At 35.3% G+C, this 72,089-nt stretch overlaps 2 protein-coding genes across 5 annotated transcripts; one reads left to right on the top strand and one right to left on the bottom strand.

Annotated features, from left to right (window-relative positions):
• Positions 1 to 50,846: 50,846 nt before the first annotated feature.
• LOC110734077 lies at positions 50,847 to 51,392 on the bottom strand. The gene has a single exon (XM_021914139.1). It carries the CDS (start codon positions 51,390 to 51,392, stop codon positions 50,847 to 50,849), a length of 546 nt encoding a protein of 181 aa, XP_021769831.1.
• A 1,827-nt stretch (positions 51,393 to 53,219) lies between these two features.
• Positions 53,220 to 59,949, top strand: LOC110734018 (protein GRAVITROPIC IN THE LIGHT 1-like). Of its 4 annotated transcripts, none has more exons than XM_021914076.1 (3): positions 53,220 to 53,554; positions 54,066 to 54,158; positions 57,985 to 59,949. In XM_021914076.1, the coding sequence occupies exon 3, from the start codon at positions 57,985 to 57,987 to the stop codon at positions 59,407 to 59,409; it is 1,425 nt and encodes a 474-aa protein (XP_021769768.1). In that variant the 5' UTR covers positions 53,220 to 53,554; positions 54,066 to 54,158; the 3' UTR covers positions 59,410 to 59,949. The 4 variants fall into 4 exon arrangements, with proteins under 4 accessions (XP_021769768.1, XP_021769767.1, XP_021769769.1 ...); XM_021914075.1 differs by having other exon boundaries at positions 54,063 to 54,158; XM_021914077.1 differs by lacking the exons at positions 53,220 to 53,554; positions 54,066 to 54,158 and adding an exon at positions 55,520 to 56,336.
• The last annotated feature ends 12,140 nt before the right edge of the window (positions 59,950 to 72,089 follow it).

Genomic DNA, 72,089 nt, shown 5'->3' with positions numbered 1-72,089 from the left:
GATTAGGGGAGCTTTCCTTGTGCGGCCGAGATTGAGCCCATGACTCCGTGAGCGCCGGATGAGCCCTCATGAAATAGGCAGTAAGTTAGAGAACTTTTAGTGGGTTCGAAACCACTCTTTCATGCCCACAGTACACGGTATGAAGGTGCAACCTTGAAGAACATGCTCTTGGACTCCTTTTCTTTTGGGCTTCAAATGGAGAAACCGGGACATCTCTTTGGCTTGAAAACTCCGAGAAGAATGCACTTAAGGCTCTCGAACATCGCCAACTTCTTATAATCAAAGAAGATCAAACAAGTAAAGAAGAAAATGCAAAATAAACTAGAAAAGCAAGAAAATAGGGAAACATCTCAGGAAAATGCAAAGTAAAGAAAATATAAGCAAAACTAGAGAAAAGGAAGTAAAAAAAATACAAAAATCATGTAAAACCATCCTGAAAGAAGCTAAATGAGTGTCATAAATGACACTCATCATATTTTTATGTTGATAATTACATGAATATAAATTATTTAAAATTATGTTTTTAATATTTGTAATAATCATGTACAACTGTGTATTAAGACTAAGCTTTTATAATTGCATTTTTATTTTTATAATTATTTAAGTCCCTAAAAATTTACAATGTGTTTTAATTCGGATTTTCGAATCGGATCCAAATAACTAAATTTTAATTCAGATTGGATCGGATTGGATTCATGAGAAATTCGGATCGGATTGGATTTAAAAATCAAAAACCGAATTTTATTTTGGATCGGATTGGATTTGGCCTAAGTTCAAACCGAAAACCGAATAGACATCCCTAATATTCTATATGGGTAGATTTTTTTTAAAACACCTGAAATAGTAAGAAGTCATTCCATAAAGCCTCCCTATCATTGCTGTCATTATGAGCATAAACCATTTTTTTAATACTTTAACTACCGTCACTTACTTCTTATTTTATTTTATTTTTATTTTTTTAGGAAAACCTCTTATTTTATTTAAGTCAACTAAATTACCTAAAATTATATGGCGGTTAAAATATAACACCTGTAAAAACTACGGCAGGGCAGGTGGGGCGCCTGCCTAGTCCCATTGTTAGAAAGCCCGATTTTAGTTAAAGCTAAGGCCTCTAAAATACATAGCTTAATCAGTTTTTATTATTAAGATATATCAAACGTTTCTTTTTCTCTTTGGTTTTATTCACCCTTGATTTTCGCACATACTATAATATTTAATTTTCAAAACTGAATTTATTCATACCTATAATAATTATGCAACAAATCCCCATATCTCATTCTCTTTCCCCTTTCCAAGTTATGACCATATTCATTTTTTTTTTCTTTTCATATAAATCTCTATTCCCGATTTATATCAATTGAAGATGAAAATTATTATAAACAGTGATATATCGTCTCCATTTTCTACAAGAAAGATTAAATCATTAATACTATATACTAAAAGACACACAAGCAATAATACATGTCATCTCCTGGTGTGTCTTTAGTTATTTTTCTGTTTTTTTATTTAAATAAACTACTTATTAAGGAAATAAAAATAATTTATTTTTGTATACATATTCCATATTAATGTAGTATCTATTATAATTAATATAAAAAGATTTCACAAATCTTTTTTAAAAAAATTTGGCAACTACAAACCCAAAAATATATTCTTAAAATAATTTATAATCTGTTTTTTCAACAAGAAAAAAGATTGCTTGGATTTTTTGCCTACTTTTGTTTTAGTTGTGTATTAGAAGCTCATGCAAATACAAATCAACCTATCACATACATTTTTTTTTTTTGAATCAACCTATCACATACTTTTATTATTGCTTGACTAATATATGATTATAATACTTATCAATCAATAATATATAACTAACACATAATTATAGATAACCGTGTATAGTAAGGGATCTAACCTACTTATGTCTAAAGTTCATAATTCTCTAGTATAATTTTACATTACCATTATTTAATTTTCTTGATTTGTTTGATTGCTTACATTTGTTTATATAAATTTGGGTGAAAAGTTTCTTAGCCTTATGTCTTCACTCTTTTCATAGTTTCATTGAATCGCTATCTATTATTGTAAGGTTTATGCTTATATTTATTTACTATCCACTTCAAAATTTTACACATAAAATCTATAGTACCTTTTTTTTAATTCATTTTTAGAAAAGTTTGTTATTTTTGTCTTTTATTTTTTTAATTTAACATGTGGAGTTAAAATTGAAGCGGCTAATTTTTTGCATTGCTGTGGTTTTCTTTTTTTTTGTTTTTTGTTTTTTAAAAGTATATGATATATGCCCCATAATGAATAAAAAATGATTTAAACTTATTAAAATCATGATAATTTTAAAAACTGACAACAAATTAGTGGAAACACATTTCTCTTGTTTCCTGTTTTTGGTTTTTAGTTAAAAAAAAAAAAACTGAAAACAAAAAATAATGTCAAACAAGCCCTTGTCTATAACTATTACTAAAGAAAAAACCGTTTACATCACCTGTGTACACATGTCATTTTATAATTAAAAAATTTCCCTCCAATTTGCTTATGACATCATCATTTTTTTTTTTCTTTTTTTTTTCTTTCGAAATTCAAGATTGGAAAAAATAATTCTTAAAAATAAATAAAAGTGTGAACATCAATTAATCAAAAACATATTAATGATTTTTCTCTTTTCTAAAACACTTATTTTGTGGTTAATAATTTTACACTCTTACTGATTTTTTTTTTAAAAAAAATTCTAATTAAATCGTGCATCGCACGAGTACTAATCTAGTAAATCTAATAGAAATTCAAATTATGTATTAGCCCTAGGCCAGCAAAATTTCAGAAACGGACGTGGTAAAAACTAAAAACACCTATAAAAACTCATGAGTATCAACTGTTAACAAAAATAAAAAAAAAATAACAAAAAAAACAAGAAGATAAGTTGATTAGACACTAGTGCCTGCTCTACATGGAAACAAATAATTAAAGAACAAAAAGAAAAGAGAAAATTACAAAAGCTGCTAAATTTGCAGAAGCAAAGACTAGTACTGTACTAATAGTCTAGTACTAATATATGCATCAATGCATGTATGTCTAATCACATCAACGAGGGGCGCTCAATGCTTGCTAGCATTAAGTTGGGTGGTCTTGGTTGCTGCTGCACTCTTTGGTCATTTCATATTATCATAGTCTTTTTTTTTTTTTTTGACAAAGAAAAATAGAACTCCTAGCAGTTGAGTTTCCTACGAATTCTACGGATTAACTTTTCAATTTTTAGCCTTTTTTAGTTGATTTTTGCAACATGCAATGCTATTTACAGCTGGTTTTGGAGCCAACGTACCATGGTAACATAACTTTTTCGTTGGGTACAAATTGCACAACAACTCATTCATGAACTGGTCTTACCATTAGTTATTAAGGTTGGACTTACAATTTATGTATTTATTTATTATTTATTATTTATTTATTTAATAGTACTCCCTCCGTCCTTTAATACAAAACCTCTTTTGATTTTAGTGTGACAAGTTTTTAATATTATCACTAATTATATACAAAGTGAGACTTTTATTTTGGGTCCAAGACTTGGAACTCAAGTTCATTCCATTATTTTGAAATATCAAAAACAAATACTTTGTACTTCGTAACTTTTGTATTATGATATATTTTCCATTTTTGTTAGTCCTATGAGATATTTAATGTGTTTGCAAGTGTAAAATAAATAAATAAAATAAATTGGAGTAGATAAAAGATACTTCTTCCGTTCTTTTATTATTGCACCACTTGTCTTTTTTGGAAGTTTTACAAATATTGCACCATTTTCTCTTTAAGAAAAAAATTATTTGTGTTCACACTACAAATACTCAACATACCCTTGCTTTTTCACAGTTACTTTTAAATTTATGAATATGTCACACGGACAATTTTGTATTTTTACCTTTCTCTCTCTTACTTTTTTCCACTATCAAAATATTAGTACCCAACCCCTATAATGCAATAATAAAAAAACGGAGGAAGCAAAATACATCCCTCCGTTTATGTTTATGTTTATGTTTATGACACCCGATGTACTCATTGTAAAATTTGATGTACAAGGCCATAACCCTTTTCGTCATTATTTGCAGGTTGTATCAAAGGTTGCTTTGGGTGGCATTTAATAAGACCAAATGCCAAGGAGCCAAGGAGGGTACTCAATTACTCATTAATTGTGGCCTTGTGGGTGGTATAAATCTAGAGGGAGCCCATTTTATTACGTTCATAAATATGGAGTAAAATTCATTTATCAAGTTGTAAAATTATAAATAAATCAACGAAAATAGTATTTCCTCCGTCCTTAATACAAAACCTCTTTTGATTTTAGTGTGAGAATTAAGAATGTTGTAAATTTTGTAAAACTAATGATTAAAAGTATATATGTGCATGTGGCGTTAGAGAGCTATAAAGAGAAAGAAAAAGTAATGGAGAATAATTAAAGAGATAGAAAGAGAAAGTGTTCGGAATTGATGTTAAAAGTACAAAAAAGTAAAGGAAAAAAGATGACAACTCATAAAAAGAGAGTAATAATGTTAAAAAAAATATAACCTTTAAATAGAAAGAGACATTGTATTTCGGTTTACCCAAAAAGAAAATGAGGATTTGTGGATGGAGGGAATATTTAGTTAACATGGAGCACTTTCCTTATATAATGTTGGGAAACACGCAATTCCCAAAATATAGCCGATTTTTTTAATTCCCACCGTACCGTCCATGTCAGCTAAGGAAAACAAACCTTTTTTTTTTCTCGGTCTAGCAACAGCTACTTCAAGTAGCGGTGTTAAGAGAATAAACCGATAGTTGAAGTAGCGGTTTTAATTTCATAGACCGCGACTTGAATTGGCGGTTTCCTCATAACACTGCTACTTGAAGTAGCGGTTATAATTTTGTTGAATTATTTTACAAGGGAAAAGGGGAAAGTGAATTTGTTAAAAAAAAAATACTTAGTAAATATAAACCACCACTTCAAGTTGCGGATTCTAATAAGTAAACCACTATTTGAAGTAGCGATTTTTATTAGCACACCGCTATTTGAAATATATAGCGGTTTTCCAATGAACCCGTTTTTAAAAAAAAATTCCCACTGAACCGGTGACGTGGACGGTACGGTGGGAATTAAAAAAATATTAGCTATAATTTGGGAACTAGATAATTTCCCAACATTATTTAGAGAAAGGGCTCGTTAACATGACATTTTTGTAATTATACCAACAATTGAAGAGCTGATACATATACAACCATTGTATTTTATCCCTTACATACAACACCACTAAAGTTTGGCACATCATTAAAAGAGAGAAGAATATATATATATATATATATATATATATATATATATATATATATATATATTCATTTGCACGTTGACTATCAAATGACTTTAACAACATCTTAACAAAAATTAAAATTTGATTTTATGACTATATATTGAGATAAATTTAATAAAATTTCACATAAATATTTTTTATTTTTTGTATTTGAATACGATTCTTTTTACTACTATTACATGGATCGTATCAATTATATATTTATATATCATGATTAGAATATGTAAATCAAACCAATCCCTCTATAAATTATTTCAGATACTTATTACTTATTTCTTAATAAATTCATATCAGATCAGAAAAATTCAGATCAGAACTTTTGATTATCATTTACTTATTGCTAAATATCGTTAACTGCGTATTAATTTTTTTTATAAAAATTACATATTTAAAAAGTTCATAATGAGACGAATCTAACAAGATCCATTTCGATAATATTTTTCTTTATAGATTAGTATTAAAATGCGGTCAAAGTTTAGTCAAATTGTTAAATCAGATTAGACCAGACCAGATCAGAAAAATTCAGATCAGATATTAAAAAATTCAAACCAAATCTACTTATTTCAAGTGAAGGGAACAAGTCCTAAGTTGATTATCTTCTCACTTTCTTGTTTAAATTCTTTGTATTTTCAAATTCGGGCCTAAACCCAAACAATTCGGATCTTAATTTATGTGAAAAGATCAAAGCCTTAAATCAGCTTAGGTTTCCTGTCCAAAAAAAAGCTTAGGTTATGCCATAGATTTAGAGGAATTATATATGATCAAGGTCAATTATGTCATTTATCATACTACCTTGACTCTTGTCAGTTGTCACTCTATTTCAAGACAAAATCACAACAATATCAAGAGGCAATATATGTAATCAAGATGAATTATATCAATTATTAAGCATGGTAAACATATAGTAATCTTTATTTTGTACAATTATTATCCTCTTTATTAATCTAAGAATCGTAATTGTGCAACAAAATCATGATTTTGAGCTGTTTCACATGCGTATAATTCTTCTTAGCTTTGGCAGCTTCTTTCTAGTAGTTATTCATTGGTTGTACACTCATATGACCTTGAAATATTGCTTTCTACCAAAATAATATTACTATCAATCGAGGAAGTAGTGAGGGAGGTTAGTTATGCATTTGCAAATGCATAACAAATACTAAAATATTAAAAAGTACATGGGGGTGAGAGAAAGGAGGAGAGAGATGGGTAAGTGGGGCCACTTTTTAAATGTACCGTTAAAAGCTTACATAGTACTATTGACAATGTAGTGATACTATATCTACTGTAGTGATACTATTTCTACTGTAGTGATACTATTTCTACACGTAGTGAGTACCACTGAATAAATATATAGTACCACTACATTCATAAATAGTACCACTGAAATGTTCAATGATACCATTTAATCATCTAGTAATACAATTGATCATCCAGTGGTACTACTCTAAATTTAGAAATGCAATTACGTGAAATGACCTCCATGCCCCTCGTTATGCATTTACTCATACATAACTAACCTCCCTTTGGAAGGCCTCCTATCAATCATCTATACATCTCATGATATACTAGTAATACTACGAGGAAGTGATAGTGATGCATACCATTGTGTATTACGTACAGCGGTACAGAGTAGTTACACTGTGTTGGAGAGGTTGAGGTGATGGAGTAGTGAGTAGTGACATCGCTCTCACCTCGCATCTCTGAGGTTTAGGGATCAAACCTCATGGGATTCAGTTGAGGGGTTTCCTTTATCCTCCTCAAATGAGCCCCCTTCTTCTTACCATTATATATACTTCATTCGTTACGTATTATTTGCAACAAACAGGTTGACACGAACTCCAAGACATAAGATATTAAGGCTTGATTAATAAAATTGAAGGGTAAGTGATTTTGTGAAGGAGAGAGAGTGCTATGATTAATTATTCACATATCATCGCCAACTAACACCCCTTCACCACCAGTATTTGTTCATACTCCACTTGAACCACCACCCCGCCACTAAAACCACAATTTGAATCCTCACCACCACCTGAACCCACCACTAGCGAAATCCCAAAGCCCCACCACTACATAAAACCCACCACCAGCAAAATCGAAAAATCCCAAAACCCCACCACCAGCGAAATCCCTGAATCCCACCCTACAATCACCCTCCTCGCAGCAAATCAAAAGCCACCCCACGGCAGGAAATCAACCCACCTCACTCACCTTCCCTACGGGCCGCAGCAAATCAAAATCCACCACAGAAACTCCAACCCTAGCTTTAGATCTGATCGATTTCCGTCGTTTTCTAATATCGCACACCCATTTATCGCTATTTCATTTTGATCTGAGATCCTTAATTGAGATAAAGAAGAATGCGGCTGGTGGTGGCGGTGGTGGTGGTGGCGGCAGTAAAGAAGATGAACCCTAAATGAAGATGAAGAAGATTGGTGGTTGTAATAGTCCGATGTCGAAGGTGTTTATGGTGGCCTTGGTGTCAGTAATCTGGTGTCGAAGGTGTTCATGGTGTTGGTGGTCTGGTGCAGTGGTTCTTATGGTGGCTGGTGATGATGGTGGTGGTCAATGATGACGGTGATGGTCAATAATGATGATGGTGGTGGTGGCGGCAGTAGTTGTAGGAGGGGAGAGAAGGAGCTAGTTTTTTTAATGAGTAATGTTAAGTAATGTAATTAGTTTGAAATAGTAACTATAAAAATGCTATTTGTTTTTAATTAGGGGGTATTATAGTAATTTCATTTTTTAAAAACTTACTAAAAAGGAAAGAAAAAGTTTGTTGCACATAATGTATAGTTTCCCTTTCTAACAAATGTTGCACATAATGTATAGTTTCCCTTTTTAACAAATGTTGCACATAATACGTAACGGAAAAAGTATATTAAAAAAAAAGTACACTGGTATGGTCTCTACAATGTATAGATGTATATTACTTTCTCCGTTTTTAAATCCTTGTTCCACTTTTCATTTTCGGATGTTTTTAAATACTTGCTTCATTTTCTTATTTGAAAGACTATTATAATATTTAGTTCATTTCTCTCAACTAGTGGGGCCCAATATAATTATATTTTATTACTTTTATATTTTCTTTCCTTCTATTTACCTTCCACTAACCACACTACCTTCATGTTTTATTACTTTCTCCCATTATTTCTCCTAAAAACATCGCGTATGGAGAAATGGAAGTATTTAAAAATGGAGGGAGTATATTCATTTTGTTATTACTCTAGTGAAATAAAATGTACTTCCTTCATTCTTTCTTTATTGATTCGCTTTTACTTTTACACTATTCACTATCCTTCTTTGACCGTCTTTTATGAATTATATGTAACGAAAACATGTTCGTTCATTTGGGATCTTATTAGAACTATCTCAATAAGTGGTATTATTATATATAATTTTTACTTATGGAGGATTAAAGTTTAAAGTTGTTGATGGTTATAGTTTTTCATTGGCAAGCATGATAAATAATACAGTTTAAGTAAAAAAGAATGGAGGAAGTAATTGAATAAACATAAGAGACTAGTACATCAAAACATGTTTACTATAAAATGTAAATTTGAGTAAAAAAAGTGGGAGAGTATTCTAAGCGTTGAAGGAATTTGATCTTGCTAGGGAATGATGGACCGCTACCCGGTATAGGTTACCCCGCCCAATACCAAGTGACGTCATTTTTTTTTGGTAAATAACAATACTTAATAAATCAATAGCAATACTTGATAAATTAATAACAGCACCTTAATTTAAAATAATAGTTTTTAATACACCTATTTTTACTATAATTCGATTTGATAATCACTTAAATGACTTTTATTGGTACTGGTTATCACTACTTTACTACTTATATCTTAATAAACAAATTGGTGTTTGTATTTAATTGCCCAACATGTTTCACAATGTAGAATGTTTTACTTAGAGAGTTTTGATCAATACCTGAACTTAGTCGACAATGGAACCTCCGACAATATGAGCTTCCGACTTAACCAAGGTAGCTAACCCCAATCCTGTATTTCTTAGATCAGGCACAACACATATCTAATTTGTTTCCTACCTTAGATCATAGTCTCTACTCAAACAATCTCTATTGTATTTGTGATGGTACTTTTAAACATAAAAAAAACTCATCTGTGACATAAGTTTTGAGAGGATAACGTTCCCTTTTGAAAGGAAAATTTTTTATTTAATTTGAAATGATTACAACACTCATTTCTTACAGAATTAAAAACAGAAAGTGTAAACAGACATGACAAGAAATAGAGTTTTTCTCTACTTTAACAGAGATGGAAAACCAATCTGTCTCTTAAGGTGAGGATTTTCTCTAGAGAATTATTTTTTAATTTTTTTTGTTTTTAGAAATGCTCTAGCCAACTCACTTTAAGCCTGCCTTTACTTCTTTGCCTAATGCCCTTCATATAGGGGAAGGCTCACAAAGGTTACCGACACTTTCTATGGTTTACAGAAAACCATGACTCAGCAAGTGAATATGACTGCTTTTCTAAAGATTCTTTAAAATAAATAAAACGTGCTACAACAATAAAAGTAGACTACATTATTGCTGGTGTGGGCTCTCCATCATATCTTGTAGACCACCTTTATTGTCTTTATTGTTTACATAATGGACATACATTTGGTTGTCTTCTTCTATACCGAGATCCATCACACATGTGGCAGCATAAGATTCAACCCATGTGACAAAGATCTCCAATAAGTGCTCTTTTCCTTCTAAGGATAAATATCTCCCAACTTCAACTTGTTCAAGATAATCATACACAGATTCGCCATGTAATACTCCTTCTTATAAATAATTTCCCAACCATTTTAGTGCTACTATTGTGGTATTTCCCACATGTATTATGACTGGTGGTTCTTCCTTTATCGTTATGAACTGGTTAAGATACTGAGCATAATAGAAAAACCCATAAGCTCTTGCCTCTACGTATGATCTTTTACTTGATACGAATGGTGTCCTTCAAACAAGTTTATTATTCCGATAGAGGGTTCTGAATTATTAGAAAGCTAATTATTCAGTGAGGTCAAGTGATCGGAATGCCTGGGTGGAGGCCGCTTTCGATTGGTAATATTAATGAGTAATTAATATTACAGCTTAGTCTTGACTGAACCCTTCGGGTCACACCCAAGCAACTAACGAACCGACGAGACAAATTAATTCGGAAGGAATTAATGAGTTACCCGAGTGATTAATATTTAGATGTCGAAAATTCGAGCTTGGAGCGTCGAAAGTCAAGCCAAAATATAGGAATTGGCAAGACGGGAAAATGCTTCAAGTAACAATTAAAACCCTAGCCACACGAAAGGCTAGGGAAGAGCGCCAAATAGGAGTCTGCCACGTGGCAACACACCATGTGGCAGCACTTGTGGCAATGCCATGTGGCAGCCACATTGGCATGCGCCAAGTGGCAGCGTGCCACAACGGTAGCGCCATGTATGTGGCATGGGCCGTGGACCCTGGTGAAGGGTCATGAACACGGGCCAAAAAGTGAGTGGCCCAACTGAACCCAATTTGGAGCTCAAGGTTGGGTGACATATGGTTAGCTCACAATGCATGTGAGTTGCCTTGGGGAGCAAGTGAGGAAGTGGTCCTCACCTAACCATGTGACACTTATTACTTAGTTATTCCTTGGTTTATTTAACTAAGGATTGAATTCAACAATCTTTCCACGTGGGATCTTTTTGTGAAAAATTCCCACATTGAAAGATGAGTGGAATTCACAAGGAAGCTTTCCTTATAAATACCCAAGGCATGCCTTGGGATTGTTCACTTGAGTAAGTGTTGAAAAAGGCAGCGCATCACCATTGTGAAAACCTTTGAACACAATTAATTACTCGGGTTTAGGTCGGGCTTAGCTAACTCCTAAGCAATAAACCATTTTCGGTGCTCTGGTTGCGAGGACTTCTTTGGAGGTCCTCGTGTGAGTGGGGCTAAGAGCTTTCAAAGTAAGAGCTCAATTAAGTGAGCGAAGCACGCTACAAAGATATTAATCTCTTTATTGATCTTGTGTTTAAGTTAATTATGTTTTATGGTTATAATTATTGTGAGTTTGGTCTTGTCTTGGGTTTCCTTCCGCGGTGGGCCGGACTCACCGAAACCCAAAATTACTTGTCTCTGCTGGATAAGATTGGATCTTTGACTTTGCGATGAAATCTTCAAACATGATCAGGAAATGTGGAAAGCTAACTTTTCCTTCAACCATTTCAATGTTTTTACTTTGCACTTGGACTTGTTCAACCCTTCCTTTGTATCTTGTTGCCTCATAAACTCTTCTAAATATATACCTCTGAAATTTTGTGAGCTTCTTAACGAAATTAGTATTATTATCAGGAAATGGTACAATTCTATGAACCATTCCATAATCCCAAGCTTTGTAGTGCTCCGCCACATATGGTGCCCTCCATTCCAGAGAATGTGGATGAATTGACACAGTACCCACTCTGGAATTGGTGTCAAACATTATTCTACCTCCCCACATATCATAGGCATCATACAACTTGTATGACCTTGATACAACTAAATCGTACCAAAATCTAAAATCGTTATCTTTTGTTTTATTTAGTATTATATTCTGAATATCTAGAATGAGTCGTAGGATGATGACCATTACTTCGTACATAAGGAACCTTCGGACTACTACATGACAACTCTTATTCAAACCATCTCAAGATCTCTTTTTGATGAAAAACAATCATGGCCTCCATCAAGGCCCAAGTGGAGGGTGAAACCCGCTCCATTACTTTATCTGTTTCTGTAATAAGAGTTTTTCTCTTTGCCTCCATCTTTTCTAGTTGTTGGCAGGAGGTTTTTCTGATGTCCTGTGCTTCTTTTCCATTGGCTAATTCTCTATTCAAACTATATGCCATTGAATTTTTTCGATATCTGTATATGTTCAACAGTAAAAGAGAATTGGTTAAGCCATAATTGCCAACGCAGGAGTCACCCTTGCGCTTGCATATTAGACAAATTATTTTTAACAAAACCAAGTATTCCTTCGCAATCTATTCTTATTAAGAACTTTTTAGGGGCTAAGAAGATTAAGAACTTCTCGATCCCTCTAATGATTGCAAGGATTTCCTTTTGCATGGTAGGATAATTTAACTCAGCTTTATTAAAACTTCCACTGCTATATCTGCAAAGTCTTTCTCCTTCTTTGATTTTTAACACAGCACTCCAATGCTCATTACTAGCATCTGTTTCAAGGATTATAACATCTTCATTAGTAGGTAGAGTTAGTACAGGAAGATCTTTACACATAGCTTTTAAATCTTGAACAATTTTGGAATCATTTTCCTTCTAGTTTCAAGTTATTTCTTTCTTGAGTTTTTAGGTAATGGTTTTCTTAACAGAGAAAGATTTTCTATGAAATCAAATGCATAAGTTAAACATCCTAGAAATCTTTCTAGTTGTTTTCTATCTTCAATTTTATCTGGGAATTTTTCAATCTTTTCCAGAATATGTTTTTGCAATATTATTTGTCCTACTTTAATGTTTAATCCTAGAAACTCAATTTCATGTTTGGCATAAATGCATTTATCTTTTCCAAGGATTATACCATGCTTAGCACAATTTTGGGTTACAACCTTAAGATCATTCATATGTTGTTCTAAATCTTTTGAGAATATTAAAATATCATGTATGTAAACCAAACAACAATGATTTAGTTCTCTAAAAATATTATCCATTCTTCTTTGAAATCTCTATGGAGAATTTTTTAATCCAAAAGGCATTACTAACCATTCATAATGCCCTTGAAGGGCACTAAATGCAGTTAATGGAATGCTTTCTTGTTCCATTTTAATTTGCTAGTAGCCACTCTTACAATCCATCTTAGATAACCATGTGGCTCCTTGTATTCTATTAAATAACACAGTTTTATTAGAAATGTAATAGCCATCAAACACATTATTGTCATTTAGGTGTTTATAATTAATGACCATTCTAGCTTTACCTCTTTTTTCTTCTATATGATTCCTTACCATGAATGTTGGACTATTATGAGGACTTTTGCGATTCCTAATAAACTTTTTATTTAGCAATTTTTTTATTTGTTCATCAAATTCCAATATATCTTGGTAGGTATAAACTATTTGTCTTACTCTAATAATTTTATTAGGATTTGTTAGAGTTATCTTAGCAAATGCCTTATCCTTTTTCCAATGTTCTAATGGATTTGTTGAATATAGTTTTCATATAATTTTTCTTGTTGTTTATTTATCTGATCTATTAATGATAAATCACACTTAGAAATTCTAAGTGCAACCTCTCTTTGTGTAGGTGTAACCATAACACATGCTAGCCGCTCACAAATTCCATAGTCTGATGAGTATAAGCCTTTGTTATTTTTTGTATAGGAACAGAATGATCATTTATAGTAAAGATTATTTGATCAATGGTTTGAGTGCATGGAGAGTATAACCTTTGAAAGTTATTTCCTAAAATCATATCATGACTAGGTTGATTTGTAGCCCATAAAATAGGAATAACACATTGAACTCCTCCAATTTCTATAGGTAATTCTTCAATTATTTCCGTATGCATCATGACACTATTATTAGCAATTCTAAATTGCATAGAATTTTTAGCCTTTTTCCACAAGAATCTTGGGAATAATGACCTTTTTCCAAAACATGTAGAACAACCACTATCAATATATGCAGATAATTTATACTTCCTCTGTTTCTATTTAGTTGATGCGTTTGATTTAGGCACATATATTAAGGAGAGGAGAGAGAATAAAAAAGCAAGTGTAAATGCAAGGTAAAAAGTTTTCCCTAAAAGGAAACGTGTCAACTAAAAAAAACTTCCAAAAAAAGAATACGTGTTAACTAAAAAGAAACGAAGATAGTATTTATTATAATCTTTAATGCATATATCAATTGGAATATAAATTCTATTAGGATTAGTACTGGATATTTCATTACAGGCTTCCATTTGCATATTGAATTCATCTTCATATACTGGGTCACTCACAGTTCTGGTTTTGTATCCAATTACCTTTCTTTTATCAATAATAAAATTATTCAGTTCTTCATGCAATTCTAAATTAGAACATTTTCCAATATCTGTACTATGTCTTGCTAGTTGCTTTAAGGCTTTTTTAGCTTCATATTTTTCACTAACTTTTTTATTTAAGTCAATATTTCTTATTCATCTTCTTCGGGTTTGTCATTGACTTGTTTTTTCATCCTTATTACAGTTGAATTTTGTCTACTTAGACTTGGTGTTCTAAGACTCATACTTCTCTACATTTTAGGATTCGTAGTTATCCCAATATGAAGTAATCCTGCTTCATCAATTAACATCTTACTTGACCTATTTTTTACCGCAGGATTCATGAAAAAAATTTCCCAATTTTTTACAATTTCAATCTCATTAGGATTTAATTTTATTGGTGTGATTTTCTTCTTGGGACCTACTCCTCTTTGCTCATATTTCAGAGCATCTACTATTTGTTTCTTAAAAGATGAATTTATAGTGTTAACCAACTTATAGATTACCTTCCATCTTAACTGTATAGGTCGAGTTCCTTTATGTATGTTTACTCCATCAGGTAATAACTTGATTTCTAGAAACTTTGGAGCATATGAATCTTCAAAGCTCACATAGTATCTAGGTTCATATATATTTATTATAGGTTCCTTGACTTAAGCTACAAGTGATACCACTAATAATCTGCTCATAAAACTCTTTATGTCTAACATCACAAACAAAGCTTAAACATTTAACATTTTTTACCAAAATCTTTTAAAGGAATTATGTATACTTGTAAATGCACCAATACAAATATAACTATAATTTCCTTTTTCTTTATGGTTCTTAATGCTTTTCCAGTTTATTATATTAATTTCCGCTGCTTTCTTTTCACAATCCTCAATTACTATATTTCCTTCCATTTCTTCACATACATATTTAGTTCTAGTTTTAAAGAAATAAGTTCTGAATATTTTATCTTTAGTAATCTGGGGAAAATTCCGGCTTTCTTTGTTCATTTGGCCTAGGTCTTTATCATCAATAGAATACTCAGCTCTCTTCAGTTGACCTATAGTCATTTTACTTTTATCTTCATCGTTATCTGATTATGAGTTTTCTAATACTTCTCCTTCCATCATATTATTTATTTCTTCATAATTTTCATCTTCAAACTCATCACTATCTTCAAGTTCTTCATTATACTCATTTTCCTCTTTTATGATTTCTACTATTCCTTAATTATTGCTTAAAGCCAATTCTAAAGCCTTGTCTTTTGGTAAAACTAAAATTTCCCAACTACCTAAGGCTTCCATTAATTTATGATTAGCTTTCTTATATTCATTAGCATAATGTCCTAATTCCCCACAAGACCAACACTTGCATGTTTTCTTTTTCTCGGGACAATAGGTTGCTTTTCTGAAAAACCTACTTGGCTTTCTATATTTGTGTTTATAGTACTTCTTCTTGTTGGTTTCTCCTCTTGATCTGTCAAATTTATTTTTCTTATAATTCCTTTTCTTGTTATAGTTTTTTCTTTCACATCCATTGTTATTGGGATATCCCAACAAGTGAGAAATTGTCTCTTCATTTGTTGAGTTCCTGCAATTCTATTTCCTAAAGCATCCCTAGCTAAGAACTTTTCTTTCCATTCTTGGTATTTTTCACTAATTACTTTTCTAAGAGGACTTGGTAATTTATCGTAGAACATTCCAAGATTTTTTTCATTTTCACCAATTTCATAGTAATATGTTTCAAATTTCGTAATATAGTTTTCTACAAATTTCATATTACAGATGGACAAATTACTTAGCTTTCTTTGATATTCCATTCATTTTTCATTAAGATAAGCTCTAGAGCCAATAAATTCTAGCCCAATGTATTGAGATAACTGTCTAAACATTCTAGTCGGGGACTCACTAGCTCTTAATGTAGTTTTAACTTCTTCATCTATACCAGCATACCAGTGTTCTACATAGCCATAAAAACAATGTTCAATATATTTTTAAAAATTTTCCGATGTTCATTCAATGTTTAATTGAGTGCACTACTGTAGACACCCAAATGTGTCTCCCTAAAATCAAACCCGGTGATGAATACCTTTCACGTCATTTGATTATCGAACGAAGTGAAAGTGTGGAAAGATTAATGATGAGGGTGTTTTTATTAAAATATTTCACTTTCTGTTTTCAAAAATATTTCTTTTCTTACTCCATTTTATGGAAAATAGCCAGTCCAATTTAGTTTAGTCCATAATAAAGGTCCAATAATAGTGTAGTTAGATTGGGCTCAAAAAGAGATTTCCAATGATATATTATAAGCCCAATTCCGATGAATTATGAGGAAGTTATGGATTAAATTAAATTAGGCTCAATGATTTTTAATGAGGCCCAATGATCTAGAGGAGAGCCTATTAATTATTATTCCTAAAGTGATTAGGATAGATTTTAGTATTCTAGGAATATCTAGAAGGTTCTCTTTAATTCTAATATGTTAGGATTGATAATTATATTTTAAAGATGTTTTATTTTGAATAAAATATATTAAATCTGATTAAAAATCTGCTTGGACGTAGAATTACCTGTAACCGGCTTGGAATGTAATTCCGTGTGTAAAAGCGCGTTGTACTTTTGAACCAGGGCGAGACGACAAAGTCGTTGCCAAGCGCTGACTTTCGTCGCCTGGCACTGACCTTCGTCGTCTGGCGATAGATTTTCGTCTGGCGCTGACTCATGTTGTTTGCGACAGGAGGTATTTTATTCCGGATATGATTTTCTTTGATCCCGTGCTATTTTTCCTATAAATAGGGGTCGTATCTCCCTGTTTTCAAATCATCTACATTCACAATCAACAACCATCTAATTCTATTCTCTCTCTCTTTAAAGCTAGAAGCTTTCCTTCTCTCTATTCTTTTTCTAAACCTTCCCTCTCTCAAAATTCCTCATACATTAGTTTTAGACACACCTAGCCAAGTTCGAAGTTGCCACGCCCTAGCCGTGAAAAGTTGATAATTTCTGAGGGTTTGGTCCCAAATCTATATTTCAATTATTTAATTTAATTGTTTGTTTTAATATTTTCGTTGAATTTACTAACGTGTGTATTTTGTTATTAGAAAGAGATACGAGGCATCGAAGTAAGTACTTTAATTGTTTTTATTGATCTTTTGATATAGAAATCATGCTTAAATTATTTTGTTGATTCCTAGTATCATGTTAGGATGTTTTACTGCTTCCTAGTATCATGTTTAGGGTAATAACTAAAATATCTAATATCAAGTATGATTATTATGTTGCTTCTTATTTCTTTCCTAATATCATGCTAGTATCATGTTAGGGCTAAAGCTTTGATCTTTGATGCTTAGTGACATGCTAGGGTTTGTTATTAATCTTGTTAGTATCATGCGTGGGATCTTGCTAATATTATTATGCTTTAACATGATTATGATAATTGTGATTATTATTATGATTATTATGTTGCTTGATTTTTATTATTATTGTTATTGTTTGATCACGACTTTTATGCATGTTTAAAGGGAATTTGTACCTTTAATCACGCTTAATAAGATAATTAATAATCTTGTTTAGGCTAATATGATTATAATTCAAGTGATCGCCAATAATAGATTTATTTGTGCATTAATATTCAACCAACATAGATTAAACAGGTTTAGGGTAAACCTATTGGTTGTATGTTAGTCAGAAAGCGCACATGAATACGAGAAGAATAAAGTAGAAGCCTGTTTTTAGGACATGTTCAATATCTTTTAGGTTGGATTTGTACCTTCATCCCTGAACTTTCAGTCATGGTTCCAGACCTATTGGAGTTAACGATCTCCTGGATCGTTAAGGAGTGTAACCTTCACCCTGTGGACGGTTTACAAGTTCCTAAAACTTATTGGCAACTCTTTTACTCTAGCTTCCTTCCCTTTGGACGCCACCATGCTTAAATTAAGTGTATGATCACAGTGGGGCTCAAGTTTGAGATGGCTTTAAATATTCCCTACAACTACTCATGCTCTTTTTCCAATAATCTAAAACATCTTATCTATCTCTTACACCGTCTAACTTAATCTTATAACTAGTTTGACTTATAGGTTCAAGAGTCACTTCTTCTTCTTTAGGTATTTGGTTAGGCATAACCTTGACACTAAACCGGGTAGTCTTCCCTAATATGTATCTTGGTCGTATGCAACTTCCTTCTCCTTGATACCTAGGTCTTTGGATAACATTGTTTACATTAAGATTGTCATTAATAACTTCTTCTCCAACATCATTATTGTTTCGGGGTTTTCTGATGTCCTGCGGGAGAGTTACAATTCCGAGACTGGAACCGGACGCCTGTACCTGCAAAATAACGGAGACTCCTGGGAGCTCCGCCTCCAACGGTCAAGTTAGTACCTGATTAAGGAGTAATTAATGCGGAAATTAAAGTGATTTGGTCTCTCTAGGTGAGAGTGTTTAATGTAGGTAATCTGCTTTGTTAGCGAGATCAGCCGGTTATTACTGTGTGTAATTAATGTGTTTTTTCCGTAATGTTTTTGTTTTCTCCCTTAATGAGGATTAAAGGAGGTATTTATAACCTTGGAAAACGTGCCCATCCTAGGATTAGGTAAACCTAGGGCCGATGGGGCTTCCCTCGGAAGTTGGGCCTGGGTGGCCGGTTTCTCCATTAGGCATGGAGTATGCCACATGTCTTGACATAACAGGTCCAAGGTGGACGAATAAGCGCGTGCCACGTGGGAAGCCCTGACTGTTCCAACTGGGGGACACTTGGCAGGACCTGATTGGTCCACGTGGCGCATTCCGATTGGTGGGAGCAAAATCCCCTAATCATTTGCCCCTCACAGGTGGCACGTGATTGGTCACGTGTTTCCTGTGACAGGTGTCGCACTGTAACAGGCGACGGCCTGCTACAGGTGTCAGTCGGCGAAAGGACGAGAGATTTTCCCGCCCAAATTTTGAATTCTGAAAGTGACCCTTCGCCTTCTCACTTCGCCTATATAAGGGAGAGTTGTCTTGAGTCATTTTCACACTTTGAGAACTTTTTGAGAACATTCGAACCCCTGAACTTGCTCTGACATTTTAGACCTTTTCTGCCTACCGCCTGTTCTGACAAGCCGACTGCACAGGATTTTCAGAACTTCATCAACCGTCACTCGTTCGGGTAACTCAGTTCTCTTACTCTTAATTTTCTTTTTATTTTCTGAAATGGCACCACGGAAGCACACGACACGACCTAGGTTAGTGATCAGCCGGTCACCGGGGACGGCTGAATCTAGGACTAGGAGTGCCGCCTGCCCTTTTCCGGACCCATCTTTGCCCTTTATACAAAGTCCGACTGTATCTGTGTCTATGCAGAGCAGGATGGCCAGAACGAAAAAGACAGCTAGGATCTCAAATTCAGACGGCTCCTCCCACAGGGTGCCGCTTAGTGAAACATCTGACCAGGCGCCAGATGTGGAAGTGAAACAAGGCGGCCTGGATGCCGGCAATTCTGTGGGGGGAGTCATAGTGACCCCTTCCCATTTAACAGTTAACAAATCTGCTCCTTTTCAAAGAGAGGAGGCGGGCCCCTCCGGGAGAGGGGAGGAGTCGTCCTCTTCGGACTCGTCGGAGGACGATTCCGAGTCAAGCTCTTCTGGCCATGCTTCTTTGGGTACAGAAGAGAAAAACAGCCGCCTGCAAGAGGCGAGACTTTCTCACGCAGTTGAGAAGGGGGACAATTGGGCGGAACCATTCGCCTCTTACCGAGAGCTAAATACCCCCTACTACTGCACGGTACCTCGGGGCTGAATCACAGCCATGCAAGAGAAAGTGGAGAGCTTTATTGCAAACCACACCATGGGCCCCGATTTTCTAGTGTTTGTGTCGGATCCAGAAGACACAATCGTCTGGCCGGTTGGTTCCAGTTATGATAACGCCTGCTTTGGCTGCTACGAGGCGGCCATCAAGGCAGGGCTTCGCTTCCCATTACATCCGGCTGTTCAGCGGATTTTGGATGGGTATGAGTTGGGGTTATGGCAGTTAGCCCCAAACTCCTAGGTCAACGTACTCGGCTATGTGGCCGGGTGCGAACTGCACGGGGTGGAGCCGAGCTTCGAGGCTTTCGCCCATATGAACTATCTCAGCCGGACCCCTAAGACAGGCGGTACCGGCTGGTATCAATTGACAAGCCACAGGGGCTACCTCATGACAAGAGGTAAAGCAAACAAGTGGAAGGACTGGCGGAGCACCTTCCTCATCATTGAGAGTTCAGACATTGAGCTGAACAAGCGCTTCAATAGGTGGAACAGGAATCCGCCCCTTCTTGCAGGCGGCCGTAGCATGCCGCCTGTTCCCCCCAAGGCTAAGAAAGAGATCCTTGATAAAGGACTCTTCAAAGTAGAGTCGAGGGTCGACTCTACTTCAGGGGTACGAGAGCAAGTACCCCTGCACTGCGTCCCGAGCTTCAAGTGGCTCTATGACGAGTACTTTTTGGCCGCCTGCGGCCTCAGCAGTCGGTGCTCAAGAGGTAGTCGGCCTGTCGAATACTCTGTTGTTCCATACATTTGTTTTTTATCTTTTATTAACTTTGCTGTTTGTTTTTGCAGCTGACGCCATGAGCAAAATCACCGCCTCCAAGACTGCGGCGGCCATGTTGCGGGCCTCTATTATGCAACAAGCTTCAACCGACTCCCCCAAAAAGGGGGCACCCTTGGTGAGCTCCGAACCTTTCACCCTCTTTTTGGAGTGTTTATGCATATACTGACTTTTTTCTTCTGTTTTAGACGGATGCTCCAAGAGCTTCATCTTCCCAACAGTCGGACCCCAAGGCCCGGAAGACGACTGTTGGGAGCTCTCCTGGTTCTGCCAGGAAACTGGTGGCGGCTGAGAAACAGCCGGCCACTTCTTCTAAAACTCCAACTGGGCCGCCTAGAGGTATGAAGTTGTCCTTGTAAATTTTAGACTTGCTCCCTTTTTTACTAAGTCTAATCCGTTTGTTTATGCTTGATGCAGCCGGCCCCCAGGAGCCTGACTTGGTAGAGATGGCCAAGTCTATGATCAGGGCAGTTCCTCCAGCTGAAAGGGAGGCGGTCAGGGGTGTCGGCACCCTTGACCTTGACGGGATTGCAGGGGTCCTTGCTGAGGTATACTTAGCATATTTTTGAGTATTTGAATTTTTGGACGCCTGTTTTATTTTTTGTTTGGAAACTGACGCCTGTTTCTTTGTACTTAGGCCCTGCTCCGAGTTAACGGCCTTCGCAAGCCGCTTGATCGGAAAAACAAAGAGGTAAAGGCTGCAAAAGCTATGGCCGCCTCTGACTGTGATAAGGCAATGTTTCAAATTGCCCAAAATGAAGTTCTGACCATTGATATTCTTTATTATCAGGCGCAGGCTACCGCCGCTGTTCGGGCTCAGTTAGAGGCGGCCCAGAAGAAGAATGACGAGCTGGAGGCGACCATCACAAATCTCAAGGCCGAGCTGAAACCTCTTCGCCTGAAAATGTACTCTTACGAAGCCATGGAGAAATCCTTGGCCAGCGTAAAGGAACGCCTGGTGACCCAGGAGAAGAGCCTTACCCAAGAGCTCTCGGTAAAGGCCGAGCAAGAGAAGAAAGAGCTGGTCCGGGAGATGATGGAAGACTCCGCTCAAATCCAGCGCATGACCTGGGGCCGCCTCTTCCCCAGTGCCGACTTTGCCTCTTGGGAAAGAACGTACCGCTAGTGTTCGGATACATATAATCAAGAGATCCTGGCGGCTGCTGAAGAAGAGGCGTTGGAGGAGGAGCCGGTAGTGGCGCTTGTGCCGCTTGGGGGTAAGGCATCAAAAAAGGATACAGCTGAAGCCGAGTCCAGCAAGAAGAGTGCTGACCAGGCGGCAGCTGCTAATACTGAACTGCCCCCTTCTTAAGCTTTATGTATTCTTTCCACGGCCTGCGTGCCGTTTGCTTTGTATTTACCCGGCCAGGGGGTCGGGGCTTTGAATATTTTGCTGGTCTTTAATGACCGGCTTATTTTTTATGAATTTTTGTTTTGCCTCAAATTTGTCTAAGTATTGAATATTCCAATATCCAATTGTTCACTAGACCGACTGTTTTACATGGCCGATAGTTGCAGACAGGTACGGAAAGTTAGTCACGCCGCCTATGCCCCTGGACGACTGGTTGTCTGTTTCCAGGATAGACGATCAGTCGGCCATTTATCCAATCAGTATTCGAACTATTTTAAAGACTGGATCCTTTTTAGGCAGACGGTCCTGTCTTTTGTAAATTTAACCAAGTAGGAAAGTGGTCTGACCAAGTAAACATGAGTGTTACCTAGTCGCCAAGGAACTGAGTAGTTGAGATAACAAGCGGCGGGTACCGGTTGTTTCCCTTTATTCAATATTTGTTGGCTTTTAACTCGTAATTTGTTAACTTAGCAGGAGTAGTGGTTGAGAGCCCCTGTTTGATAAAAACAAGCGGACGACTCATACCTTTTAGGCTCCATACTAAGTTTGAGGGAGTGACTATAAGTTAACATAGGAGTTACTTAGTCTCCGTCACACTAGATTGAGTAGTAGAGGTTCCAGGCGGCGGAGGCCGGCTGATCCCCTTGATTCGCCAATGTTTGTTGGCTATTAACTCAAGAGGTACCCCCTGCATTTATCCCAAGTAATACAGGCGGTCATCTTACTCAGATGTCAACTGCTACCACTGGTTTGGTTAGTGATAGAGGTATCCTTGTCTCAAAAACGGTTACGTGGTTGCCCTTGGGGACAGTCGTATAGGTGCCGTGTAATTAGTTTATAGAACAATGTTCCACCCAAAAGGGAGCTGCTCTCTGCGACGAATTTCATCCGGAGGGATGCCGCCGGACGCCTGCTATGATGTTGGGACAGGTCGTAGTAGTTTTGTAAATTTGATCAGTTAGCTTGGCGCCTTGTCTGATCATTCGACCTGTGGCCTTGGTAGGTTCTTGGTGAACGTAGGTGCTAAGTAAAAGGAGGGTAGCCGCCTGTTAGGCACAGGGTCGACCAGGCCCCAATCTTTTTAGCTAAGTATTAGGGGGGTGACTATGTGTTTGGAACCAGTCGGCCATCTTCTTATGGAGAGTAGCCGACTATATGTCCAGACGACATGCCCCTAAATAGAGTAAAATACTCAATGGAGAGTGGCCGACTGTAAAGGTACAGACGGCATGCCCCTCTGAAGTAAAAATACTCAATGGAGAGTAGCCGACTGTAAAAGTTCAGACGGCATGCCCCTCTAAAAATAGAGTAAAACTCAATGGAAAGTAGCCGACTGTAAAGGTACAGACGGCATGCCCCTCTTTAAGTAAGTAAAAATTAAACATGGAGAGTAGCCGACTATTTGTTAGTAGGCGTGCCCCTCTTAGTACGAAATTGAATAGTAAGTGCAAACTTTTATTAAGTAGCTCTTGACTATTTACATCATTCAAAAGAAATATTTCTTAAGATTATCTACATTCCAAGTTCGAGGCAACGGTTGTCCGTCTGGTGTTTCCAGACGGTAGATACCGTCCCTGACTTCCTCATAGATTCGGTAGGGTCCTTCCCAGTTGGGAGTTAGTTTGCCAGACTCATTAGCCCTACCAACTGCTTCCATTTTTCTAAGTACAAAGTCCCCTACTTTGAGTGGACGCCTGTGTACTTTTTTGTTGTATGATCTAGTCATTCTCAAGCGATAGATCTCATGGCGCAAGACAGCATTGCCCCTCTTTTTAGGAAGTGAGTCTAATGCCAGGCGCATGGCTTCCCAGTTTGCCTCTTCGTCATATAGCATTACTCGAAGAGTCGGCTCGTAGTGTTCTATTGGAAGAACAGCTTCCGCACCGTAAGTTAGGAGGAATGGAGTTTCTCCAGTCGCCCCTTTTTCAGTCGTCCTAATGGCCCAGAGAACATGTGGTAGTTCATCCGCCCATAGGCCGCCTGCTCGTTCAATCTTTTTCTTGAGACCGTCTGAGATGATTTTATTAAAGGCTTCTACCTGGCCGTTTGCTTGTGGACGGCCGACAGATGCAAAGTAGTTTGCAATTCCTTGGTCACCCAACCAGCTTTTGAGAACAGGCATCTCAAATTGGGGACCATTATCAAAAACCATAGACATGGGAACCCCGAACCGAGTGATGACATTTTTCCAAATAAATGAAATTACATCTTTCGTCTTGATTCCCTTTACAGCCTCCGCCTCTACCCATTTAGTGAAGTAGTCGACGGCAACAAGTATGTACCTCCTTCCGCCTGTAGCAGGCGTATATGGACCCAGAATGTCCATGCCCCACTTAGCAAACGGTAGTGGGCTGTGAATGGTAGTGAGGTCAGTAGCCGGACGGTGAATTAGTTTTCCAAACCTTTGGCACTTGTCACATTTTTTCACCATCTCCATTGCATCTGCTTCCAAAGTAGGCCAAAAGTAGCCCTGCCGCCTTGCCCTTTGAGCAAGCGTCCTACCGCCTATATGAGAAGCACAGTAACCAGAGTGAAGATCGTCTAGTATCTCTCGTCCCTTTTCTGGAGTAACACACTTTAAGAAGGGTTGAAGGTACCCCTTTTTGTGAAGTTCTCCCTTTATCATTTCAAAACAGGTGGCTCGTTTTTTCAGTGCTGCCGCCTGTTGAGGATCATCCGGCAGTGTACCGTTTGTCAGATATGCCCTGATTGAATCCATCCAGGTTGAGCTTCTGTCTAGGATTCCAATAGGGTTTTCCTCGATGCTTCTCTTCTCCATTACTTCCCAAAAAACAGTTCGAGGAGTATCAGAGGAGGCGGATGATGCTAATTTTGACAGTGCATCCGCCTGGTTGTTTTCTGATCTCGGCACTTGGATAAGATGGAAATCCTCAAGGGAGCCGACTGCTTGTCGGACTGCCTGTAAATACTTGATCATGGCCGGATGGGTTGCTTCGTATTCGCCATTGTACTAACTCACTATCAATTGTGAATCGGAACAGGCGTCTATTTTTCTTGCCCCTGCCGCCTTGCACATGCGGATCCCGGCTAGTAAAGCTTCATATTCTGCCTCATTGTTTGAAGCCTGAAAACTGAAGCGTAGAGCATACTCGTACCTGTCGCCCTCTGGCGACTGACATATGACGCCTGCTCCACAACCATTTGAAGTAGAGCTTCCGTCCACATATACCTTCCATACTTGGTCTGGAACGTTTCTCCCAATCTGATCAAAGAACACAGTGTTTATCATTCGTTGGAAGGTAGCCGGGGCATTCTTAAGACCAAACGGCATGACCGTGTAACAGTATAACCCCTGATCAGTGACGAAGGCCGTCTTCTCCTGATCTTTCTTCCATAAAGGAATTTGATGGAAACCAGAATAGGCATCCATAAAACTCATCAAGGCATGGCCGGCTGTTGAGTCGACCAGGTTATCAATTTTAGGCAGAGGGTAACTGTCTTTGGGGCACGCCTTGTTTAAGTCTGTGTAGTCTACACACATTCGCCAGGTGCCATTCGGCTTTTTAACAAGCACCACATTTGCAACCCAGTCTGGGAAGTAACATTGCCGAATGAACCCTGCATCAAGTAATTTTTTAACTTCGGCGGCTGCCGCCTGACTTCTTTCTGCGCCATGGTTCCGCTTCTTTTGCCGTACCGGCTTCTTTTTCGGATCCACGGCCAGTTTATGTACCGCCAGATCAGGACTAATGCCTGGAATTTCATGGACTTCGAATGCAAAGATGTCCTTGTATTCTTTCAATAGTTTGTAAAAGTTGTCACAAAGGTTTCTCAGAGCAGTCGTCCCAACTTTGACTGTTCGGTCAGGACGTGAGTCGTCTAAGATCAGGTTCGCATGCTCACCAGCCGGCTGAGGGCGGAACTCATCCGGCCGCTCCTCTGCCAATGATTGTTATTTTCTTTCTTTTCTTGCGGCCCCTGTCTGGGATGCCTTTCTCTTTTTGCCGCCTGCTTCTTGAACAGGCGCACTCTCCTTGTCAATGTCTGTTTTTTCACCGCTTGACCCAGTAGCCATAACAGTGGGCTTGACATCCGAGAGATAGCACTCTCGGGCCATCCTCTGATCTCCCCTTAGGGAGCCGACTGTTCCATTATCCCTCTCAAACTTGAGCAACATAAGAGATGGGATTATAACAGCCTTGGAATTATTCAAGGTAGGTCGACCCAGAATCATGTTGTAGGCCGAGAGTTCCTCTACTACCAGGAACCGGACTACCATGTGTCGTCCTTCTCCTTTTTCGCCCAGGCGGATGGGTAAATCTACTCGTCCCAGTGGGTGGACGACTCCTCCTCCAAACCCTACTAAAGGGTGGGAGGCCGGATGTATGCAATCAGTCTGATATTTTAGTTTCGACAGACATTTGCTACTGATGAGATCTGAGGAGCTTCCGGTATCTATGAGGATTCGGCCAACTCTCTGGTTGGCCACTTTACATTCAATAACGAGAGGGTCGTCATGCGGCCCCCTTACCCCTCCTAGATCTTCTTCAGTGATGACAATCTCAGGAAATGAATATTTGGACGGCCGTTCTTGGTGAACGGAATTTACATCTAACCGCCTGATATTGTCTTTGTTGCCCCTAATAGTGGGGCCGCCTCCTGAGAAGCCGCCTGCAATAGTGTAGACGACTGCATCATCTGTATCGGAGCTGTCGGCCTGTTGATTCTTTTTGGCCGACTGCTTTTTTGAGGAAGTGTTCCCCGCGGATTTCTTGACATAAGTGTCAAGATCACCTTGCTCAGCCAGGCGGTCTAGGTACCGCATGAGACTGATGCAGTCATTGGTGTGATGACCAACATCATCATGATAAGCACAGAATTTATCTTGGTTCCGGTTGTTTGCAGAACCCTTCATGGGGACCGGCTTCTCAATTGAGATCCGTCCCTTGATTTCTTTTAGGATAAACTGATTATCCTTGTTAAACGCATACTTTGGGGAGTATGGTTTGAATTCTTTTTTCTTTTTCTGGGCCGGCTGTTTAGAGGAATCAGCCGCCCAGACCTCTTTTCTTTTCTCATCTTTGTTTGACGACTGTTTCTGTCGTCCTTCTCTTTTGTCGAACCTTTTCCCGTCCGACTGTTTTATCGTACAAAGATCAGTCGCCTGTATATAGGCTTCTGCTTCAATCAAGGCCTCTTGAAGAGTCGCCACCCTTTTTCGAACCAAATCAAATTTGAAGGTAGACCCGTCTTTGAGACCTCTGAAAAAGTCAGTATAAGCTACCTCATCCGGTAACCCTTGAATCTGTATTCTCATCAGGTTAAACCGCCTGATGTAAGAACGAAGCCCCTCCTTCTCGCCCTGCTGAATTGTTCCCAAATCAAGGAACGTTTTCTTCGCAGGGATGTTCATGGCGAAGTTGGAGGCAAATAAGTAAGCAAGCGTCCTGAAGCTATTTACACAACCAGTCGGCAGGTTGCCGAACCATTGCTGTGCGATTCCTTTGAGAGTCACTGGGAAACACTTGCACCAAGTGGGATCATCCAACCCTTGAAGGTACATCAGGTTGGTGAATGCCATCAGATGGTCTTCTGGGTTAGTAGTGCCGTCATAGGCGCCTACTAGTACATTTTTCACTTTGGTCGGCTGAGCGGCTTCAGTAATTTCCTTGGAGAAGGCCGACGGCTGTTCACCAAGTCTAAGCAACCGTAGCTGCCAGTCCATAGGTTGGACGTTTTTTGCTGCAGGTCCACCAAACGGAGGTGGCTGCAAAAAATACTGTTGTTGCGGCACAAATGGTAAGTTTGGTACCGCCTGGTCACTATGAAAGCCGGACTGACGGGAGGTGCCGCCTGACTGACTCTCATGGTACGACTGAGTATGCCTCATCGAGGCATTTCGCAAACTGTCTTGAAAGTTTGAAGTAGAGGCCGACTCTGACAATCGGTCACTCTTCTTCTGCTCTAGCAGTAGCCGAGCATCTGTGAATGTTTGCTTCGACCCGTCCGCCTGAATATGACGAACATGTTTCCTATTTCCTGTAGGATAACGGAATTTTGTGAAATCAAGGGCAGGTGGCTCCCGCTTCCTAGATTTAGGATGAGGAGTCGCCTCTCGCCCTTGAACTGGCTTCCTCTTCAGTGAAGTGGAGGGTTTCTTGGCCGACTGCTCCTTGACTGGAGCAGGCGGCTTCTTGTTGATCAACTCTTGAATCTCTCCCTTGAAGTCCCTCATGAAGGTCATGAGTTCGTTCCTTGTGATGGGAGCAGACCCATCAGTCGGCTGTTGCCGAACAGGCGGTGCGCCTGCTGGCTCGCTTCCTGTTTGAAGATGCTCCCGTTCCCTCTTGTCGGTATGACGGGTACGTCGGGCCCTTAGGGTCCCGTCTGAAGCTGTATGAGCTTCAACTTCAAATTCACTTTCGGTATCATGGTCCGACTGAACTTGAGGGTCGTCTAGGGGACGCCTCTCTTCAGAAGTCGGTACAGACTTGGATGCCATCTCAGAAGTACTCTCCCCACAGACGGCGCCAAATGTTTCGGGGTTTTTTAATGTCCTGCGGGAGAGTTACAATTCCGAGACTGGAACCGGACGCCTGTACCTGCAAAATAACGGAGACTCCTGGGAGCTCCGCCTCCAACGGTCAAGTTAGTACCTGATTAAGGAGTAATTAATGCGGAAATTAAAGTGATTTGGTCTCTCTAGGTGAGAGTGTTTAATGTAGGTAATCTGCTTTGTTAGCGAGATCAGCCGGTTATTACTGTGTGTAATTAATGTGTTTTTTCCGTAATGTTTTTGTTTTCTCCCTTAATGAGGATTAAGGGAGGTATTTATAACCTTGGAAAACGTGCCCATCCTAGGTTTAGGTAAACCTAGGGCCGATGGGGCTTCCCTCGGAAGTTGGGCCTGGGTGGCCGGTTTCTCCATTAGGCATGGAGTATGCCACATGTCTTGACATAACAGGTCCAAGGTGGACGAATAAGCGCGTGCCACGTGGGAAGCCCTGACTGTTCCAACTGGGGGACACTTGGCAGGACCTGATTGGTCCACGTGGCGCATTCCGATTGGTGGGAGCAAAATCCCCTAATCAATTATTATCCATTACCCTTTTACCTAGTTTATTTTCAATCTTTTGCTTAACCACTTCTATAGGTAGAAAGCTTAGATCATCTAGTTTCATTAATCCATTTGTTGATATAAATCTTCCTCTAAAGTAACATAGTTATTCTCCTCAACTACATTATCAGCACCAATCATTTTTTCAGAAATTATTTTCATGGTATCATTTAGCTTATAGGTCTTCTACTTTATCAAACAAGATTTGTAATTCTTCAATCGTTTTCTCCTGAAGATGATGACTCATTTTTAGTTTCTTTATTATTTTTTTGGTTACTAGTAGGTCTTTTAAGAATTGACGCTGTAAACTTCTTATTTTTATCTAGATTTTGAAAAGGATTTATATTTATACTGGATAATTTTTTCTTTACTAGGTGATACTTCTTTAATAGATTGATGACTTACTTCGTTCATTTATTAAAGCAAGTTGTACGTGTTTAACTTGTTCTTTTAAATCACTTACTTTTTTATTAATATCGGTTGTGGTTATTGATATTTTGTTTTCAATATTAATACAAAGAGCATGTATGTCATCAGCCTCTGATCTTAATCGCCAATTTGATCTACTATATAATTAAGGAGTGGGCCAAAATTACTAGTATATTTTGGAATATGATAATAATTTTTAAAATCAAGTTTCTTACACTTAGTAGAAGGCCTAGTATTCTCCAGCTTTAATTAATAATTAGTTAACTTTTAACCGTATGGCTCTGATATCAATTTACGCGCCTTTACAGTTTCTAATTTATAATAACGGTATTGTCTTCCTATAACAGATTTTATTTATGCAATAATAATGCAAATATAACACTTAATTTCTAATACAAATACTTAGCCTTTTAATATATAAGTATACTGGAAAAAGCAAAATGACACCTTGAAAAAAATATTGAAGAAACATAAAACAGTATTAATTTTATTATAACAAGCTCAAACTTAAAATAACAGTATTGAAATAACAAATGACGTTTTTCCAACACTTAGTGGAAAAAAATATTTTAACGTAGGTATGGAACTTTGTTGTCCCTACCTGATAGTACTATGCTTAACAAGTGTGAAAATGTTTGGAAATTGTTGGAAGATGTGGAATTGATGTTGAATCAAATAGGACAAAGGGTAAAATAGAGAATCGCGCTAACAAGTCTTTTTACGAAACTTGTAAATAAACTGTTCATAGATCATTAGATAAAAGGGACAAAGGCAAGTAGACAATCACGATTAGGGACGACAAATTTTAAGACAAGAATGATATCATCTGAAAGTTGCAACCCATTCACAATTATTCATGAAATTATTAACTCCATGTGGTTATGAATGAAACATCAAGAGGGGTTGGGATGATGATAGAGAATTAAATTAAGATTACAATTTCATCCGTATTGACCTCTATTGCAACATGTATATTTGCAATTGAAATACATGCAAACAAATATCCAAACTGCCTCAAACTAGATTAGTTTAAGTTGAGATTTTTTCTGGTTGCCTTAATTATAAATAATTTGTTTTAAATACCGGATAACATGCAATTAATATTGGAAGTTACCTAGCTAGTAGCAATGATATTGCAATTAAAGCATTAGATGATCATGCAATTAAAGCATTAGACGATCATGCAATTAAAGCATTATAGCAATAAAATCATGGATAACAAATTAATAACACGTGACAAATAACATTAGAAGCTACCGAGCATGATACATTGATACTAGCACGCAACAATAAAAAAAAAAGAAAAAAGAAAAAAAAAATTATAAATAAAAATCTCAACTTTGCTCCATTTTCTATTACTAATCCCAACTTAGAATTATTCTAGAGTAATCTCATCTTTGGGGGTTGTTTTCTTTCTTCAATCCCAAACCGGTCAAAGAAGTCAACGACCTTTTATAGCAGTTTACATTACACGTGTCACCTTGTCATTGGTGCAAATAATAAAAAAAATTAAAAAAAAAGCAGAAACCACTGAACCTCTCACCAGAACCCCCAAGCTCATCCACCTCCTTGTCCTCCTCCACCAGCATACCCACGCCCACACCCCGAAAACATCAGACTCCCCTAAAACCTCCCCCCGCTCGGCAACCTTCACCGCATCATCAACTTTTCCGACTCCGCCGATCCAACATCAAACCTTCGCCGCTCGATCGAAACCCGCTTCGAGTTCTCAGCCTAATTGCCTTCGCCATCGGCCCTCCCATCCCGTCCCCCCTCCCCCTTTTTCCTTGAACCAACCACCCTCGTGAGCACGCTCCCTTTTCCCCCTTGAACCACCACCCTCGTGAGCGCACTCCATGAGCATAATTTGAAGTTGTTGATGTTGTTGGAGGCTGAAATTGATGAAATTAGGTGTCAAATTGATGATTGCAGGTGGCGAATTGGTGATGAGGTGGAGATGGGTGTTGCAGCTGACGGTTTACGCTGGTCGTGATGGTGGTTGTTTGATGTTTAATTTGCGAGTTGTGCGGCTTTTTGGGCTGAGCTGCTAATTTTTGTTGTTGTTATTTTCGATTGTAGCGTGTCTGGAATTGGCGGGTTTCCAGCGGGAGGAACGGTGTGCGTTTTTCGGTGGGCAATGGGCTGGGTTTTGGTGGACGGTGTGGCTGGTGGGGTGGCCAGGGAAGGGAGGGGGGTTTCTGATTTTTTTTAATTGTTTTTTTTCATTATTTTTAAATTTTTTTGCCTAATTAACTCTTGACACGTGGTATTTACTAAACCAAAAAAATAAAATTAACCAGTTCAACAAGTAACTGGTAATTGGGATTGAAGAAAGAAAACAACCCCCAAAGTTCGGAAATTCCAATATAAAACAAAGTTGGGATTATTAAAAGAAAATGGAGCAAAGTTGGGATTATTATTTACAAATTTACCAAAAAAAATCATAACCTGATACAAGCATTCCCAAACACAATAATAATAATTAGAGTAAATAAAACCAAAAGAACTAAATAATAATAATTGTCCCTGATGAATATTAGAAACAAGGGCGGATCCAGAATTTATTTATAAACTGGGCCGAAGTTATAAAGAATTTCAATTCATAAAGCCATAAAGAAATATGAGTATAAGAAATCCACACGAAAAAAAATGTGCAAACAAGGGGAATTAAACCCTTGACCTTCCTACATCTATACATCAAGTAACTAAACAACTAAACCAACTACAAAACTTATATATTTTACACAAGATTTTTTATTTATATGTATCAAAATTTGGGCATAGGGGGCCAAGGTTCAGGTAGGTCACCCCCTAGATCCGCCTATGATTAGAAAATAGCTCAATATTTACACACTAAAGAACTCAAAACGATAGAATTTTTTGGAGTGTGGCACACGTTGGTGCAATGTGTCATGGTGCACTGCATCACTGAAATTAGTGTAATGCCCCGCATTTTATAAATTAAAATGTATTTTTAAGAATTATTGAGTTTTTAATATTTTAAATTCGGGCAAAAAGTATTTAAAATATGTAAATAATGATTTTAAATTAATAAGAGTGACTTATTTAAAATATTAAAGAAATAGTGAGTCATTTATGTTTCCTAAAGTTTGAAGGAAGAGGGTAGTCTTGTCAACTTTATCATTAATGGCAAAGTTGTAATTTCAAATTTTCAATAAACACTAGATTTGAAAGGTTTTTTTTTTATTTTTTATTTTTTTTTATCCCATGCTCAGGGCTACATATAAGTATTAAATTTAGACTTGAAAATTGTAAAAAGTTAAGAAATCATCAAAATATAAACACTTATTACACTAATTAAAGCGCGTTTTTGTCATGAATTCCTAATTTTATACAATTTTCAAGAATGTATTTTATGTTTAAATATAACCCTTAGGACTACATATAGCATTACCCTTTATGTATTGGGAGAGTTAAACCGGACAATAACGTATACAAAATACAGATTCAAATATTATTTAATATCACCATTAATACAACAACCTAAATTTAGTTTAGAAGTATAAAGAAAAATCTTAAACTACTCTAATCAATTAAAATTTTAAAATGACTCTTATAGTGTGAGAATCAATACCACCTATTCTGGTTTCCAATAGCCGTACCTCAATGGGAGGAGGAGGAATTGAAGAGAAGCAATGCTATAAAATATAAACAATTGATAATAATATAATAATGATAATAGTCGGTGTTAATTGTTAAGTAGTTAACCATTGAATTTGATTGGCAGAAGGGGTAAGCATTGTTAAAATTATTATTATTTTTTATTTTATTTTTTTTTAATTTTTTGGCTGAGAAAAAATTCAATGTTCTAACTACTGGTATCCCTACCTTATAAAAAGTAGAAAGTTGTTCTTATGAATAGTGCACGGACTTTTATACCCTTCAAAAATGTTATTTTACCTTTGTACCCCTATTAACCCTTCAAAATGTATTTTACCTTTGTACCCTTATTTGTAATTTTGTACTCCAACAGTCCAACTTCAAATTGTTCTTACCCGTCTACATTTCCTTACACATTTGAGCTTTCTCTCCTCCTCTCCATGGCTCCATCTCTTTAAAGCTTTTAACTTTCTCTCTCCACACTATCATTGCCATTTCCAAGTACTAAATTTCACATCTTTGCTCATCGGCCACCTTCCCAAAATTCCCAAATCAAATTGTGGCAAAAAAAATGACAATACCAATATATAGCAGTTGTTTAATATTGTTAGCCTCTGTGGTGGATTAGGAATTGGTCGTTTCGGTTTCATCATTGATGATTCTTTCTCTATTTCGTATTGTACCACCACAATTAAGTAATGCTAATATCAACACTGCGAAAATAAACAAACAACAATTCTAACATTTATTCCTTTTCTGCATTATCATTGAAAAACCTAAGAATTATATTCTACAGTGACTCTACATAGTATTTCAATTAACAGAATCACCATATACAAATAGTAAAATAAAGATTTTTTTCAATATACAAGATATTTCACACATAGCATTCAACTCAGCACGACTACAAACAAACAATGCCTAAACAATAGAAATACTACCTCCGGTTCAATGTACTCGCAACAAAGGGGTATTATTTGTGAGACATAAAATAATCTTTTGTTGCGAGTAAATTGAACCAGAGGTAGTATATTCCTTTGCCGGTCTTTTATTCCTCCATGTGAAGTGCAAACACAAGACAAGTAAAATTAAGTTGCAAAGGCTAGTCATTCCGTGCGCAACGCGCGCGTTGGCTGCCCTAGTATATTAAAGTTATTTTTCATTACATTGCGATCCATAGGTTGGGACTTCATTTGTTTTCAAAAAAAAAGGTTGGGACTTCATCTAGCCAAAAGTCATTTTTTTTTTGACAAAGAGCAACTCAAAAAAACAACCTAAAACAAGTAACTCATTAACTGACGTCTCTTAGCTGACGTAGCAAGATGGTGAGCAGGGAGGACACCATCTCGAGAGACCTTCTGAATAAGACACACTAGGAAAGAAGGGAGAATATCGCGAAGTTGTTGCTGAATCCAGAAAGTGGAGATGTCCTTGGACGAATTTCGCAAAGTAGAAATAGTTAACATACAATCAGTGCAAAGCAGAACACGAACGAATCCACGCTGAAAAGCCATGCGCAACCCAAAGAGACAAGCGAGCAACTCAGCTTGGAAGGCAGAGAGAGCAAAACAGGCTCGAGCAGCACCTCCTAAACTGACATTAGTATTTAAAGAGTAAAAGCACCAACCGATACCTGCTCTATAATCTTGGGAATCCCAAGCTCCATCCACAATAAGAGCAACACTGGGTGAAATATCATCCCTCCCAATAAGATGGAAAGAGTGCACCTGAGAACTGAAACCAGGAGGAGGAGAGTGAACTGAGGGAGAAAAATCTCTAGCAGCCAAACTGTGTTGATTCCAGTCTTGCGCAACTTGAAAAACCTGAAGCGGAGAGCAGGTCGCTTGTTTGAAACAGATGTTGTTACAAAGAATCCAGATGGCCCAAGTGAAAGACAAGATTGAGTCCAAACCTTCCCCGTCCTTTAAAGAAATAACGGAGGCGAGTAAGGAAATGAACCACTGCTGAAAGGAGATATCAAGAGCTGGAGGTCTAATACCCAAAGAACCACAAACCCAGAGCCGTTTAGTGAAGGAACAATGAAGAAAGAGGTGCTCAATAGACTCAGGGACCAAATGACCGAAGGAACAAGAAGGATCTACCGGGAGACCCTTAATTCTTAATTGAGTTGCCACAAGAAGAGCACAATGAAGGATTTTCCAAATAAAAAGCTTCCATTTAGGAAGAATAGGCAAGGCCCAAATCTTGTTCCAATCGAGAGGATGAATGGAAGGAATAACTTGATGAAACCACCCCGAAGATTGAACTAACTGGGCGTAAGCAGACTTGGTGGAGAAAACACCATCCTTAGTGAATTTCCAGTAAACATAATCATCCATAGACTGCGGAGGACGCTCAAGACTAAGGATCTTGGAAGCGATGGAAGGAGGGAATAAAGCATGAACTAAAGTGGAATCCCAAGCATTAGTGATGGGATCCAAAAGAGAAGACACAAGAGTCGGCTGAAGCGATCCAGCAAGGGAGTCCTTAAAGTGCATAGGAGAGCCAGGCACCCAGGAATCCTGAAGAATAGGAACCAGAGAACCATTCCCAATCTTCCAACTTAGGCCAATTTTCAAATTTTGAAGACCATGGATAACACTTCTGTAACCCCAGGAAGGCTTAGAGATACAACCCTTAGAACGAAGGAGAAGGAGTGAGGGATATTTTGCTCGGAGAACTTGCAACACCAGAAGTTGCGGATTCTGAATAATACGCCAAGTCTGTCTGGCTAAAAGGGCAAAGTTGAAAAGACCCAGATGTCGAATACCCAAACCACCCATTCCTTTAGGTGTAAACAAGAGCGAAGAAGGAGCAAGAGCCAAACCTTTAGATTGATTTTTTTTTAGGAGCAGGAAGTCATTTAATTTCAAATATTTGCCTATTAAATGATATTGGATTTTTTTTAAGGAAATTAAAATGATATTGACGGAGTATATATTATTAGAGAAGCTTTGCATGAGACCGAACTCACGATGATCTTTTGTGTGAGACCGGACTCACTATGAGCTTTTGCGTGAGACCAAACTCGTCGTGAGTCCAATATGTACAACAATATTATATACTAGTTTTGTGCCTCGTGCGATGTCCGGACTGTTTATTGAATTTTAAGATCAATTTTCAATCTATATATCAAATTTTAAAATATATTATTGATCAAAATTAGTTTTGTGCCTGATGTGATATCCGAATTGTTTATTGAATTTCAAGATAAATTTTAAAATATATTATTGATACAAAATTAGTTAGGAATTGATATGCTTTTGTGACGATTTGCTATCTAGTAGCTTAGGTAGGTAATGACTAATAATAATGTTTGGTGGAAATGTTCGATTTAATACATTAAAAAAATAAGCACAAAATAAATTAAATAAAATAAATGTTCAAAGCCCGTTGGGTTGACCCGAACCAAAAACTTTGGGCAAAGGTTGAACACTAATTCGAGATAACTCATGACCCGGCCCTAATTGACGAGTCTACATAGTAATAAAATTCTATTAGATTGTAAAGTATATTATTTTAACCGATTATTATATATTATAAATGTATGTTTTACGCTTTGAACTACTTCCTTTGCTCCAAAAAATAATATGATATAAAAAATATATTTATATAATAATTTTTTAGAATTATAATCTAAGGGTCTATTCTCTTAAGCTTATTTCCAGTTCAATTTAACTCCAATAAGTTCAGTTCAATTCAGTTCTCAGCTTAATTTCCTTCTCTTATAAAAATATTCAGTTTGATTCAATTCATTTATGCTCCAATAAATTCAGTTCAGCTCCAATAAGTTCAGATTAACTCAATTCAGTCAATCACAACAGGCCCTAACATTTTTTTAAGTAAAATTATAATTCTATTTGTACATCTGAAATATAAGTATTTTATCGAAAATAAAACTCTAAACTAACAATTTTATACTAAAATTCTATCCAAATAAAATTCTAAACTAACTTTTTTATCTTATGAAGTTTATTTAAATATATCCAACGTGGTACGACATTTGGCGAAAAGTTAAAACGCTAAGTGTCGTTGTCTCATGACCTGGCTAAAAGTTTAACTTTATATACTACATCCGTTAAATGTTATGTGCAAATTTAGAGGGGGTTGCGGTTACCAAGGCAAAATTTAAAGGGCAAAGATTAGCTAATGCAATGGGAAGTAATTAAAGAAAGGAGATAGAGAAAATGGGACCACCTCACTTAAAAAAAGGTAGGGAAATATGATTTTATTAGGAGGGAGAGAGAAAATGGGACCACCCCAGTACCCCACTTAAAAAGGGAGAGAGGAAATGGGATCATCCCACTTAATTATTCAAATCTGATTTTTTAAGTAAGGGTATATAAGTTTTTTAAGTTTTTTTGTTTACTAAAATAGGAAAGATAATGAAAAGTTGCACATAACATTGGTCATCCGTTTTTGGCAAAAGTTGCACATAACATTTAATGGAAGTAGTATTAGTTATATGATATGATCTTAAAATAATATTCTAATATATTACATTAATATTTTAATATCCGACAATAATATTCTAATATACGACATTAATAATTCTCAATGGTAACCCCCAATATGTGTAACACTGAAATGGTAACCTCCTTTTTTTTTCACAAAATGACCCTAATTAAGAAATTTATCCCAATTGTAACCTTATTTCATTAAATAGTTAAAAAAAAAAAAAAAAAAAAAAAAAAAAAAAAAAAAAAAACCAAACAGCCTCACACACCACTACCTCCACCAGTCAATCACCCTCCCCCCCACCCCCACCCCCCTTCACTGCCGGCATCCAGCAAAGCTTCTCCAACAGCGCCCAATCTTCCCCCAATCGTCGGTGACCCTAAACCGTCGGAACACCGGCGTCCAAAGTTCCAAAATCAAAACCCCCTAAATACCCTCCCTCGAAAAAACTCAACTCTCTTTCTCCAATCTCCTTTGAAACAGGAAAGCTTGAGCAACCCATCAATGGCAGGATTCACTGGATTCTCCTTCACCAACACTTCTTCAACCTCCTCTTCTTCCTCTCCCCACATTATCTCTCCCCTTCTGTCTCTCCCTTTGACGCGTGGCTAACCCTTAAACGGAACGACAATCGAAGTTGGGGGGTTCTGTGCGCGCGGTGGTTGAGGTCGGGGGGTTTCATGCGCATGGTGGTTGAGGTCGAAGGGTTCTCGGAACACGGTGGTCAGGGTTTGGATTAGGGTCGGATTTGGTGGTGGATGAGTGACGGTGAGGGTGGATGTTGGGGAGGTGTTCATTGGGTTTGTTAGTGGCGGTGGTGGTGATTTATTTCTTTCTTTTTTTTAAAAAAAAATAAGTATTTCTTTTACTCTGTATTTATTTATTTCAAAAAAAAACTAATCATAGTTAATTTTAACTAACCATTTATTGAGATAACATTATTAGTGGGAATGAATTCTTTATTAAGGTAATTTTATATAATAAAAATTAAATAGGGTTACCATTTCAGTGTTACACAAGTTGGGGCTTACAATTGAGAATTTCCCATAATTTAATATTAGAATATTAATGTCATATATTACAATATTATTGTCAGATATTAGATAATTATTGTCACATATATTCGACTCACCGTGTGTAACACCCTAGAAATTCCTTTCTTTTAAAATACTTGTTTTGCCCTATTTAAAACTTTTAAATAGGAATATCTAAGACATTACCGCCACCGTGATAAAGGTTAAGACAACTATCAAAGACACACAGCGGAAGACTAATTTCAAAACGTTTCAAACCAAGTCAACATTGAAAATCAAACAACGAAAGTAAAGTAAAACCAAAGTCAAACGAAGTAAAATAAAGTCAACCTACAACTTGGAACCATTGTAGGCCCTTATTAAAACAAAATCGAAATTCAAAACCCTTTTTTTTAGTCACATAAAATAAATAAATTCATAAATAAATAAAGCAATAACACATTCATATACTTATGGAAACTAGCATGATTCGCTCTTCACTCATGCCTATTCATGAATATGCTTCATCACCTGAAAAGCTTATCACTACTTGTTTCTACTACTCTCTATTAAAAATGGGTCATCATAGGGCCAAGATAAAGACAAGGGCAACTTACACACAAAACACACAATCAGCAAAGCTGAGTACATAAGCGTATTAACACACTAACATACGATTTCCTATCAACACACAACTTACCTCGTTGCACCTGTTTTTAAAGCATACAACATTCAATAAAAGTTCTCACTAGACACTACATAATTTATTTATTGTTGACTACACATCAAATGAGTTTCCCACTCAACCTCCCCCAAATAAATTTAAGGTTACTGACACGGGAGCTAACCGTTCCAGCATCAATAACCACTCGTAAGTGGCGGAATTCCTGCGCATAATAATAATAAAAGGAATGTATAGCGTCATGTACTCCAGTAGAAGTTATGCTCAAATATAAAGTCACATAACTCCCCACCCACATATGTTCATACTCAAGGTGTATACGTTCCAAGAGTTTTGGTGCGTAATCTCTTTCACTTTACGTTATTTACAGATTATGAAACTTGGTGATGACTCTCAAACCATAATCATTCAATCAACAATAATTATTCAAACAATCAAATATACCAATTTAATTTTTGAATAATTAGTGACCACATAATATTTAATGTTGAATCCTTTTAAATTCTACCTCGGTGCCAATGACACCTTAAACACATAAAGCGCCACAAATCCTATCCCTCGGTGTTAAAAACACCTTAAGTGCACTAAGGCACCAAGATACAATTTATTCTTCGTGTACATAGACACTTATATAGCTCTTTCCTCATGCTTATAGCATCAATAAAAATTATATAAACCATATTAAAATTCCTTTTCAATATTCCAAACCAAATTAAACATTTAGTTTAATTAAGCATGCTCTCTAACATGCCATAAATAAATATGTGATTCATAAATAATATTCCAAACTATTAATTTCCATTCATTAATCCATCACAAATAAATCATGCTTCATAATCCAATCACCAATAACATCCAAATCACAACTTCCAATCCAAACCTAGCATGATACTACTTGTAATCAATCAAACACATTTGGCCTGATATTATGTTAACATAATTATACTAAGTATGCAAACGTAGGTCCACCAACACCACAAGCAAGGTTGAACTTGACCTTGCAATTTCTAACAACTAGAGCAAAACTGCCCAACAAGACCCCAAAGCTAGACAACACTTCTTTACCCTCCATAAGAGGTACTACCAATTAAAGCCCCAACACAGGCCAAAACATCAAAACCAAAAGACTTCTTAAACAAAGGTAGAAAGCCCAAACAACAAGAGCAAGCTACCTAAGTTGAACAAGATTAAAGAAGGGTCGTGGGTATACCTACTTATAATTACTTTTCTTGATCAATGTAATGCTTGTTTTCTATTTTTAGTTTTAGCCTAGCTAAGTTTTAACTATGAGTTTACATACCACGTAGAGCAAGAGACTTTTATTAATTTTAATCATTGGCGGTGTGTTTAGGGTGCTAATCGAGCGAGTCGATCACGAGTTAAGCGGTGCTCGACTTCATACGAAAACTTTTTTCATGTGCTCAACTCGTGCTCGTTAATGTTTCAAGACAATATAACTTACTCGACTCGTGCTCTTTAAAGTTTTGACCCTGCTAAAATTCTAGGCCTTTATTGTTTTTTTTCACTTTATATAGTTTTCTTTTATTTAATTTTAGAGATTTACTCTTTCTTTTTTGATAATACAAATTAAGTGTCAAATTTATTCATAGTAATAATTTTGTTTGTAATTTCTATTAGAGCTTAAATGAATTGAATTGAACTGAAATGAATATTTTATGAGAGAAGAAAATTAGAAGATGAACTGAGCTGAACTTATTTGAGTTGAACTGAACTGAAAATAATCTGATGAGAACATGACCTTCCTTTGAAACATTTTATAATTTTTTTCTTTTTGAAATGTTGTGGGTCACAAGATCACATCTAACATGGAGTATATAATTTTATTTTATTTTTGACAAATGGTATAGAATTATTTTGTTGTTAACTATCCATAAATAATAATAAAAATAAATAAATAAATAAATAAATAATTCAAAGAAACAATCAATGCCTTATTAATGTTCAACATATATACACGTTTTTGTAAAGTTAATTAAATAATGAAGAATAAGAAAGAAAAGGACTTTACTCATTACAATAAATAATCCTCCAACTACAAACCTCTAAATCTATCCTTACAATTCTACAATTTTTATTCTCAAAAAGTTAAACTAATTATGCATAAAGATCTAAGGAATAATTTCTTTTGTAGTATATATCCACATCTACCTCTAGGTAAAATGAAATAATTTTCCCCTTTTGATCTCCTAGTAGATTCTAGTACGCAAACTTAATAAGTGTAACTATATGACTTTTGGATGCATTTAGACTTGTTCTCTTTCGCTTAATTTCAGTTCAATTCAGTTCACTTTCTAATTTCCTTCTTTCATATACAATTCAGTTCAACTTAGTTTAGTTCAGATTAGAACAGGCCCGACGTTCCATCTATGAATCATGAGGTAATCAAAATAAAAAAAATAAAAAAAAAATTATACAAAAGATAAATCCTCTATTTTATTTTATTTTATTAGTTTAAGCGCAACATCTTTCATTTCAGGTTTACCCGCCAATGCTTAGCTTTAGTTACTTATTAAGTTACATAAAAAAAAAAGTTTCAATTACTTATATATATATTTTTCTCTAACTATCGATATGTAAAAATCTAAGACTTTAATAATTTGAGAATGAAATGGGAAAAATCTAACAAGGATACACATGATTATGAATTTCATTTAGGATAAATCATTATTGAGAATTATAATATATTGTGAGAATAGTGCAAAAGTCAAATCATTGCAACTTAAAAAAAAAAACATACGTAGTATTAATTATAAAATATGATATTTGAATAGAAAAAATTCATTCTAATAGTGTTTAAATAGATGAGGTTGAAATTTATGTAAATTGATTTCCATAATTTAGAAAAAGAAATCCCAATCTTTAATGAGTAATTTAGGTTTAGTTTGTTTCATCTTATATTAACATTTTTTTAGAAAAAAATAATTTAATATAAATAAGTTTACACTAAATAAGTTCAGACAAAATTAATTCAAACAAATAAGTTTAGATAAAATAAGTTCAAAATTTCATTAAAAAAAAAAAAAGTCTAGATTGATAAAATAAAATAAATTCATTTATGATAAAATAAGTTCATATAAAATTAAATAAGTTCATATTTCCTCCATTTTATAATACTTACAACACTTTTTTTTTTTTTTGGAAATAAGTCCCAAAGGACAATATAAATCTGTAGACACCTACTTTTGGCCTCTCGTCCTGAAAAGAAGTGTGATGATGTGTTACAAAAACCCCTTCTTCATGGTAAATCAAAGTTGAAGTGTTTATGGACTACGAAATGCATTATGAAGTAACTTTAAAACCCATATTTGAGACCAAGTTATCTTAAAGCCTTGTCCGATTACTAATTAGGCCTAAAACGTGCTCATACATGTTTAAACTTGATTAATAACGGACCCAAATGCGGCAAATGCAATGATTAGATCCAACATATGTTACATCGTTGAAAACCGAGCCAAATAGATAAAACAACCATCATATTTCTGTGAATGGCCTATACAAATGGATATCCCTTTCAAAGAGATTTCCAACGGTATATTATAAGCCCAATTCCGAACTAAAACGAAGAAGTTATGATCATAACACTAAACCGGGCCCTAAAACCAACACCCTTGCACTCAAACGGCCATATCTTTTGAGCCATAACATATCTTAACCCAATTCAAAAGTAATTGGAAAGTAGACATTCAAAGCTTTCCAATGATATCTCATACGCCTAAATTTGACTTTGCAATCAAAAGTTATGGAAGTTTTAAAAACGCGTTTTTGTATAAGGCAAACCGCATTCCAACGCATCTCAGTAAGTTGCGCGCGGTACCCAGCGCGACTCGGAGAGTTGCGCACGCCACCTGGCGCCACAACTCTAAAACCCTAAATCTAGATTCTTACGCCTATAAATAGGGGTCTTCTTTCAGCATTACGGGGATCGAAAAATAAGAATTCTAAACCTAGCAATCTCAAAACCCTAATCTGTCAAGTTCTCTTACTATTTTACTACTTTTTCTTCTCTCTTCCCAAATACTTTCCAACCCTAATTGTATCCATTGAAGTCCTTGGAGGTACAAAGAAGAAAGAAAGTCCATAAACGCATTAAATGGAGATTTAAAATAAAACAAGCAAGGTTAGTTTCCTGAGCACTTAGATAAAACACTTTTCTTTTATTGTTTAAATAACTTTAATTGAATAAATAGTGTTGTTTGATCACTTTAAACAAACTTTTAATTAATTAATTCACATAGTATTCTTTCGTTAATCAAGAGTATAATTTGATAATTAATTGTTGTTTTATCACTTAAGACAAGGCGGATATTGTTTATTTTGTTCTTTTCACGAATATTGATTAAATAAGAATAACGACTTTTGCAATATAATTCCTTCGTGATTAACGCTTGTAAATAAAATCAACTAACTTAGTTTTTAGGAGCCACGTTGCATATATTGTTTGGTGATGAAATTGTGAAAAAGGAAGAGCTAATAGAGGCCGTAACTAGGGTTAGAATAGCGATTCCTCCCTAAAAGAACGTTATTTTAGTACCCTCGCTCCCGAACTCATTTCTGGTACACATAGACCAATTTGGGCATGGGTAAACTTACGATTCGTGCTAATTATCCATTGAACTCTACTTGGGAGAAAGACATGAACAAGGTTTATGAGTTTTCCTAAAACTCATTGGCAACTCCTACTTATTTCTTACAAAAAAGCGTGATAAGAGGATCATTTCTAATTCAAGGTCCCCCAAACAGTCAGGAATTCAAATCCTAATACACCCTAACAAGTGTAAAGTCCTAGGCTTTTAAAGGGCCATGGGCATCTAAGGAGAAAGATCTCATACGATGGGAACACCCTTCTTACAATATCATTAATGAAAGTCATACACATCTACAATTGACAAATCACGATATGAATAACAAAATCAAATAAGAATTGATCAGGGAAGGGCTAAGAATCCAAATATATAAATTTAACACTTCACGTTATCTCATACAACTTTTTGAGTGGATCCATTGTCGCTTCATAACTTTGTGCAAAATAATTTGTGCAGATTTTGTAACCCGAATCCAAACATAATCAATTGCAGCCCCGTGCAACTGGAGACCAAATTTAATGTAGATAATACCTTGTCTTTCGAAGGAGTTCGAAAAACCTTATCTTTCGAAGGAGATTGAAAAAACCTTGTCTTTCGTAGGAGATAAACCATTTCTTTTGAGGAAGACATTATTATAACCTAAGAAATAAGGGGGGAAAAAACTTAAAAGAAACAAAGATTGGGGCTTTCCACCCACTGGAGGCTAAGTTTAGGAGAGAGAAGAGAGAGAAAGAGAGAGAGAGAGAAGAGAGAGAAAGAGAGAGAGAGAGAGAGGAGGCTAGGTTTTTTTTATTACAACACTTTTCTAAAATGGAAGTTGCAACACAATATAATTGGGAAATGTTCTTTGGCTAAAGTTGTATTACTCCCTTCGTTTTCAAATATTTTCTCCACTTTTCATTTCGGCCGTTTTAAATACTTGTTTCATTTCCTTATTTGGAGAGCTTATATAATATTTAATTTCTCTCACCTAGTGGATCCACCATAAATATTATTTACTTATTTTCAAATTGTCTCTCCTCCAACCTTTTCTTTTTACATTTTTTTTATTATTTCCCTACCCCAGGCCTATACCTCCATATTTTATTACTCCGTACTTTCTCCAATTTCTCCTAAAACTTTTCCCATATAAAAATGAAGCAAGTATTTAAAAACAGGAGTACAACTAGGCCCATAACTGCTATTTGTTTGAGAAGCATATAGGAGAGCTAACTCGTAGATTCACTTAAGTTTTATGATTTTTTTATTGCTACAGTGGTATTTTTAATGTACTATTATACTTACAATGGTAATTTTAATATAGTATTATACATATATTTTATACTACTAGAGTTTAAGTTGTTATAGTATTACTATTTGTAGCCATTATCGGTAATAGCGGTATAACATTTGTACCACTAGAAAAAAAAATCATGACTTTTGTCTAATAATTGCTATTTAGTTGCCATGTAAATAGCAGTTATGTGCCAATACTTATAACCTAAAATCGGGGGGAGTATTACTCTTATTTAATGCTCATGACCCACTTAGGGCCTGTTCAGATTTTCTGAACTGAGTTGAACTAAACCGAACTTAGCAGAACTGAATTGTTTATGAGAGAAGGACATTAGAAACTGAACTAAAATGAGCTAACTGAACTGAGCTGAAATTAAGTTGAAGAGAACAGGTCCTTAATTACATTTTAAATTATCTCTCAACCATATTTTAAGTGTATTAAATCATATGAGAACCATTTTTGTAAACACCATGAAAAAAATATGTTGTAAGTATTAAAAAATAGAAAAAAATAATTTCCGACAAAATTAGATGAACCAAACAAAGCCATAGTTCAAGCGAAATCAAATCAAAAAAAAAATCCCATTTTATTTCAGGCGAAAAAAACAAACCCAAAGTATCTCACATACGGAATACATACAATTTTTATTTTTTTCGTAAGTAAACATACATGTTAATTATACAAAGAAATCCATCCGTCCCATAATATAGTTTCCATTTGTGTTTTTTCATTGTATTTAAGAAATAGTAGGAGAAAGTGGACGAATTACATTAATAAAAGTGAAAAGTAAAATCATAGAAAAAAAATAGAGAGATAAAGTGGAAAAAACTATTCCCTGTTAAATATGGAAGAGAAAATATAGAGAGATGAGGGAAGATTGTTACGTTGTATTTCATATTCCATCTAGTACGGGATATATATAATGTACATTACCTAGGGTTCCATCAATGGATAAGACCAAATACCCAACTCTAGAATGTTCTAGATTGTACATGGGATAATAGTCATCCATATTTAGATATTATCATAACACTCCCCCTTGGATGACTATATATTGAATAAAACAATAACTAACATTTACTACAAGACCCGTACGAAATAATACACTATAATGCGCATAAGATGTTGCCTCGTTAAAAACCTTACCAGGAAAACCCAGTGGGAAAAAACCATGGTTAAGGAAAAAAGAGTGCAACACGCATTAACTCCCCCTCATGACTACATCACTTGAGATCTTTAAGACGGCGCAATCCAATGTCGTAAGCTAACTTTTTGAATGTTGCTGTCGGAAGAGCCTTAGTAAATAAGTCTACTAAATTCTCACTTGAACGAATCTGCAATACATTTATATCTCCATTCTTCTGAAGATCATGAGTGAAGAAAAATTTGGGTAAGATGTGCTTTGTTCTGTTGCCTTTGATGTATCCTTCCTTAAGTTGAGCAATACAAGCAGCGTTATCCTCATATAAAGTTGTTGGTGCCTCTTTCCCAGATGATAAACCACAAACTTTTTTTATATGTTGAACTACCGACCTTAACCATACACATTCACGACTAGCCTCGTGAATTGCTAAAATCTCAGAATGATTGGAAGAAGTAACTGCAATGGTTTGTTTCATGGAACGCCAAGAAATGGCAGTACCAGCATATGTGAACACATATCCAGTTTGTGACCGACCATTATGAGGATCAGATAAATAACCTGCATCTGCAAAACCAATCAAATTTTCTTTGGACAACTTTGGGAAAAATAAACCCATATCCTTCATACCTTGAAGGTAACGAAGTAAATGTTTAATCCCATTCCTACGCCTTCGGGTTGGACATGAACTAAACCTTGCTAATAAATTAACTGAAAATGATATGTCGGGTCATGTATAACTTGCAAGGTACATTAGTGCTCCAATTGCACTAAGATATGGTACTTCAGGACCAAGAATTTCTTCATCATTTTCCCGAGGTCGGAATGGATCTTTCTCTATTTCAAGTGATCTTACAACCATAGGGTTGCTCAATGGACGTGATGTATCCAAAGAAAATCTTTTAAGAACCTTTTCTATGTATGTTGATTGATGCACAAGGATTCCATTCTCTAGGTGCTCTATTTGTAACCCCAAGCAGAATTTTATCTTTCCTAGATTTTTCATTTCGAACTCTTTCTTAAATAATTGACAGTCACTGAAATCACTTCAGGAGTTCCAATGATATTCAAATCATCAACATACACTGCAATTATAACAAATCCTGATCCAAATTTATTTATAAAAATACATGGGCTGATAGGATTATTCTTATAACCTTCTTTCAACAAATACTCACTTAGACGGTTATACCACATACGCCCAGATTGTTTCAATCCATAAAGAGATTTGTTCAATTTAATACAGAAATGTTCTCGAGAACTAGATTTTGCTGCTTCTGGCAGTTTGAATCCTTCTGGGAGCTTCATGTAAATGTCATTATCCAGTGGGACATATAAATAAGCTGTGACCACATCCATCAAACGTAAGTCAAGTTCTTCTCTTATTGCCAGACTAATCAAAAATCTAAAAGTTGTTGCATCCACCACAGGAGAATACGTCTCCTCATAATCAATACCAGGTCTTTGTGAGAATCCTTGTGCAACTAAGCGTGCCTTATATCTTAAAATTTCATCATTTTCATTTCTCTTTTGCACAAAGACCCATTTATATCCCACTGGCTTTACACCTTCAGGTGTACGAACTACAGGTCCGAATACTTCTCTTTTTCCAAGAGATTTTAATTCTGCTTCAATTGCTTCTTTCCATTTTGGCCAATCATTTCTTTGTGAACATTCTTCAATGGATCTTGGTTCATGATCCTCATTATTATCCATAACATCTAATGCTACATTGCATGCAAAAACATCATCGACGTCGATTTGATTTCGGTTCCATGTAATTCCAGACATGATATAATTTATTGAAATTTCTTCATTATCAGGTACCTGAATTTCTTCTTGTATCATGTCTAAAGTCTCTTCTTGAGATCCTTCGGAAATTGTTTCTTCAATTTGACCATCATCAATCAATGCTCCTTTTCTTTTTCGAGGATTCTTATCTTTGGAACCTATTGGTCTTCCACGTTTTTGGCGTGGTTTAGACTCATTATCAATTTTATTTTGTCCTTCCGGGACATCTATTTTAAATGGAGCATTAACAGCTGGAATATGTGACTTGGTCACTCTTTTTGGGTCAGCAAATGAGTCTGGCAATTGATTCGCTAAACTTTGTAAATGAATTATCTTTTGAACTTTCAGTTCACATTGTTTAGTTCGAGGATCAAGATAGGATAATGATAATTCATTCCATTTAATTTCATTTTCCAGCTCTCTCTTTTCTCCCCTAATGTTGGGAAAAGTGACTCGTTAAAATGACAATTTGCAAAACGAGCCGTAAATAAATCCCCTGTTGTAGGCTCAAGATATTTAATTATTGACGGGGATTCAAACCCAACATATATCCCCAACCTCCTTTGAGGACCCATCTTAGAGCGTTGTGGTGGAGCTATTGGAACATAAACCGCACATCCAAAAATTCTTAGATGGGAAATATTTGGTTCCTGACCATAAACCAATTGTAATGGGGAGAACTTGTGATAACTTGTTCGCCTAATGCGAATTAGTGTTGTTGCATGTAATATAGTATGTCCCCAAGCAGAAATTGGGAGATTGGATTTCATAAGCAATGGTCTAGAAATTAACTGAATACGTTTTATTAATGACTCTGCCAGACCGTTTTGTGTATGAACATGTGCTACATGATGTTCAACATTTATCCCAATGGACATGCAATAATCATTAAAATCTTGAGATGTAAATTCACCAGCATTGTCAAGCCGAATAGTCTTAATGGGAGTATCTGAAAAATGTGTCCGTAACTTAATCAATTGGGCAAGTAATCTCGCAAACGCCAGGTTACGAGTTGATAACAAAGACACATGTGACCATCTAGTTGATGCATCAATTAAAACCATAAAATATCTAAATGGTCCACATGGGGGATGTATGGGCCCACAAATATCTCCTTGTATACGTTCCAGAAAACTAATTGATTCAAAATTAATTTTAGCTGGTGATGGGCGAATAATCAACTTGCCTTCCGAACAAGCAGCACATGAAAATTATTATGAAGAATCTGCTGGCTCTTCAAAGAATGTCCATATGAATTCGTAATTATTTTTCGCATCATTATTGAACCGGGATGGCCTAACCGGTCATGCCAAACAACAAAATCATCAGTAAACTTCTGGTTTACTATAGCATGAGCTTCAATAGCATTGATTTTTGTGTAGTATAAACCACTAGAGAATGTAGGTAGTTTCTCCAAAACATGTTTTGAAACTTGAGTTATATTAGTGATTTGAAGGAATTCGTTATTTTGTTCATTGATTGTCTCAATATGATAACCATTGTTGCGAATATCCTTAAAACTTAATAAATTTCTTTGGGACAATGGGCATCAATTATTTTAATTTCAGTTCCCCAAGGCAATTTTATAGTGGCTCTTCCGGAGCCCTCAATGATATTTGTACTACCCGATATGGTACTTACATTAATCCTTTTCATCATCAAATGAGAGGAATATTTTTTATTTTTAAGTATTGTATGTGTAGTTGCACTGTCAGCAAGACATAATTCTTCACCATTCATAACAAATTGAACTTGAGTAATATCCATGTTCTTCATGAAATAAAATACATGTCAAAAAATTAAGCATAAAAATAAAGATGATAAAACAAATAAATCAATAAAAACACTCAAATAGTTCATAAATTTATGAAGCAAAAATCCTTATTACAACGAAAGAAATAAACTTAAGTAAATCACTAGAATAAGCAAACATAAGTCTAATACTTAAAACTGACATAAAACAATATAGTTTTAATTATTCCCTTCTGGGGCAGTGAAGAAATCAGCAACTTCTAAATGAGTTGTACTGCCAAAATCAAAATTATTCCCTTCCGGGAAAGTAAGGAAATCATCAACATCAAATTGATTGGCATTGCCAAAATCAAAATTACCTTCACCATCTTCAAGAACAAGGTTTGCCTTAACTTTCTTTCCTTTCTTCAATGATTCTTGGTAAGGTTCAATAAGATGCTTTGGAGTTCTACAAACCCGAGACTAATGACCTTTTCCTCCACAACGGTAACATATATTGTTATCACTTTTCTCTTTATCATCCCTACGTTCCCACTTCTGGTGGGAATGTGAGTTTGTGAAATGATCTCCACGACTTCTACCATATCCACGTCCACGACCCCGGCCGCGCCACTGGCCACGACCACGACCTCTACCTCGACCACTACTGCTGGAATGGTCTCTGTTTTTAGTTTCTTTCCCGTTATGGGTTGTCACATTCGCTTCAGGGAATGGAGTAGAGTCAGTAGGACGTGATTCATGATTCATGATTTTTCATTAACACTCGTTATTTTGCTCAGCCACAAGAAGACAAGATATTAATTCAGAATATTTCTTAAAACCTTTTTCTCTATATTGTGTCTGCAGGACAATATTATTAGCATGGAAAGTGGAGTATGTCTTTTCAAGCATTTCTGCATCAGTAATATTTTCTCCACATAATTTCAATTGAGAAGTTATTTTAAACATAGCTGAGTTATATTCACTAACATATTTAAAATCTTGCAATCTCAAATTCAACCATTCGTAACGAGCTCTAGGGAGTATCACTATTTTTTGGTGGTCATACCTTTCTTTTAGATTACTCCAAAGGATTTGTGGGTCTTTCACAGTTAAATATTCATTTTTGAGCCTTTCATGGAGGTGATGGCGAAGAAAAATAATGGCTTTAGCCTTATCTTGAGGTGTTGCCTTATTAGCCTCTTTGATTGTTTCACCAATCCCTTTAGCATCAAGGTGTGTTTCAGCATCTAACACCCATGATAAATAATTCTTTCCGGAAATATCAAGGGCCACAAATTCAAGTTTGGCAAGATTCGACATTATTCACTATATAAAATAACATTAAAAAAATAAGTATATATAAATAGTATCCAAAATATGTATTAAACGTTATAATCATGCATAAATAAACCTGGTACAAATCATGCATAAATAAGAACGAAATAGAAGATGAGAACGTTAGCATGGAGAAAAATAAGAATGGAACCTTAAATTATATATCATGCTCTATATTCGTTATATATGTTGATATTCCAATAAATAAGCATGCAAAAGTAGATAAATGTTAAATTATAATTGTTATGGGCTGCGATCATACTTACATGATAATAATAATAGGGGATTCTAGATAAATGTTTGGTAATCCTACTCAGTTGACTAGCAATGGTGTTGATAACGTGTTAAATATGGAAGAGAAAATATAGAGAGATGAGGGAAGATTGTTACGTTGTATTTCATATTCCATCTAGTACGGGATATATATAATGTACATTACCTAGGGTTCCATCAATAGATAAGACCAAATACCCAACTCTAGAATGTTCTAGATTGTACATGGGATAATAGTCATCCATATTTAGATATTATCATAACATTCCCTCCGTATTCTAATAAGTGTTACATTTTTTTTTTTGGTAAAAAACTACATTTAAATATTATATCTATCTCTTCTCAAGGTCTACAACTGAACCCACAATATTTTTTTAAAAAAATATATCTTTCGTCTCACATTCATTACTTTTTAATAAGCTATAAACTCCATTATCTTTTTCTTTTACAAGGGTAGTTAGAGCGAGTATTAAGAAATTGTAAAAAAAAACTCTTTCTTTTACAATTTTTTTAATACTCGCTCTAACTACCTCATTTATCTCTTATTTGATTAAAGTCAATTAAATTGCCTAAAACTATAAGCCGATCAAATTATAACATTTATTAAAACATGGAGGGTGTACAATGCATGTGAAAAATTTAAGGGTAGTGTAGGAAGCACAATGATAAAGTAAAAAATGTGAGGGGATAATGGTACATATTATACAAAAATAGTAACATAAACAATATTTTAACTTAAAAAAAAAAAACGGGAACTATAATATGAGACGAAGGGAGATAAAGTTATAATTCCATTCCGTTAAAAAAAAGAATAATGTGGCTTACCTCTGGCTCATCCGCAAGATTCAACGACTTGGCTCATCCTTTCAGTATTGTAGCATACATAAGGCGGATCGTCAGCACGTTCATCGAGCACATCTAATTGCCAGGGAAGCGGCGGTTAATTTTATTTGCTTTAGTATTAGTATGTAATCTGTTTGTATCCTTTGTCAAAAAAAAAAAAAAAAAAAAAGAAAAAGAAAAAGTAAAGACCTGATCTGAATTACTAAACTGAATTAATTAGAGCTAAACTAAACTGATTTTAGCTTAATCGAGCTGAACTATTTATAAGAGAAAGAAATTAGAAATCAAACTAAGCTAAAATTAAGCCGAAGAAAATAAACCCTTACTTATATAATTCCCTTGATAATAAAGTACGTACGAGTATAAAGTTATAAACAATCAAATATAATTGGGGAAAATAGAGGTAGTGGGTGGATGTAAAGAAAACGAAAACTCATACGAAAACACACCTGCATAATTAGTACTCGTAGTATAATACTCCGCTGTACACAACAATCCTCAAGTCCTCGTAACTCAACTAACTCGAAATTCCAAATCTACCCTCACCGCCTTTCCGAACGTTACTCACACATCCAATAAAACCCTCTGTAAAACTCATAAAATACCAAGGTTAATTCCGTAAATTCGACCATACAAATTGCCCTGTAATATTGACTAAAACCTAAGCCCCTTTTTAATTCCCCAATCACCCCTTCTTTCTCTCTGTCCGAAACCTTTTCTCCGCAAAAAACACTTCCTCCCGCTTTCTCTCTTTCTCTCTCCTCTGATCTCCGCCATTTTTCTCTCTCCTCGAGCTCGGTACTTTCTCTCTCTAAAAGCTCAAATATTACTCAGGAAGTCGATTTTTTCTTTTTTTTTTTGGTGAAATTGATTGAAGTTCGTTGATTGTTCATCCGATTTTGCGTTAATTAATTTGAGGCGGACGAAACATTTCGCAATTTAGGGTTGGTAAAACATCTGAAATCGAAGTTCGTTGAATTTTTCGTTTTCGACACTTCACCAAACTATCGACAAAAATATCGTAATTTTCGGTAAGACCAACGACATTGTGTTTACTCAACTTTTCCGTAATTTTTTTTGAATTTTCTTTTATTTGTTTCCAGCAAATTATTCGCCATTATTGCAGCATTTAACTCGCTTTAATCTGCATTTTCTTCACTTTCGGCGCTTTTTCCTTCGAATAATAATCTTACGTCAATTTTTTTTTTTAATTAACATTCGAAGTCAAATACTATCGAATACGACGTTTTTGAAAATGTCAAAAATCATTTCATTTTCAAAATTGCTCAAATTTACGAATACAAGTTTAAAAAAATTCTTCAAAATTTTTAAATTAATTCCAAAATAAAATTTTCATTACAATTTTACTGTATTTACTGGAATATTATTTATTTTGTTTAATATTAATTGCTATTACCAAACTATGGTAGATTTGTTTGTTTGTTTTTTTTTAAAAAAAACTTAATTGTTTTTGAATAAAGTGACGTCGTTTTGTAAGGTAACTGCTGTAGCTGAATTGTTGTTTTTGTTTGTATTTAGCAGGCGCCCTGCGTAAGAGACAGTGAGAGAAATGTCCTGTTGAAAGGCTAAGTTACGGCAGAAACCACGCGCAATTTATCGTCACATTTTTTCAAGGTGAAAGAACGAATTTCTTTCTCTATCTTTTGTTTTTAATTTATTTATTCTGAATTTTTTCTAAGTAATATGAGCCGTACACGTGTCCACTATAATTTATTGGCCGTATATGTACATGTATCAGAACATATATTTGTTCACACGCCCAAGTTTAATTCGGTTTTTAAAGATGAAATCTTGACCGTACATCAGGGTTTGGTATTGCCACGTGGAGGAATCGTGGAGATTGTGTTGTTGCAATCGTTGGATTTTGATTGATGTGTATTTAAAGCATTTTTTATCTTGATATAAATGAATCTTGACTATGTTGTTCTAAATCTAATGGTTGATTGAAGAGTTGTTTTTTGAAATATATTTTGGGGAAAATATGTATGCAAGAAAACTAGAAACATTAAGCTTTGACCGTAATACTACTAATGGACACATAATTTTATTATTCTAACTTTCTAAACTAATACCATTAGAGGAAATTGTATTTAGTTTTTATACGGAGTACTCCCTCCGTCTCTAAATTACATTCCTCTTTCTCTCTATTATGTGAGGAATAAATGCTAGAAAGAGGAATGTAATTTAGGGACGGAGGGAGTAGTACTTTTCAACTTTTAAGGGTAGGTTTCTAAGAAACTTGCAATGTAAAGCAAATGACAGAGTTGTAATTAAATTAGAGCTATTTAATTACAACAACGATCCTGAACCGTACCTCAACTCTCACGGTTTTTTTGATTCGATATTTGCGGGTTAGATACTTTAAGAGTGAGAGAAAAGGGTAAGGGATCTCTACCCTTATAGTGTCTCTAATGGGGATTGAACTTCCAACCTTGAGGTTGGAAGGTGATAATCATAACACCAAACCAAGCTAAACATGGTGGGAATATATGATATATGAATAAGAGTTTTTCATACGTCTAAAGATTAATTGTACCCTGTATATTTGTAGATATATCAGTTGTCTGTGTAGCTTTATGATCATCATTTTATAGTTTTTGTCCATATGTTTAGAGTGATTAATGATATGGCTTAATGCACATCTTCGTCTGAGTTAGGGTCTGTTTTCTTCAATAAGTTCAGCTAAGTTCTTAATTTCCTTCTCTCGTAAAATTTAGTTTAGCGGGGTTCAGTTTAGTCAATCAGAACAGACCCTTAAAGTATATGATAAAATCAAGGTAATTTGTTTAGTTAATACAGATAACTTCATTTTTAAACTCAAAAAGAGCCATAACTTGTAATATACGAGTACTTCACATCATTTTCTTTACGTTGGGTCAAATATAGATATGGGTCCCACTTGAACTTGACAAAAATATGATAATAATTATATTCAGATGCAGTATATATTGTCCATGTACAGAAGGGAATCCCTGACGAAATTGGGAGGGGGGGAAGGGGGGCTGAGGGGTCCTGCTTTTATTAATGCAGAAGTGGGTCACAGTGACTCATAGTGACACTGTGACAATTGACGGACCAAAAATACTAAATGCATGCATATTTTATTTTCCAATTTTTTTTTCATGGGATACTTTTTGGACGTATGAATGTATATGGGTGGGAGTTTACATTACAGGAATTTTTTGAGTGCGTCAAAGAATCTAAATAGATCTATTTTCTGAAGCTATTAGACAAAGTTATATAACATCCAGAAAATAAAGTTTGTAGTAGTACCGAAAAAAGGTAAAGCTAAAGTTGGGATGTTCCGCCTCACATTATTTTAGATCTACCCTTATCTTTGTTTATTGCAAGTTGTCTTTCTCTATATAATATACCCGGGGTAATCATTATAATAGTATTTTTTTTTTTTTTTTTTTTTTTTTTTGCCTTTTCTTGCTAGTATAATATTTTACTGTATCTAATTAGTAGAACTGTAGAAGTGAAAATAAACAGTAGTTAGCTAAAATCATTTCATTCCCCGGTGGTTTTAGTGTAAATTTTGTGCTATAATAATAAATCTTGAATTATTAAACTTAATTGCCTTTCAATTTACTGTTGATTTTTTTGACCTTAGAATTATTTTAATGTGGGTTAATGGGAGACATGTTTTCAACATATTCGCAACTCTACATTAGCTAGTGATAAAATTGTGCTCATTTAGACTGTTTTCAGCGTAATTGATGCCAACGGTGGGATCATATTGGATGTGGAATGATGATTGCACTGTCATGAGATTAGAGAAATACTCACTTGGTATGTTGGGGAAACAACCTTTTACTAGTTTGATTTGATTTAAGTAATTTGATCTTGAACCCCACCCTCTAATCGGACAGAAGTGACACTTGATGGTGAATGGCAACTGTGATCACTGATCAACACCAAATTAACAGCTAGCATTCATGAATTGATTATAGGAGATCATTAAGCAATTAATCTAGTAGTATGGATCCTGTTGATGCTTGTTTTTTTTTGCTTGCTTACTTGTTTGCTCAATAAACATTTGAATATTCTGGGTATTGTATTGTGTTTATCTCACAAAAAAAAAATCTTTCAATGGTCAAATAAGACGGTGCACCTATGGTCCTCTTGTGCTTTTCTGACCTAATTTCTCCTTTTTTTATCCCTTTGGAGGATGGCCTTTGTGTGTTTTGTGATTTCATAAAATGTTATTATATGCCTGTGAAGTGGGAATTCTTGTCTTTGGAAGGCCAAAAGTTGGAAGCTAACACTAGCTATTGTTTATTCTTCACTTGCCATTAGAGTTTAGAGGAGTTTTTTAAGTTACAATAGGGTTAGGGATTGAAGGTTGAGGTTTATTGGCTTGTAATTTGTGTTTGGTGCATCATTTGCCCCCACAAAATTATGATAAAAACTTGCACATAAGAACTAATATAATTTTTTTTATTAGGCTCTAGTGTAGGCTGATGGTCTATGAGGCTTGTTGATGTCTCTTTTTGATTTTTGTACTCAAGATATATGGTCAAATAATCCATTATTCATCCTTGGTCTTGCAGTGTCATAATAACATAATAATTTACTGATTCTTAAATTGCTTTCATAGGATTCTACTATAATTTTGTTCTCAAACTATGGCCTTGTTCTTTTTATATGAACACTCGGTTCAAGGAATCTTAAATTATAAAATAGTCAATTTTTTGTTTGCTAGTTTGTGAAATCGACAGAAATGGCAATAACCGAGATGTGCTCATCTCGTCTTAATACTCTAGCTGCTGCGAAATTATAAAATAGTAATGTTTAAACTATGTCTGATCTTGGAAACTCAACCAGCATCCTTCCTTTTTTCAGATTGGATTTAGCTTGTTTAGGAAGCATTTGGATCAATTTACAAATTATATGTGGGTCAAGCTTTGCCATATGTACTATCTGTGTGCAGCATTGTAGTGTGGAGATTGATAATTATTGTTTATGGAAGCTACAAGTACAACTTGTATGTGGTTGATATCTCTGGTTCAAATCTGTAGCCTTGCATAGATTATGTCAATCTAACCAAGGCACCTTCATGTTCTTTGGGCTAAATTTTTGGCACGCTTTTTATGTGGTATCTTTGTGCATATGCATTTCTGAGCTCTGTTTTTTAGTTTGCTCTGCTCTTCTTGTTCCTCTTGTCTCCATGTTCATTTTCCTTTTGCCTGGTCCTATCTTCCACCTTTTTTTGCACTTTATAAGAAAGCAATTGTGAACCCTCAAAGGCTAAATAAAGTATGTATATCTTGTGTAATGGCTTCGATCTAAGTATAAAGCAAATCTTACTTTTTCTTTTTGATATATATTCTCATAACTATAATCATTGCAACTCCTTTGTGGTGCTTGGTTGTTGATTTGCTTGCCAAATACTATGCAATTTTTGTTTTAACTCTGTTTATTCTGTTCCTTATTCCAGATGGATTCAGTTAAGCGGCCAGCAACCACTCCAAGTAAGAGTAGGATAGCTCGAGCAATTTCAAAGGTTCTGCATGTTCGTGCAGTAACTGGAATTACCCCATCCGATGGACTACAAAGAGTCAAAACAAAAGAAAAGATCCAGGAGGTAAAACCGCAAGAAAAGATCTGGGAGTCGAAGCCTCATGATAAGTCCAGGGAGATGAAACCTCAGGAAAAAATCAAAGCTGAGCTAGTTCATGTTGTTCACTGCAAATTGGGGGAGAAACAAGATGAAGAGGTTGCCAATAGGGTTGCTCGCGAAGCTGTTCTTGCTAAAGTATTTGCCAGCATTTCATCTATCAAAGCTGCCTATGCTCAATTACAATTTGCACAATCTCCCTATGATGCCGAAGGAATTCAATCTTCTGATGAGATGGTGGTCTCTGAGTTGAAGACTTTATCAGAGGTAAAACAGTGTTTCACAAAGAAACAGTTTGATCCACTCCCTGAAAAGGGTTTACTCACATATGAGTTGCTAGAGCAGAAGAACATGGTGAAAACTTATGGGATTACGGCAAAAAAATTAGAGTATGAGGTCAAGCTGAAAGAGTCCGAAATCACATTCCTAAAGGAGAAACTAGAGGAATTCAAGAAAGATAACAGGTTGATTGAGAAAAGACTAAATGCTAGTGGCTCACTTGCTGTCCTGGACAATCTTCACATGTCAGGATTAAGTCCCAACCATTTCATCCCCGTTCTCAGGCATACAGTAAGATCTATTCGGACATTTGTGAAGCTAATGGTCAATGAGATGCAGTCTGCCGGGTGGAATCTGGAGGCAGCGGCTAATGTTATCCATCCCAGTGTTTCATACTGGAAACAAGAGCACAGATGCTTCACGTTCGAGTCATTTGTGAGCAAAGAAATGTTCGACAGTTTCCACATTCCTAACTTTGCACTCCCTAATGAATCATTACCAGAACATAAGCAGCGGCGAAGGTTGTTTTTCGAGAGATTCACCGAGTTGAAGTCAGTTAAAGCAAAGGATTATCTATGCCAGAAGCCCAAGTCAACATTTGGAAAGTTTTGTCGAGCCAAATACCTGAGGCTAGTGCACCCAAAGATGGAGTCATCCTTCTTTGGAAACTTGACCCAGAGAAACCTTGTGAATTCTGGTGATTACCCAGATACTGCCTTCTTTACCTCATTTGCAGAAATGGCTAAGAGGGTATGGCTCCTTCATTGCTTGGCATTCTCTTTCGACCCTGTGGCCTCAATCTTCCAGTTCAAGAAAAGGTGTCGGTTCTCTGAGGTTTACATGGAAAGTGTCTCAGATGAGGCTTTCTTACCAGAAGCCGAACCATGTGTTGCCTTCACAGTAGTACCTGGGTTCAAGATCGGTAAAACTATTATCCAGTCTCAGGTGTATCTCTCTGGTGCGTAACACTTACACACGCCATGCCGGTGGGAGGGTCTTTTGAGATCTGATCGGACAGTGTAGATTCGGTCGAAACAGGAAAGCGGTGTGGGGCCCACAATACATAACTGGATGCCATTGATTTTGGGTCTTGTAGATCAATTATGGAGAAATGAAAAGATTACGGTGTCTCCTTTTTTGTTGCGTGGTTGCTGCAATGCTGAGTGTGATGTGGGGACTGAGGCTTGCTGTGCAACATGGTAACTTGGGCCATTTTGTCCCTTAATCTGTGGCTTTTTAAAAATGTTCCAATGCAAAAAAAGGCGCATTGGACCGTTGTGGGCATTGGGAAGATATAATGCAGGAATAGTTTAAGTTTTCCTTAAAAAAAATTATCATTTTGCCCAAATTTTGTTAATATCTAGGTCGGAAATGGGCTACTTACTCTTCGTTGTACTCGTAATATGTTGGCACCAATTTAAAACATGCTATGTTTCCTGTAACCCTGTATATGAAAAAGAAGTTTAGGAGTTTATTTGAATGTGCAAATCGCTTATTTTTGTGCCACTGCATGTGCATCTTCACTTGCCTCTATATACGAAAGCCCCTCTCCCCCCTAGACACACGGATCAATGACGCCTCGAGTCCTCGATATGATCTTGACTTGTTTTTGAAAGTTTGAAAATTGTTGGCTTTGAGGCTAGATCAAATACTAGGCATGAGCTTGTTTTCCTTCAAAATAAAGATAGTAGTTTTGTTACTGATTGTGGTGTCATGGTTGTTATCTATGCCATCAAGGTTTCACTGACTAGTTACTGATTGTGGTGTTCCTCAAAAACCACTAAGAAAAAACGCACTAAAAATATTTGCCTTATGTACCTAATACTTTCCGTTTCATATTATTTACAACAAAGAAAGATTTTATATTTTACAAATAGTACCTCTTCGTTACGAGTAATACGAAACGAAGGTAGTATAATAATAACCATGATATTGCATAATGATGTATGTTTCACTTACTCCGGTCGTTATTTAATACAACGTATAATTTTGTTCATCAAATTTCGCGGGAATAAAGAAAAGGGAGGAGTACGTACATAAAGTAGAACCAAAAGAAAAAAAAAAGAAAAAAAAACTGCTAGAAATTTGAGCAAATCACCAATAATGAAGAAATCAAACAAGTCTTCTTCGATAAGTCTCCATATATAAAGCTCCAGGTTCGGATGATTTTGGGCCGAAAATTTTCCAATATTATTGGCCTATTATTGGAATGGATATTTGTAAAGAAGGTTTTTTTCATAATGGTATACTATATTAGCCCCGTGCAATGCACGGTTTTAAAATAAAAAATGAATTAGACTTTTTAACACATGTTGAGAGAGTAAACAACTACTTTCTCCGTAGTACTTTCTAATTAAATATGAAAATACAATATTTAAAAATCCATTTTTTTTTTCATAATATTTTTTAGAATAAATTAAACTATATTATTAACTTTTTTTAACAACTATTTGTAAATAATAAAATAGCGTAATATGCGTAGAAAACTTAAAATTTAAAATTTAAAATTCAATTTGAATTTAATTTTCAAAACAATATTAAATAGGGTAGCTCAAAAAGGGAAAAAATAAATAAAATGACATCATCCTTTCATTTTGGTGGGAAAAAATTAAATAAGAGAGTGAAACGTAAGCAGTGATGACGTCAGCGATTGTTACTTTAGTAATATTTATAGATTATTAAGACAACTTAATCATACGATTATTATTGTAGACACCCATTTGTGTCTCCCCAAAACCAAACCCGGTGATGAGTACCTTTCACGTCGAATCATAATCGAATGAAGTGAAAGTGTAGAAAGTCTAGTGTTGCGGATAATTTTAATTTCTTTTCTCTTCTCTCTGTTTTTGAAAACCTATTTTAAGAAAACAACCAATCCACTTTGGTTGGTCCATGATATGGGTCCGTTAATAGTGTAGTTGGATAGGGCTTGAAAAGAGCTTTATTTCCAACGATATATTATAAGCCCAATTCCGATGAATATTGAGGAAGTTATGACCAAATTACTAAACTGGGCCCGGTTTGAACCTTATATGCAGCCCAATGATTTAGAGGAGGGCCTAATATGGATTTATCATTCCTAATGCAATTAGGAATGGTTTTAGTCTTCTAGATTCTTCAAGAAGGTTCTTTTCACTCCTAATTCAATTAGCATTGATAAATTGACTTTTGTTGACTATTTAGAGTTTTAATCAGAAAAAAAAATGTTTTTAGGAAAATACGATTTTATCCTCCTGTACGGTTAATTTCTATCTGATTTTAGAAAACGTGTCAGAAATTCAATTAGCGTCAAACGCCAGCCCTTAGCGCCTGGCGCTAATGTCAGCGTCTGGCGCTAACCTTGTTTTTGCGCGTCAGAATTCTGGTTCAATTTTCTATCTTTTTGGCTAATTTTCTCTATAAATAGCCTCCTAAAAACTCCGTTTTCATTCAATCTACAATCATCAACTCGCTCTAAGCTAAAGCTTTTCTCTCTCTCTTCTAAACCTACCCTCTTTTTTACAAAATTTCACATTCACAAGACTTAGATACACCTAGCATTATTCGAAGTTGCCTTCGCCCTAGACGTGAAAGGTTTTAATTTCTGAGGGTTTGGCCCCAAATCTCTCTTTCAATTATTATTTAATTTAATTATTGTTTATTATTTTCCTTGAAGTTACTAACGCGTGTATTTTGTTATAAGAAAAAGGTACGAGGCATCTAAGTAAGTGCTTTGATAAAATGATATAGAAATCATGTTTAGATCGTTATTTTGATTCCTAGTATCATGTTAGGATGTTTTTATTGATTCTTAGTATCATGTCTAGGGTAACTTTAATATCAAATATGACAATTATAATTCCTGTGATGCCTTTTACTTTCTTTTCTAATATCATGTTAGTATCATGTTATGGCTAAATATTTGATTTTTATTGCTTAGTGACATGCTAAGGTTTGTTATTAATCTTATTAGTATCATGCCTAGGACTTGCTATTATTATACTTTAGCTTTAATATGATTATTTTAATTATGATTATAATTGTTATAATTTATGATAAATATGATTATTTTACGATGATTATTATGTTGCTTGATATACATTTATTGTTATTGCTTGATCACACCTTTTATGCATGTTTAAAGGAAATTTGTACTTGTAATCATGCTTAATAAGATAATTAATAATCTTGTTTAGGGTTAATTCGATTATAACTCAAGTGATCGCCAATAATAGTTTATTTGTGCATTAATATTCAACTAACATAGATTAAACATGTTTAGGGTTAATCCTATTGATTGCATGTTAGTCAGAAAGCGCACATGAATACGATCAGAATAAAGTAGAGGTCTATTATTAGGGCAGGTTCAATCTCTTTTAGGTTGGATTTGTACCTTCATCCCCGAACTACCAGTCATGGTTCCAGACCTATTGGAGTTAACGATCTCTTGGATCGTTAAGGGGTGTAACCTTCACCTCGTGAATGGTTTACAAGTTCCTAAAACTTGTTGGCGACTCTTTTGCTCTATCTTCTTTCCCTTTGGACGCCACCGTACTTAAGTGTATGATCACAGTGGGGTTCAAGCTAGGGATAATGCTTGAAATATTCCCTACAATAATTATACTAATTCCAAAAACTGACAATCCAAATATGACACATCAATTTCCCCGTATTAGTCTTTGCACTACAATTTATAAAGCAATAGCTAAAATCCTGGTAAATAGAATTAAATTATTCTTAAAGAAAGTTATAGGACCATATCAAAATGCTTTTGCTCCGGAAAGAGCAATCCATGACAACGTTTTGTTAGTCCAAGAAATCTTAAATATGTTTAATAAGTCCAAAAATATATAGGTTACGATTGTTAGCCTTAAAATTAGATATGGAAAAAGCCTATAATCGGGTTGAATGGGATATCCTATGAGATACTTTAAAAGCTTTCGGATTTAATAAAACTTTGATTACATGGATCTTACTCGACTTCAGTAAATAAAAACTCTACAGAATTAATTACTTCCACTCGAGGTCTACGTCAGGTGGATCCTTTATCCCCGGTTCTCTTTGTTATTTGTATGGAAGTTATTGCTCGAAAATTACTTCAATAATCATTAGATAAATCATCTGGCATTGCTCTTACCCCATCTGCTCCGATCATCCCTTGTTTACTGTTTGCAGACGATAGTTTATTATTTTGTCAGGCCAAATCTAGAGCATGTGCTAATCTTAGAGATATTCTAATGAATTTTTTTCAATTTCCGGGAAATTGACACTACGTGAAAAAACGCATTTGGCACCGGTTCAAACCCGGCCTAAGGCACCGGTTTGAACTCGTGCCTATGTGGGGGGTGCCAAATACCCCCCTATTTGGCACCGGTTCAAAACCGGTGCCAAAAATACTAAAAAAAAAATATTTATCCTCCTTTTGGCACCGGTTAACCGGTGCCAAAAATGTCCATTTTTGTATTTTTTGTTTTTTTTTTCACTTACCAATAAAATCAACTGAAAAAAAATAACAATTCAAAACAAAAATCGAATTGGTTTCAATATATATAATCCAAACTTTACAATACATAATGAAATCCAAAATTTACAATATATAATGAAATCCAAAATTACAATATAGATCAATTATAACTAACATTATAAATAAATAAAAAAAAATTACATTATAAATCATAAAAAAAAATTTACAACATGAACATATCAATATTCTTGCATAATCTGTACACACTAATTAAAACAGAAAAAAAAATCAATTGGTAAAAATAAGCTTAAGAATATATAAAATTATCAAAAACGAAAAAAAACCAAAATTATCAAAATATAAAATATAAAACAAAAATTGAAATCGAAATATAAAAAATTATCAAAAACGAAAAAAAAACCAAAATTATCAAAATATAAAATATAAAACAGAAATTGAAATCAAAATATAAAAATTTATCAAAAACGAAAAAAAAAACCAAAATTGAAATCGAAAAAAGCAACCAAAAATTCGAAAAAAAAATCAAAATCGGGAAAAAAAAACAAATACGAAAAAAATAGGAAAAAAAACCAAAATCCAAAGTAAAAGGCAAATTAAAATCGAAACCCTAAAAACGATATCCAAAATAAAAACCAAAATCGAAAACCAAAATCAAAATAAAAAACCAAAAAAAAAACCAAAATTGAAATCGAAAAAAAGAAACCAAAAATTCGAAAAAAACAAAATCAAAATCGGAAAAAAAAAACAAATACGAAAAACAAATAGGAAAAAAAACCAAAATCCAAAATAAAAGGCAAATTAAAATCGAAACCCTAAAAAGGAAATCCAAAATAAAAACCAAAATCGAAAACCAAAATCAAAAACCAAAATCAAAATCGAAAACCAAAATTGGTGAATCGAAAACAAAACCAAAATTGGTGAATCGAAAACAAAAACAATTACAATCGAAAAAAAAGCCAGAACTTGAAAAAAAATCCCAGAAATTGTTGTTGATGTTGATGCCGGTGGTGGTGCTCGAACTTTGTGGTGGTGGCGGCGGCTGTTGTTGCGCTAATGAGAGGAGATCGAGCTGTTGTTGCTGCATATATGAGAGGAGATGGAAGGGAGTTGAAAGACTAAAGAAGAACGAATAGAGAGAGAGAGAGAGAGGAGATCGAAGGAGATGAAAGAAGAAAGAAGAACGAAGAGAGAGAGAGAGGAGAGAGAAGGAGGAGAGAGAAGGAGAGGAGATGAAATGGGGGAATGGAGGCGGAGAGAAGGAGGAGAGATAAGGAGATCGAAGATTATAAGGGTTTTAGGGTTTTAATGTTCCGATTTTTCCTAAAAACCTTGGACTGGTTTAGTGGCACCGGTTCAAACCGGTGCCCTTTGTATTTTTGGCACCGGTTTGATCTGAACCGGTGCCATTACTCTTGGTCTAAAATCCCGCCCATTTTTAGGGCGGTTTTTGGCACCGGTTTGGTCTGAAACAGTGCCATTTGGGGGTTGCCTTTTTGTATTTTTCTACTAGTGTGATCAATTTTCATAAGTTCTTTATAGTCTTTTCAAAGATAGTAAATAATTCTAGAAAAGTTAATTTAGCAAGTTATTTCAATATGACTCCTAAATCATTCCTTGGCCGTTATTTAGGGTCCTTTTTAACTCCTCATCTTTTACTAAACATAATTTTCATCACCTTTTACCAAAAGCAGAAAACAAATTGAATAACTGGTCTGTCAACTCAGTTTCAAAGGCAGGTAAAACTATTTTAATTCAAAGTCATTTGGAAGCTATTCCTTCTTATGCTATGACTAATTGCGCGTCTTCCTAAAACAATCACTAACTCTTTGGATCAAATTAACCGTAATTTTTTTGGAAATAATCTCCATATAAAAATGGCCTCCCCATGATTTCTTGGAACAAATTTGTCAACCCAAAAGTCAAGGAGGATTAGGTTTAAGGAAAACAGAAGCAATCAACTCTGCTCTCTTTGCTAAATTAGGTTGGAAATTAATCTCAGATCATAATAATTTGTGGGTTCGTACTATTCGAGCTGAATATTTTAAATACAACTCTTTTTTTTGAATGTAAACCCCATGCTAAGGACTCCTGGATTTGGATAAAAATTTTACAAGTTCGCCCTCTTCTTCTTAAGGGGCTGAGATGGAAAGTTGGTTCAGGTTCAAATGTTCTTTTTTGGATAGATAATTGGTGTTCATCTACAAATTTGATTACTTTATTTGATTTAAATATTTCTGATATTCAAAATCTAGACCTTATGGTTGATCAATTTATTAATGAAGCTCATTCTTGGGATATTGCTGTTCTTTCTTTACTGGTACCTCCTCACAGAGTTCAGACCATTAAAGGTATTCCTTTGTCAGTTAATGATATTTTAGATGAAACTTGTTGGGGTTTGTCTGGTAATGGTGAGTTTACAGTTAATTCAGCAACCTGGTTAGCTCATAATTTTAATTTTCCAGCAAAATGGGAATTTTCTTGGATTTGGAAACTAGATATTGCTCCAAAACTAAAGATATTTATTTGGCAACTACTACACAATGGTCTTCCAACTAGAAATAATTTGATTTACCATAATATTAATATCCCTCATATATGCCCCTTTTATAATTCACATGCTGAAACACAGGATCATCTGTTTCTAAATTGTTCATTTATTAGACAATATTGGGATGTAGATATCGTTAGTCATTGGTTGGGAACTCATGTTACTACCCTGAATCTCCTTACTCTTTTTCAGGACATTCGTCATAATGTTAACCTTCCGGTAAAAAAGATTATTGTTTCTTTATGGAGTATATGGAAAGGTTGTAATGCTCTTATTTTTAATCGATCGTTTCCCCATTACTATTACGAGTATTTATTGTAGGGCTTTCAAAATATTTACAGAATGAGATATTCGTTCTCATCTTGATTCTTTTAATACCATTGTTCCTAGACCCATTCTCCTCTTTACCATAAAATCATCCAAGTAGCTTGGTCCCCTCCTTCCCCTGGTGTTGTCAAAATTAATTTTGATGTTTCTGTTCGTAATAACTTTGGGTCAGCCGAAGTTGTTATTAGAGATTATACAGGAGATAATGTAGTTAGTCGTGCTTATAATCTTGGTACCTTGAATCCTATTATTGCAGAAGGTACAACTCTCTATAACAGTCTTCTCTTAGCTGTTGAACATAATATATGACAACTTTTTATTGAAGGTGATAACCTTTTAATTATAAATATTTTGCAGGATAAAGCACGTTGTCCTTGGAAAATTCAATTGCTAATGAATGACATCAAGAAGTTGTTGGCTCACTTTAAGGTTATTTCTTCTTGCCATGTGTATCGAGAAACTAATCATGTAGCAGATTATGTTGCAGCTATAGGCCATCAAATTACAGGCTATGTAGACATTGACCCTAATGTAGATGCTGGGTTTTCTTATTTTATTTATTTAGATAAGTTAGGGTACAGTTTTGAGAGAAGACTTACCTAACTTTTGTATTTTTCATATAAAAAAATGCCAAGAGGAACAAAGTTTAAGAAAAAAATAAGGGTAATTTGGATACTTCAAGTAATGGAGACAGAAAAATGAGGTATTTTGGTCATTTCATGGCATCTATATATAGTAAAAAAAATGAGAACAAGATACTACCTCTACCACTTTTTTTGGGCACCATGACCCACTTAATGCGATTATTTAGTGAGTTATTGATATAACACATTTAGCATGTAATTTTATTTTAAATTGATAATGTAAAAAAATAATAAAATTAAATATAGGGCTTGTTTGACATCATTTTTGGTTTTCAGTTTTCTATTTGTTTTTGAAAACCAAAAACAGGAAACAAGAAAAATGTGTTTCCACTAATCTGTTGTCAGTTTTCAAAATTATTATGATTTTAATAAGTTTAAATAATTTTTGATTCATTATGGGGCATATATCATACTCCCTTCGTCCCCTATTGATAGTCTCTAATGGGCATTTTTCACGGGAATTAATAAACACTAATAAAAATAGTAAAAGTACATTGAAAAAGTAATTAACATTGGGTATGCAAAAAAGTAAAGAGAGAAAGTAATAAAAGTACATGGGAAAACAAAATTTACGTGGAAAATTTAAATTTGCACAAATATTGTTGCAAATTAGAGGGAATTTTGTAAAAAATTGATATTAATGGTTGTTGGAAAAAGCAAATGGGGTAAATATTTTGGGACTTAAATTTGCCTATAAGGGACTATCATTTGGGGACGGAGGGAGTATACTTTTAAAAAAAAAAACCAAAAAATAGAAAATCGCAGCAATGCCAAATGAACCCTAAAGGATTCATTTGGTATTGTAGTAATTTTTTTTTTTTGTTTTTTACAATCATATGATAAAATAATGCAAAAATTGGTCAAACTTATTAAAATCGTGATAATAATTTTAAAAATTAACAACAAATAAGAGATCATAATTATTACTAGGTTTTTTTTTTAATTTTTAATTTTTATTAATAAAAAAAATTGAAAACAAAAAACGATCCCCACAAATTTGAACTTTACCTCGTCCGCCCAAATTAATCCTTTGGATTATTCCCCATCACTCCCAACTTTAGGGTGTATTAATTTCTATTGCACCCAAATGACTAGGAACAGGTTGAAGAGGTAAATTTTGTTGACTTGTGATTAGTTGCACACGTGTCACATAATGATTGTTTAAAATTTAAAAAAAAAATAATTTAAAGATTAAAAAAAATAATAAAAAAACAAAACCAAAACCTTCCCCACGACAGCAACAGCCCGCCCCACCCACCCCCGACCACAAACACCTTCCCCCGTAGCACCGACCACCGCCCAGACCCCCTTCTTGCCCTGGTGTCGGCACCACGGCCACCACCCACCCTCCCCCGCTCCTTCACTCTCCACAACCACAACCACAACCACAACCATAGCCCCATGTCTCTCCTCTCGCTCACCAAAACCAGGGAAAGGAAATCGGGGAACGGAAAGGGGGCAAAATTCGACGGGGAAAGGGGCGAAATTCTACGGGGAAAGGGATGGGTAGGCGGAATCCGGCAGGGAAGGGGAGAAAACGGCGGTAAAGGGGGTGAAAACGGCGGGGGAACTAGGGAAGTGAGATGCGTGGTCGTGGTGCTGCGGTTGTGTGGTGGTGCGTGGCTGGTGCGCAGTGGTTGTCGTGGTGCTGCGGGGATAAAGGGGACGAAAACGGCCGGCTGTTTTCGATGGATTTGGGGGGTTGGTGGGCCGGTTTCCGGAGAGTTTGGAGGCTGGGGTTAGAGTTCCAGTGGGTTAGGGGGTGGGGAGAGGGTGGCTGATATTTGGGTGTTAGTTTTTTTGTCATTTTTTTGTAATTATGATTTTTTTTTTAATTTTGTTTGAACCTATCACGTGTGGACACGTATCTAGCACTAGTAGAAAAATACAAATAGGCACCCCCCTAATGGCACCGGTTTAGGCCAAATCGGTGCCAAAAATTGGCCTAAAAATGAGCAAGTTTTTGAACAAAGAGAAATGGCACCGGTTCAGCTCAAACCGGTGCCAAAAATAAAAAGGGCACCGGTTTGAACCGGTGCCTAACCAAACCGGTGCCTAACTGAACCGGTTTTTAATTATTAAAAAAAAACCCGCCCATTTATATACCCCAAACCCTAAATAATGACCCTATTCTCTCTCCCCTCTCCTCTCCTCTCCTCCGCCTCTTTCTCTCTCCTCTCCTCCTCTCCTCCTCTTTCCTTCTTGCTCAGGCCAATTCACCATCGATCTTGCTTCTTCATTTCTATGTATTTCTGAAACTCCTCCTCCTTTCTATCACTTGAAGACGAAAAAGAAATGGAAGATAACAACAAATCGAAGACCAAAAACCGCGGTTTGATGTTGTTTTCGACTTTGATGTTTTTCGATTTCAATTTCAATTTTGATTTTGATTTTGTTTTTCAAGTTGCATGCGGTTTTGGGGTTTTGATTTCGTGATTTTTAGGTTTTTTTTTTCGATTTTCAAGTAATTTCGATGTTTTATTTTCGATTTTCGATTTTTTGTTTTCAATTTCTGGGTTTTGTTTTTCAATTTCTGGATTTTTTTTTTCAATTTCTGGGTTTTTTTTTCGTGATTTTCTGGGTTTTGTTTTTCAATTTCAAATTTGATTGTGTTGTTTTCGATTTTGATAATTGTTTTTCGATTTCAATTTCGATTTTGATTTTGTTTTTCAAGTTGCATGCGGTTTTGGGGTTTTATTTTCGTGATTTTAAGGTTTTTTCGATTTTCATTTTTTTTTCAATCTCTGGGTTTATTTTATTTTTGTTTTCAAGTTTGTTTTAATAAAATTTTTAATCAATTTCGATTTTGATTTTTTTTTTTCAGATTTTGATTTTTTTTTCGATTACAATTTTTTTTGTTTTTTGGGTTTTTGTTCGATTTTAATTTTTTTGTCGATTTCTAATTTTTTTTTCTGGGTTTATTCGAATGTTGTTAGATTTATTTTTTGGTTTTTTTAATCAAATTTAATTATATTTTTTTTCTGGGTTTTTTTTATATCGAATTTAATTTTATTTATTTTGTGGGTTTAATTCTTTTTTTAACTGTTCTGGGTTTTTTTTTATTTTTTTCGCAGCTTGTTCATTTTAATCAATTTATTGTTGATGTTTTAATTTGCGCAGGTATACATAATCCAAGAATCAAGAATCAAGAATATGGGGATTTTTAGATTGTGATGTTGTAATAATTTTTTTTTTTGATTTATATTGTAGTTTTTTTTTTTATTTATATATTGTAATTTTTTTTATTGATCTATGCTGTAAAATTTTATTGATTATATGTTAAACAGAATTGTTTATATTGATTGTGATGTTTGATTTATATTTTGTGTTTTTATTTAATTTAGTGTATTTAATTTTTAAGCAAAAAAACAAAAAAAAAATGATTTTTGGGGTTTTTTTGGCACCGGTTAACCTGTGCCAAAAACTTTGAAAAAAAATTTAGTGGGCCTTTTTGGCACCGGTTAACCGGTGCCTATTCCACCCTATGGCACCGATTTTGAACCGGTGCCAAAAACTTGGTTTTTGGCACCCCTCACATAGGCAGCGGTTCGAACCGGTGCCTTAGACCGGGTTTGAACCGCTGCCAAATGCATTTTTTCACCTAGTGTAGGTAACCTGCTACACCAAGTTAGATGACCAGTTGGGTGCAATAGAAATTAATACCCTATAAAGTTGGGAGTGATGGGATTAATGGGATTAATTTGGGCGAACGAAGTAAAGTTGGGATTAATGGGAGCAATTTTATATATATACTATCCAAACCTTGATTATACAACCATAATTTACATTTATCATAAAAAAAATGTAACCATTAATGAAAAGATATTTGTAATAGGTGAGAAACCACATTAAATCATAAGTTGATAAATAAATAAAAGTAATGATAGCAATATTATACTATTATAAGATAATAATTATTAGAATCATATGGGAAAAAAAAGCCACTAAGCTAAGGAAGCTTTTATGATAAAAACATAAAACAACTCTTGAAATAAAAATAAAGCAAGTTAGATCTTTCATACTTATATTTTTTCTTTACATGTATTTTTATACAAATTAGGATAGTTAAAACCCGTGTCATATCTAACTATGTTTAGAATCTCTTTCACTTTGACCTTACATCACAAATTTAGTTATTGGTAGCATAATGAGAGAAAATATATAAACAAATATATTTAGGGGTATGAATGTCCACATATTATTCTTAAGAGAAAAAAAAGGTAACTATCATTAAAGAAGGCAAGTAAGTAAATAAACATATTAAATGGTATAATTGTCAAAACACTATTCATTTCAAAACCTTGTACATATTAATGATGACATATCTGTAAATACACATTCTAAAGGATATAATGGGCATAACACTATTCATAAGAGTAATTTTGTACTTTTTGTAATGTAGGGAAAATCATTAGAGATGTTAATAGTTAATAGCTCAAGTGGTTAGAGCTTCCCTCTCGATTTCAGGAGATCCTGGGATCGATTCTCACCCCCGCCTTTGTGGCTCTCTAAACACCAAAAAAATATGTTTGTTGACGAGTGTATTGTACTTCACATATATTTTTCGATTTATATTCGATGTGCATAAAATTTTACCAAACTGTGCATAATTTTACATCTAAATATGCATATTGCATTGTTTACTCATCTTATTCATTCACCT

Source organism: Chenopodium quinoa, unplaced genomic scaffold (genome assembly GCF_001683475.1).
Source record: "Chenopodium quinoa cultivar QQ74 unplaced genomic scaffold, ASM168347v1, whole genome shotgun sequence".
Lineage (NCBI taxonomy): Eukaryota > Viridiplantae > Streptophyta > Magnoliopsida > Caryophyllales > Amaranthaceae > Chenopodium > Chenopodium quinoa.
The sequence above is the reverse complement of the archived record's forward strand: the minus strand, read 5'-3'. Positions and strand labels throughout refer to the sequence as shown.

Bases quoted from the DNA above. Each gene is read 5' to 3' on its own strand.
- LOC110734077 (XM_021914139.1), bottom strand. From the start codon at position 51,392: ATGTCGAATCTTGCCAAACTTGAATTTGTGGCCCTTGATATTTCCGGA.
- LOC110734018 (XM_021914074.1), top strand. From the start codon at position 57,346: ATGTCTGATCTTGGAAACTCAACCAGCATCCTTCCTTTTTTCAGATTG. The intron at 57,532-57,984 runs GTATGTGGTTGA...TCCTTATTCCAG, and splicing joins GGAAGCTACAAGTACAACTT to ATGGATTCAGTTAAGCGGCC.